Consider the following 70,616-nt stretch of genomic DNA (forward strand, 5'->3'; position numbering starts at 1 on the left):
TACCAGCCGACACCCCATGATGCATTGCACTGCAAAAACAATCCAGAAATAAGTAAAAAATGGCTTAAATTAAGTATATTTAGCCTTAATTTGAGTAGATAAATAAGATGATTTGCCAATGGAATGGGTATTTTTACTCTTAAAATAAGATAGTTAGATAATATTTACTTGAAATAAGAGGATAAAATAGTTTTTTCTTATTTTAAAAGGAAATTGTCTTGTTCCATTGGCAAAGTGTCTTACTTACCTCCTCAAATCAAGGAAAAACACACTTATTTTAAGAAAAAATAACTTATTGAGATTTCTATTTTTTGCAGTGTGCATTGAGTTTATATCATTAGCCTTTAAATGAAACCACTCAGGAGAAAGGCCTGCAAAACATCCTGCAGAACCTGACTTATACATGACATAACAAGCTGAGAGAAACAAGTTCATGAGGTTAAGATGTCACTGGGAACACATTAGACATTATTAGGGCTGTAAGAAGTCTGAGGCCTGGTAAGAAGGAGGGACTCTGCTCTCTTTCCTGTCTCACACGAGGAGGACTGTACAAAATGAATCTTTCTGCTTTGTCATGTGGAGGTTTTGTGAAATGCTGCTGTTTTCAGGTAGCTGAACCCCTTAGACTGAGACTACAGCTGCCTGGGGGGGAAATATGTAGAGCTGCACGTGAACTGGTTGCCCAACATGCCAGAGCTCTATTTCTACCCCACGCACATCTTTTATTTATTCACTTGTGTGCAGAAAAGCAAAGAGCATTCTTAAAACAGAAAACGAGGAAGTATCTGTATATATTTGAGAATTCAGATCAAAAATGAAACTAAAATAATCTGTATATATCTTTTTTTTTTCATCCATTTACAAACATGCTGACTTCCTTTGCTGAGTTTTATGCCGAGTAATAATCTTCTGAGAAGGGAGTAAAATGTATATTTCAGTTAAAGCATGATTAATATGGAAGGAATGAGTTTTTCTTGCTGGGCAGGTTTTTCAGGCCTAGCATGCAGCAGAATGCAGAGCAGAGGCCAGAAATACACCGTCACTGTCAGGAGGAGGGGAAAATATGTGCTCAGATTAACAGGAGAGTCTGGGATAAATGTCTTTTCAGGATATATTTCAGAATAAAATCAGAAACTCAGAGGGGGAAGCAAATCTAAATATAAAATGCAAAGAATGCAGGACTGTGGTGTTAAATGAAAATGTACTGCTGAAGGATTCCTCCTTGGCTTTCATTTCTTATAGATATGATCACTATGCTTGGAGAAGTCATGTTCAGTGACGCCGTGGAGATTTTATGCATACTTTCCTTTTGTCAGCTATAAATGGGATTTTATGCTCATAAAAGGGGAGAATAATGGAGTTCGTCAAACTTATTAGCCAGATCCTATAAGGACAGTTTTAATCTGTTTTGATTGGCATGTAGAGGTTGACATTGCCTCCTAGTGGTGCAGAAACTATCCTGCACTTTTTCTTTTTACATGCGAGTGAGTTACAAAGTGAGTGGATTAAAAAAGAAAACAACAGAAACAAGTAGATATGTTTGCAAGAATTTATTTTTTTTATTTTTTATTTCCTGTAAACCTCACAGAGCGAGGGCGCAGCCAAGGTCAGACCTGGGAGGAAACTGAACAGACTGTGGGCATAGAAAACAAAAAACAAAACAACCTGGGCTTGGATTTACCAATCTGTTGACAGAACTGACCAAACTCTACTTTTCACAACATTTTTTCTCCAATCTGAGAAGTTATAGTTAATATTTCTCCATATACAGTAGGTGGATGAAACCATGAGGCGTTACTTAAGTCGATGGGGGAAACCAAATCATACCCAACAGCTACAACTTTAAAAAAAAAAAGAAAAAAAGAAAAAGGGGTGGTTTCAAATTTTTTTTTATAAATTAAAAACTGAACCGGTGACCAAATCCTCTGCCTGGTTCAGTTTTCCCAGATGTTTTCAGCTGGAAGTTGACAAATATGTGAATAAATTATTTGCAGTACATTCTTCCAAAAGGTAAAGCATTCCAGTTTCTGAAGCCGGATCATTTTGTTTCCTTCTTATTGCTGCTTTGTTGAAAGATTTGGGCTTTAATGAAGCGGAGATGTTCAGCTGCTCTGATTATTTATACATCTGATGATTTTTAAATGTGGTTCATTTAAAGTAAACACCTGTTTTAAAAGGTGTGTCTCAATAGAATTCCTGCCTCCTGACTAACTTTTCCGGCTCGGGAGGAATTTGGCAGGCTAACTGAGGAGGGCGGCGTTTTGTTGTTCCCTCTAGGCACCGGGATCATGCAGATCAACAAGCACTCCTCACAGGTAGGCATGACTAGCAGTCAGTTTCCAAACTGATTAAGATTAGCCATCTTATTTCTTTATGGAAGAAAGTCCCTTTTTTTGAGATGTTGGAGAAATTTAAGTAAGGAGAGAAAAATATCCATCCGCACACAAAGAAAGATTTCTTTTCTCTTACAGAAAAAGCACTTGGATCATGTTTTACATTTGTTGTTTTGTTTTTTTTTTATAAATATGGTGGAACCATATTATTCCAAATAAAAATAATCATAACTAGCTCATAAAGGCCAGGGCATGCATACAGTTTAATCTAATCTGTTTGCAGCATCATCTCAGTGCCGGCTTTTGGGTTAAACGCGAGAAATACATTCCTCCGGTTGTACAAATGTGCCAAAAACACATGGAGATATGAATCAGAGAACAATGGAGTGGAAGAGACTCATCTGCTTCTCCCTGGAGCTGGTAGGAATTCGCAGCAATAGGGGAGCGGCATCCTTGAGATGAAAAATATGCGCCTGAATCTGTGAGGTTTCACCAGACATTGAAATAAAAACCGAGGGTTTTCTAATTTTCCAGGGATGTCAGTTTTTTTTTTTTTTGGTCTTTTGTTTTAACTACAACAAACACAGTCACACATTACAACATCCTTCTGACCTGGCAAAAAGAGAGAGAACAGAAGAAAACCGAGCTCTCAGCTGCGACACGACAGGGCTGGCAGGAGCAGTAGAAGTATAGAGAGAGGAGAGGGAGGGGCTGGAAGAAAAAAATTAAAAATAAAAGAAAACGTTCACTTTTTGAGGGGCTGGTAAACAGAAGCGTTGGGGTCCAGGCCGGAGGGACTGGTGTCCATGAACTTTGAGGAGTAGTGGGGGGTGACGGGGGTCATGCTGCTGGTGTCGGGTGTGTAAGAGATGCTGGGCATGACGGCCATAACTTCTGCTATCTTCTGCTTCAGATCTTTGATCTCTTGGTCCTTCTGAAGGATCTGACCTAAAATTAAGATTTAATTTACACCTTAAATATAAAACAAGAGAATTCATTCGACGATAACGGCTGATTAGCAGATATTTGGCGCACCTTGTGCAATCTCCAGCTGTCTCTTGGCGTCTCCCAGAGCAGAGAAGAGGTCCAGTTTGATCCTGGTCTCTGCGCTCAGGCTGTTTTCCAGGTGCTGAGTCTTATCCTGCATCGCTGACAGCGCTGACATCAGCACCTCTGTGTCTTTTTCATTTTCTTTATATTTATGAAGTTCCTGAAATATAAAACAAGTTAAAAATTTCCCATAGGTACAAAGCAAACCAACAACACGACTCCATGCAGTGAGTTTACCTGAACTTTTATTTCCAGATCTCGTATCTGCTCTTCTTTCAGCTTGATATCCATTGTTAATTTTTTACCCTCTGCTTCTAGCTCAGTGATTCGCCGCCGCAGCGTGTCTGTGCATTCCCCTCTGGAAGATGCAATAAACTTAATTGAATCTTCAGTCATTAATAAGTTGCTGGTAGAAAAAAGGAAACAACGTACCTGGAGGCTGCTGCTAATGCTACTGCTCTGGCCGCTGTGGCCTCCTCTAGTTTCTTTCTCTTCTTTTCTTCTGTGAGCTGCTTCTCAGCAGTCGCTCGGGCCTCTTGTTCTACTTTGAGCCTCTTCTCTAGCTGCCCGACTGTCTGTTTGTCCTTTTGTTTTGCCTGCACAGCATTATGAAGCCTAGGGCATAAAAACATTTAGTAACACATCTGGCAGCTTAAAATTAGAGGTATTGAAACTGGAGATTATCAGTTTAACTTCATGGGTTGTCTCATACAACAGGCAAATATTAAAACAAATCGTCCCCGTTTTATTAGCAATATGTCTAATTCTTTTACGCGTCACCGCCCCAAATGTATTAAGACTTCTTACTTGTTTTGGAGCAGCTCGTTTTCCTGGCGCAGCTGGCCCAGTTCAGTGCGTATGGAGCGCTCAGCGCTGCCCAGTGAACCAATCTGGCTGCGGAGGTCCTGTTCAACCTGCCGGCTGGCCTGCAAGTCCGCCTTCAGCTTTTTAATGTCCTGCTCCAGTCTGTGCCAGGCGAAAGTCAAAACAGACAACACGTTCAGGAAACTTTCTTTTTTTTTTTTTATACGTCTTTTCCTTCAGAACAGATAAAGGAAGCAGGTCATCTAAAAGCACAAAACTCCCATTAAACCTTCAACATAAACCTACAAATCTGTGATTTCTTAAAAACCGTTTGGAGAGTTTACAGTGGACACCAACAGAAATCCTACTTAAACATGGATGACGTTATACACGCACCGCTTTGTTTTAAAAAAATATAAAATATATAACCGTGGATGTCTGTGGGACAGTGATTCGCCTACATGTTATGAATGCTGGCGTACCATAAATGATAAATGATAAACAGTTTAGTTTGTGCCTTCAAGTCGTTGCCCATAGGAAGACGTTACCTGGATATAGCCTAACAGAATATCTTCAGAACGGCTCCAAATGACACAAAACTCATATGGGTGATAAGAACATGATATAATAACGTAAAATCAACGGGCCAATGTAAAAAATACAACAAAAAAAAAGCAAAAAAAAAACAGCATTCCCCTTTAAGTGGGATACACCACGCTTAAAAATGTGCAAAACCCCCGAGGGTCAGAGACTCTCCCACCACAGTCTCCTAAAATCCTTTGGGAAACACTGTTATATATAATATATATAATATATATATATTAGGGATGGGACGATTTATGAAAACCGTCAGAATCGATCGGTTCGACTGGCTCGGTTCGGTTCGCGTGTGTTTTGTTCGGTTCATGCGCTGCTCCTTTTTCTCATAGGCAAAGCGTTTACACTCCAGAGCAGAAGGTGGCAGTGCTGCGACCAAAGCCAGCCGCCAGTAGTAAACAAGAAGAAGAAGAAGTGAAGCAGCTTAGCCGGTGTAGCAGGGAAAAAAAATCAGTTGTTGTGGAGAATTGTGTCGGAATGGCGAGTGGGAAAGAACAGGAGTTGGAAGACGCGCCAGCAGCACTTTATAGGTCTGCTGTATGGGAGCGCTTTGCATTTAGAGTGACCTACGATGACGGCGGAAAGAAAGTTGTGGATAAAAGTGCAACAGTGTGCAAGCATTGTGCAACACGTTTTGTTTATGCTAACAGCAACATGTCATGCTAACCCTGAAATCCCTCATACTCCGTCAGCAACCCCCGCTGCGCTCCAGACCGGCTGTTTTTTGTAATTCAGTAAGTTTCCAGGTTTCTGGTGTGTATATGCAGCATCAGATAATGAACTCAAGCCTACATTACCGTGTTAACATGCTTTTCAATCCTTCCTGCACATTCTGTTCAAACTAAACATTGCTTTAAACTGTTGTTTGCTTAGAAAAATATAAATTGTAATGTTAAAAACAAAACAAAAAACTTCACAGGTTAAAAACTTACACTACTACAACTCACAAATTTAACATGTTTAGCTCTATAACATTGAAATGCACCACTCCAATGTCTAAGAGAAAAACATTTAATGAAAATGTTTATAATGTATGACCACTGTACAGAAGACTGCCATATGATAGAAATATTTACACTGTGCGCATACAATTAATTATTATTTTCCTAATCCCTGACTGATCATTTGTAATCTAGCGTGTATTATAGTATAGATTAAATTCATCATCCAGTTGCTGCTCTGCACGCCATCTAGCGGAAAATCCCACGGCTTTTTCAAATCCCGCGAGAATGTGAACAAAACAACAAAGATGGCGCAGAAATGCTTGTGGGTCGTTTTCAGTGAATGTCGATGATTTTAAAGTAATTTTGAATGATAAAATATTTTTTTGGGAAATTTGTACTCTCCCGACAATAAAAACTACTTGCCCCGGGCTAACGGGCAATGGTTGACATCGAGCCCTGCATACACACACATCAATTTCAAACGGATGGTATCGGCCAATACTGCACAGACAGGTATGGGGTATCAGTATCGGGGCCAAAAAATGGCATTGGCGCAACCCTAATTATTCTAATAATCAATTAATGACGATTAATCCAATGGTTTCAGCTCTAGTTTCTATTACTATTCCCTTAATCACTTCAGCAGTAATGCTTTTCCATATAATCAAACCATTTGGAGACTTTAATCTATATTCAGCCTCTGAGCTCAAATAAAATTCCTCTACAAGTTTGTGTTTAATATTAGAAAGACCGACATCGTCCTCAAACACAGAGTGACCTGCAGAATGATTTGCATGTGCTGGCCTAGAGCTGTACATTGTAATGGATGGATGCGGTTCCTACCTAACGAGCGCCTCTGGCTTCTTCAGCTCGTTGTTCGGGATGCAGTTGTCTGTGGGATCTTTGTGGGAACTGCCTGACGTCCCTTTTCCCACCGTTAACTTGTGCTTCTTCTCGTTCTTCCCCGTTGAGGACGGCTGCGCCGAGGAGAGCACGCTGCCGTTGCTGGCGCTGTGGCCGCAGGGCGAGGAGCTAAGCGTTACGGTGTTGGTGTTAGCATTTTTGTAATTTTTGGAGGAGGAGGAGGAGGATGAAGATGAACAGGAGGAATTGTTGTCCTCTTTAAGCAACAGGTTTTCTGTGCTGCCCAGCTCTGTGGCCAGTCTCTTGTTGTTTATATGTTTTTCCATGTACTCCATCTCCTGGAGCTTAGAGTCCAGCGATGACGGCAGGATGCTGTTTTGTTGCTTTTTACTATCGCCGCCACTTCTTCCGTCTTTCCCTTTTTCTCTATACTCCAGCTCCGGTAAGGGAACAGACGCCTTTTTATTGGCCGGGGCGCCATTCTGCGACACTGGAGGCGTGTCCCCTTCAGATACTCCTTTAGCCGGTGCTGCTGTATGGATTAAGAAAACTGTATTTGACACAATTTCTACAAATACTAATATGACAAGAATGATTTTAAATTTTTTAAACATGCATTTCTCTAATTTCAAGGAAGGTTTTTGTTGCATGTTGAATTTAAAATCATTCATTTCAATTGTCTTTATCCGTTATCTTAACTAAGTGCTGGTTTATATGCAGATTTAAGGTTCATGCATTATTGCATCACTTTATTTGTTTTTTAACAATGTGATGTTCCAGATCAATGAAGCAAAGAGTGATATCAAATATCCTGATTACAAACAAAGTTTACTGGTTAAATCAAAGGGGAGAAATAGCTTTCTCAGCCAAAGTGGCCCTTTGGTTGAGAACCTGATCCCTGGCATTATGTTCCCAGGGAGTTTTGGTTTTCTTTTTCTTAAACCCTTTTTAAGGAATAAGTTTTTTCAAATTTTTTTTTTCACATTAAAGCCTGTTTTAAATCAGCATCAATGTCCTGATGCTTTTCTTTAGAGTTTTCAGACACTTTTGTAACATCAACGCTCTTAAAATCAGCTTCATGTCAGACTCTTACCTTCTTCTGCTTCTCGCTCTTGCCTTTGAAGCATCTGCTGCTCTGGAGGTAGAGCCTGCTGTAGCAGCTGCATATAAAACTCGTTCTCTTTCTGCACTTCTTTCTGCTTCCGCAGACGCATTTTATAGCTAACGTAGCTCTTGAAGCCAAAGCCCAGCGTTACTACGGGATAGCCGATGCTATGGAGAAGAAGACACACAAAAATAGTATTAAATTAAGTCAGAAATACTATAGTTACAATTAGGGCTGCAACTAATGATTATTTTACAAATCGATTAATCTGTCGATTACTGTTTTGATTAATCGATTAATAATCAAATACTTTTTACAAAATTAAACCAGGTGAATCTATTGGAAAAATGTAAATGTCATAATTTTATCTGTAATCATCAGACATGGGCAATGTGGAGTCAACAAGTCATCTCCATGTCATGTATTTAATCTACCCAGCCAATTAACCAGGTGAGTCCAATCTGCACAGGTTAATTCACAGTGAAGATTGGACTCACCTGCTTCAGTGGCTGGGTAGAACAAATACATGACATGGAGATGACTTGTTGACTCCACATTGCCCATGTCTGGTAATCATTGACAAGCATTTGGCCTGCTAGGAATGTTCTGTTGAACAAATGGTTTTACCAGAAAGGGAAAAGTCCTGCTCTATCCAGCTGTGTGTGGTTGCAGCTGACTGATCATCACCCAGGCTCGGAATGGTAATCTGTGACATTTGCCCGGTGGCCCGGTCCTAAATTCAGCATGCGAGGGCCGACCCTCCTTAAATCATATCGGCCCCAACACTTAAGCCCAATTTATGCTTCTGACGCATAGCCTCTGCAACCATCAAATCTGCGCAGACAAAAAGCTGCTGTGATTGGTCCTTGGTATGCCTTTCCGGCTGTCTGTGTGGTCGTCCCTCTCGATTCGGTGCCGGGGCGCGCCATTTAAAAAAAAGAAGAGTAATAACAAGAATGGATAAACATGACGAAAGGTTGATCGAGGAGGTTCGGAAGTACAACCACTTGTACGATGCCTCGAACATGTTTTGGAAAATAAACATCCCGCCGGCGCTGCCAAAGTTCTCGAATAGGCTCCCCCTAGCACTTTGAAGGGGAACTGCTGTGTTTCCCTAGAAATTTCAGACCGACGTTGCAGAAGCATACCAGCAAAAACGGGTTCGCCACCAGGCGCAAGCGACATTTGTTGTGTGCGGTTGCAGAAGTATAATCCTCCCTTTACTCTCCAGCTAGAGCACCTACCTGCGACAGTAAAATAACTGAAGGAACTCAAGAAGTAATACAATGTTAACTACCTGAATGATGCATGCAGTATATATAGGCCTTCCTTGTCATGCACATCCTAGTGACGGTTGGCATATGGTGTCATTTTCTATTTCCTCAAACTGTAAAATCCTCGCAACAAACTAAATTATAATAAAACTAAAATGCTTTCTTTAAACCAAACTTCGATGTTCCTCTTATATGTGGTGAATTTATATTTGAATATTTTGCAAAAATATGTTGCAATGCATGATGGGTTTTGCATCTAAACGCTAATAATTCTAATGTGAAGGAGCAATGCAAACATAATCCATTGCTTGCTAGCAGTGCTGTCCGGGTGTGTTAATCCATGTGGATTAAAATGGAATCTGGAATAAATTGCAACTTACAAAAAAGTTCTGCTATCAAGACAGTGTCAAGGTAGGCCTTTTGGTTTTTTTTATTTTGCCCACCTCGACATGTTGACTTGGGCTCACATGTTTTGCAAAGTAGGTTCGGCTCATTTGCGCTAAAAGGTGGGGTTCAATATACTATGTTGACAGACTTTTTATAGTTATATTCCTCTACAAAAACGGTATACTCAAAACTGTGTGTCCGTGCTCATCATGTTTTGCTTTTTTCTTGATGGAGTGTGAAATATCACTGTAAACGGTATTTCAATGCAAGATGGAGGAGTCGTGTGATGCTTGTAACCAAGAGTGAAGGCTTTGGAAGGCAATCAATTGACTGTGACGGCTAAGTGTCAAGGTGTACAAGGTTAAAGGGGGGCCGGTGTAGATGGAAAAAAATGCCAGGGCCGAAAATCATTCCCAGTCCGAGCCTGTCAACACCTGCAACAAAACTGCACAAGGAACCGTCATGCTTTATCATGTGTGAACCTCTGACCCCTCCTGAAAACTTTTGACTCCTCCTGTTACTCCTTTGAAGTCTGCTAATAAAGGCAGGGGACAGAGAGGTCCCGGCAGAGTTGACCACAGACATGTCTTCTCTCCTATTCTGCAGAAAAGTAACTTGTGTGTTTGTGTTGGACACATTTCTAGGAAAATACGAGGTTATTATTATTTAACCACATCAGAAACTAAACTAAAACTTTCCACTTGAGGTTGCTGGATAGAAGAGATTGACTGGAATGACGAAAACTTTTTTTTAATCTTAAATGCAAAATGTTTATATATTTTTTACAATTCCAATATAATTACTGCTCTAAGTGGGTTGCTCCATCAGCTAAAGTCATGTTTTACAGTCTCTATACTCCAGTTAATGATTGATTATTAAAATAGTAGACGATTATTTCAATAATCGATTAATCCGGTTGTTTCAGCCCTAGCGACAATACCTTAAAGAGGTGTAATAACCCCTTAAACCGTTTCAAATTTTGTGAAATTGCAAACACCCAAGTCAAATGGTTTGAAGTAACATACCAACCATAAGTACTGTGTAATTATGAAATCATCAAGTAGCAACAAGAAGACCAAAGAACACTGAAATTAGGTTCAGGGATAAGAACTTTGGAGGTTTGAAGTTGTTGGGTAAGTGCAAAGAAGGTGTTTATTGTTTCAGGAAGGAGCAAGTCATGGCAGAGCTGCTGGTCACGCTGTTTATAATCTGTCATCGACTGTTTTGTTTGTCGAAAGAGTAAACTATACATTTCTAGTTTTAATTTATAAATGTAAAGTAAAAACTTTAAAGCATTGATTGCGGCTTAAGTCTGAGTTTTCTAACTTGCGATATATATATGGCTCCGGCTGTTATCCACAGCTGTGATGAAACCAGGCACAGATACAACGGAGATCAGATGGTTCAAACAGAGCTTAGTTCTCCTTTCTGCAAACTGACTAAGATTAGACTGATCTCTGTGATGTTATGGGCTGGTTATAGTCCCGCAGCAGTGTGTCGCAGTGAGCTTGTCGCAGGTATGACGCAGATATTTTTGATTTATGCCCAATTTTGAAGCGTGGTCTGCACCAGCTTTGCTTCCCTGTGGTCCTGTCACACCTTGATGATTTAGCCAGCGTATGCCTGATGTATTAAAAATCTGGCAAAAACGGTGGCGTACGTTGAATAAGTTACGGATCAGTTTTGTATAAGCTATGAGCACGACATACTGCAAGTACGTCGAGAAATTTTGAGCATGCTAAAACATTTTTTATATATGCCAGTGTATGCTCAGTGAGCTTGTCGCAGAGAGTTTTGATTTATGCCAAATATTAAAGCGTGTTCTGCGATATGTTATTCCACGCCACAACGAAAGAGGGACATTCACAAACTAGCTGTGGGTCTAGATACGGCCGAGGCGGTGAGGAAGTGATGGCAAGAGGGACATGAGGGCGAAAAAGAGTTGGGATCCAGGTGGAAAAAGGGTCCCAGCGTTCTCGCGCACCTCGCTCTTCTATCTGGTCCATATTCACGAGTCGTTTTTACACAATGGCTGGTAAGGTACCAAACAGGAAATACGCATAGAGTAGAGCGGATGTAGAGTAGAGCCTCTGACCGAGGCCTCCTGTCTGCGGTCACCTACAATTTTGGAGAGGTGCACCGGATTGTCTACGGAAGGGACGGGGCATATCTGTGTTCACTGCGACACACATGCAGAGGACCTGGTTTCTGAGTATAAATCAGCCTTTACTCTGTCTCTGTGTTTTTAATGCAGATACAAAAAGAACTTCAGGATCCAAGGTTTTATGTGAGTCAAAAAAAAGACATCAAATAAAGAATAAACGATAAGCTGTGCTGGAGCTGTGTACACCCATTGCCCTCTTCATCAGGGGTGGGCAATTCCAGTTCCTGAGGGTCGGTATCCTGCAACCTTTAGATGGTTTGGTTCAAAACACCTGAAACAATTAAAGCTACAGTGTGCAACTTTTAGTGACATCTAGCGGTCAGACTGCAGACTGCAGCAACATGAACATCTCCCCCCCACCGCTTCTCCCCCCCAACAGTACGGCGAGCGTTACGGGACAAAATGTCTTCCACGACGTCCGAATCACCTACCTTCTCAAGTGATGAAGTTTGTTTCCATAGATAATTTTACAGATAGTATTTCATTAGTCTGTGAAGGGTATAGATTTCATGTAGACTTAAGATAATAAATATACCCGTTATTTTTTCTACATCGTTGTGACATTTTGGCGATCTCGCAATCGCTAGTTTGTTGGCTCTGCGCTGCCGTAGCGCAAAGATGTCTGCCTCCATGGCTGCGAGACCCGCTCCTATGTAATTATAAATAACAAATTCTAAGGCAATGCAAATATTACGGTTAAGAGGCTGAGCTCGTAGATGATGATAAATAACATAGATATGTATAATATATTACATTTCTGACTGTATATCCCTGTAATTATTACACACTGTAGCTTTAAGTAATTAGATGATTGAGGCCTCTGGAGGAACTGACAACATACCAAGGAGATAACTCAGCCATTTGATTCAGGTGTGTTGGACCAAGGATGGATTTAAAATTGCAGGATATCGGCCCCCAGGAACTGGAATTGCCCACCCCTGCTCTACATGATGCAGGGTGGGCAGAGAGAACTTAATGGGCCAGGCTACTACTCAAACAAAATTAACTCAGTGCATAAAAAATGTTAATGATTTATTAAGCAATTTCTAAATTGGTTCAAAACGTTCACAATGACCTTAAAGTCAATCCACAGTGAGATAAATTACCAATAAATTCACCTGTTTTCCTTTAGAAGAAAATATTCTAACAATAAGCCACATTAAAATGATGCAGTTTTTTAATTAACCAATAAAGAACAAAATCATAGAAGAACAGTAATAAAATTTTATTAGTAACTTAAAAAGGTTTGATAATAAACAGAACTGATGCTCACCAGTGTGCAGCAAAGGGACGACACAGGTCCAAGTGGAAGTTTTTCAGGTCTTTGAATCTGATGGCTGCCTCTATGTACACAAACAGTATCCATAGAGACACAGTGGGGAGACACACACCCCTCTCTGCATCAACAAAACAAAAGTGTCAAAACTTCACTTTAAGCTTTAATTTTTGGGGGTTTAAAACAGTGTGGTCAATTTTAATTTGCTTTTAATGTAATTTCTAATTATATGAAAAGCAGTTATTCTTCAAAAAACATGCTTAAGTTACATTTCAAGTTACGTTTCTTTATTATCAAACTAAATAAATAGATATTCCAAAAGAAAAATAATAAACAATTTTAACAATAAAATAAAATGGTTTTATTTGAAGACCAAGTTGTTAAAGTCGTAGGGAAGCGGCTATTCCAACCGTTGCATTTCTAAATTCTCAAGAGTGGTGCACGACTTTACACTAGTGAATAAAGTGAATGTGATTGGTCGTTTATCAAGGGGGCGGGATTGTTGTGGCGGAAGGTTCGCAAGAATGCTTGGTTGTGGCCGGTTTGTCGAAAGCATTTTGCTAACAAGTTAGCAACTTAGTGCTAGTAGGTTCCCAATGGGAAATTACATTGGGACCAAGTAGCACTAAATTGGTGAAATGACACCGTCAAGGAACGCTATGGACAGAGGAAACATGCAAGAGGAGGAGAGTTTAGTGTCGGAGGTCGTGGATGAGTCTCCTCCATCATGCATGTTTTATTTAGAGGAGGAAAGCGGGGACGAAGATGTTGTGGAAGAGGACGCCAGGGCAGCAGAAGCTTGGTTTGGTGTTGAAGGCTTACAGCCGTACTGTCACAGTCTTGGTTTTGTTATGTTTATTTAGAGTATTCAGTCTTACTTTGCTTCTTGTTTTAATGTCTAATTATTATTTTGTTGTTTTCTTGTTAGTTCCTGTCCTCCAGGTTTTCCATTTTTTGTCCTCTGCTGCCCTCTTGTGTCCTCTATCCCTAGCTCTGTTCTCTGCTCTGTCCTCCCTTGCTGTTTTCTCTGTGCTGCTAGCACCTGTTGCCAATTTCCTCGTCAGCTCTCTCCTCGTCTCTGTCCCCTTTAAAAACCCTCCCTCTTCAGTTCTTGTTTGCTGGATCCTCGTCTAACATCTCATCAAACCTCTGGTCAGTTCTCTGTCGTCCTTCCTTGTCTCTTCCTGGTTCTTAGTTTTGTTTTTTTCCTGATGTCTCCTAGATTCTGGTTCTGAAGATATTTTTGTCGGATTTTTTGACTCCTGTCTTGTAAGATATTTTTATTGGATTTTTTGACTCCTGTCTTGTGAGATATTTTGTTGGATTTTTGACTCCTGCCTCAGAGCCTGATTACCTCCTGCCTCAGAACCTGAAAACCCATTAAAACACATAAATTCATCCCAACCAACTCTTCTCTGCGTTTGGGTCCTCTACCAACACCACCAAATCGTGACAGAAGGATCCAGCCAACAGCATGGACCCAGCAGAGCCAAATAAAATAAGAGATTTTCTTTCTCTGCTCATCTCTTCATTCGACAGCCTACCTCTGATCAGCCCACCTTGGAAGCGGGTGAGTGCAGCAAGGCAGGTAAAGGAGAGACTGGAAAAATTCCCTGACTTCCATGACTTTTTTCTCCAAACTGGTTACATTGCTGTAGCTGAGTGGAATATACAGGACGCTTTTGCTCAGCTACACAATAAACCTTCACCACCCAAACCACCACTCCGAGACATAACTCAGCTTCCACCAACCTCCGAATCCGAGCCTCCATCTGCTGCAGCTGCTGGTTCGCCTCTGCCTTCTGCCTCTTCCAGGCGTAGGAACCGCCGCCGGGGCAAGAAGGCCTTTCCATCTCCAGTGGGTCAGCCTGACCCCTCCACTCTCTCTGTTGTTCAGCCAGCAGCAGGTCTCAGTCCTCTTGCTCACCAGGTCAGTCAATTCCATCCCAGTAAGCACCTGTTAGATCAGCAGATTGTTCCCTCGGTCAGAAAACTCAAACTCACGCCACTTATCAAAACCCCTGCAGCTAGAGCTCTCTGTCAGTCAGATCCCAGATCAGAACCAGATTCTTTTCCTGTTTCTCTAGCCTCTGAGTCTGCCAGCGTTCCGTTTTCTCCAGCTCACGTTAGCCATCCAGTTTCCCTAGCTTCAGGACCCGGAAGTGATCCGTTTCCGTTAGCCTCAGAACCAGTTAGCTTACCAGTTCCTTTAGCTTTAGAGTCCGTCAGTCACCCTGTTTCTCCAGTTTCTGTTAACACTTCTTTTCCTTTAGTTCCAGAGCCCGGTAGCGTTTCTGTTCCACTAGCTTCAGAACCCGCCATCATTCACGCATCTCCAGTTTTTCAGCCCATTACATTCCACAATCATTAGCGTCAGAACCCGGAAGTAATTCTGTATCTCCAGTTAGCGTTGCTGCTTCTCTAGCCATAAAACCCCAGACAGTCAGAGCTCCCCACATTCAGGAGTCTGATCTCTGGAATTTCTATTATGGGGATAGAGATGTTCTTTTCCCGTTTATGCCACCTCGTATCTCTCCTCCCCAGCCAGAATCGGTCAGTAAACCAGTTAGCTTAGCGTCCGAACCCGTTAGCAGACCTGTTAGCCTTGAGTCAGAACCAGTTAGTGAACCTGCAAACCTAGCTTCTGATCACTTTAGTACATCTTTCCCCTTAGTTTTAGAGCCAGTTACCTCGCCTGATTTTCTAGCCTCAGAACCAGTTCACATACCAACCAGTTTAGTGTATGAATCCATTTCCAAACCAGTTAGCGTAAAACCAGAACCCATTAGCCCAGTTTCTAAGACCCCCCGATGTAAGAGACGGCGTCGCCATGAGCCTGCTCTGTGCCGTCCAGAGACCCCTGAGCCTGCTCTGTGCCGTCCAGAGACCCCTGAGCCTGCTCTGTGCCGTCCAGAGACCCCTGAGCCTGCTCTGCATACTTTTCGAAAGGCTTCTGAGATCGGGGTTAGTGAAGATACACCTCAGCGGGTGCCCCAAACTGCCAAGACCCCTCTGCGGGAACTTCAAGCCACCTCAGAGACTGAACCTGTGCTACCATGGGCAGTTTCCTCCATGCTGGGTGTGGAGCCACAGTCGGTGGTCTCCTCCGTTCCTGATGTGGAGCCACAGTCGGTGGTCTCCTCCGTTCCTGATGTGGAGCCGCAGTCGGTGGTCTCCTCCGTTCCTGATGTGGAGCCGCAGTCGGTGGTCTCCTCCGTTCCTGATGTGGAGCCGCAGTCGGTGGTCTCCTCCGTTCCTGATGTGGAGCCGCAGTCGGTGGTCTCCTCCGTTCCTGAGGTGGAACCGCAATCGGCGGGCTCCCCTGTTCCTGAGGTGGAGCCGCAGTCGGCGGGCTCCCCTGCTCCTGACCCGGGGCCGCAGTCGGCGGGCTCCCCTGCTCCTGACCCGGGGCCGCAGTCGGCGGGCTCCCCTGCTCCTGACCCGGGGCCGCAGTCGGCGGGCTCCCCTGCTCCTGACCCGGGGCCGCAGTCGGCGGGCTCCCCTGCTCCTGACCCGGGGCCGCAGTCGGCGGGCTCCCCTGCTCCTGACCCGGGGCCGCAAACGGCGGGCTCCCCTGCTCCTGTCCAGGGGCCGCAATCGGCGGGCCCCTCTGTTCCTGAGCCGCAGTCGGCGGCCACCTCAGAGGCTGTTCCTGAGCCGCAGTCGGCGGCCACCTCAGAGGCTGTTCCTGAGCCGCAGTCGGCGGCCACCTCAGAGGCTGTTCCTGAGCCGCAGTCGGCGGTCACCTCAGAGGCTGTTCCTGAGCCACAGTTGGCGGCCACCTCTGAGCCTGTTCCTGAGCCGCAGCTGACGGCCTCCTCGGACCCTGTTCCAGAGCCGCGGTCCGCGGTCCCCTCAGAGACTGTTGCTGAGCTGTTGAAACGGAGACGTCGTCCTCCTCCGAGGTTCCTGCTGCAACGGAGACGTCGTCCTCCTCCGAGGTTCCTGCTGCAACGGAGACGTCGTCCTCCTCCGAGGTTCCTGCTGCAACGGAGACGTCGTCCTCCTCCGAGGTTCCTGCTGCAACGGAGACGTCGTCCTCCAATGGTCCCCCTTCGTTGCCTGACCAACGGCCGGCCACCTGAACGTCTGCCGTGCCTCCGGCCCCGTGGCCGGCCCCCAGAGCGCCTGCCACGCCTCCGGCCCCGCGGCCGGCCTCCAGAGACTCTTCCTCGCCTCCGGCCCCGCGGCCGGCCTCCAGAGACTCTTCCTCGCCTCCGGCCCCGCGGCCGGCCTCCAGAGACTCTTCCTCGCCTCCGGCCCCGCGGCCGGCCTCCAGAGACTCTTCCTCGCCTCCGGCCCCGCGGCCGGCCTCCAGAGACTCTTCCTCGCCTCCGGCCCCGCGGCCGGCCTCCAGAGACTCTTCCTCGCCTCCGGCCCCGCGGCCGGCCTCCAGAGACTCTTCCTTGCCTCCGGCCCCGCGGCCGGCCTCCAGAGACTCTTCCTCGCCTCCGGCCCCGCGGCCGGCCTCCAGAGACTCTTCTCCGTCTGCCTCCAGAGACTTTTTGTTGCCCTCGCCCACCCTGGGTGGGTTGATTTTTGGACTCTGTTTTGTTTTCGTGCCCTCCTTCCTGGTTCCCCCTCCGCCCACCCTGGGTGGGTTGTTTTTGTTTCTGGACATTTTAGGGCGTCTGGGATCCGCCCTTAAGTGGGGGGTACTGTCACAGTCTTGGTTTTGTTATGTTTATTTAGAGTATTCAGTCATACTTTGCTTCTTGTTTTAATGTCTAATTATTATTTTGTTGTTTTCTTGTTAGTTCCTGTCCTCCAGGTTTTCCATTTGTTGTCCTCTGCTGCCCTCTTGTGTCCTCTATCCCTAGCTCTGTTCTCTGCTCTGTCCTCCCTTGCTGTTTTCTCTGTGCTGCTAGCACCTGTTGCCAATTTCCTCGTCAGCTCTCTCCTCGTCTCTGTCCCCTTTAAAAACCCTCCCTCTTCAGTTCTTGTTTGCTGGATCCTCGTCTAACATCTCATCAAACCTCTGGTCAGTTCTCTGTCGTCCTTCCTTGTCTCTTCCTGGTTCTTAGTTTTGGTTTTTTCCTGATGTCTCCTAGATTCTGGTTCTGAAGATATTTTTGTCGGATTTTTTGACTCCTGTCTTGTAAGATATTTTTGTTGGATTTTTTGACTCCTGTCTTGTGAGATATTTTGTTGGATTTTTGACTCCTGCCTCAGAGCCTGATTACCTCCTGCCTCAGAACCTGAAAACCCATTAAAACACATAAATTCATCCCAACCAACTCTTCTCTGCGTTTGGGTCCTCTACCAACACCACCAAATCGTGACACGTACATGTTTGAGCCCTTGCCTCGCGACGCTGCCAGTTCTGTTAGCTCAACGCCTGCCGAAGACACAGACGTCCATCCCTGTGAACACTGGGACGGAACTCAATGTTCAAGTAGATGATTCTTATTTCTTATTTCAGCTGGTGCGTATATTGGCTGCGAAATATGAATCAAGATGCTATGACCGAAAAAATTTGATTGACAGATGACCGATTGATATATGATTGGAAATTAGGTGTACAAGTTGACATAAAACGATCTGGCCTGCATAAGATGACGAAAAAAAATACACAGATTTTAAGACAGGACTTTTTTTAAATAAAAATTTTCTACATTTTGGGACAACATCGTCTGAAAAAGAGTACATTTATATACATGTTTAAGTCAGAATGATTTGACATTTAAATAGGATTTCCCTACAACTTTAAATACAATCTGACATGCTTCACATCTAAAAACTTTTCCTTCTCTGTAATTCAGGGCTAGACTTGATCTTTCCATGTCCATGCTATAACCAGCAGGGATGTAGTCTGCCCTGATGTAGACTCAACCCATTGTTTCCTGGCAGCACTGCACTGTCAACATTCAGCACCAAGCTGTGGGGTGCAATAAGATATTTATACTCCTATGACATGCTGCGAGTCTGAATGTTGCTGGTGAGTTTGGAAAGCAACTGGGAACCACTCCCCCCCCTTTGCTACCAGCAGGCTCTTGGATTACAATCCGACACCTGGCCTCTGGTCAGGCAACCGCTATTAAATCAGTCTGACAGGTCATCAGCTCATGTACGTCAAACATGCAAAAGTTTGGGAAATAAATCTCATGTTTACAAGCGAGGAAACAAAGAAATAAGCACTTGTTTCACACAATCCCGATGCATTCCTTTTGGAAAATATTCAGGAATTTCAGGTGAAACAAGACGAACATGTGAGCTGCTAATAAATACATTAAATAAAAGATAAAATTAGATACATAAGTTCATTGTCAAAAGATCTGATTAATACTATAAACCTGTCAGGAAACAAAAACAGGCATCATAACCTATTTTTTTTGCAATTAATTAGAAAATCTAAAGAGAATCAAACATGGGGAACTTACCGGTGTGCCAAACATACTGCACCCACACATAGGTACTGGCAGCAAAGAACAGCCATTGGACCGGGATGAAGAGGAGGCAAATGATGTCGGAGGTAAACGCCACGCAAACAAAGAATACTGAAAACGCCTGTAACAGAAAGCAGAGGGGACACTAAGACTCCCAGTACAAAATGACATATATAGATCCACCATACTCTCTTAATAGTTATCATAATTAAAAATCTAATTTTAAGAAAGTATTAAGGAGAACAATTGTTTGTGAAACACAACAAAGTCTTAGACAAACTTTGTCATTTTGTACACAGGGTGCATACAAGACGAAACTTCATTCAGTACAGCTTCAAGACCTTTCCATGATTCTTAAAGTGCAGCACTGATAAAATGTAAACATGGTGTTCAAATGTAAACATAAGACTGAGATATGATTTACAGTTTTTTCAACATTCAGCGCTTTTTTCCCCCATTTTATTCGACATTCAGCTGCAGATAAAGACCACAGGAAGCTGGTAGAGATTTAGCTTTGATTTAGAATATCTAAAAAACAAAAGGAATGCCAGTAAAACTCATGTGAAAATATTACCTTCTGGTTCTCTGTCATCTCATGGAGAAACATAACAAACACCGACACAAAATATTCAAACAAGAACAGGCTGAGTCTTTTATGAGTATGAAATGAAAAACAGAGCTTTGTTAAATTAACTTCAGCTTCTTTTATATATATATATATATATATATATATATATATATACATATATATATATTAGGGATGGAATGGTTCGGTTCGACTATCTCGGTTCGGTTCGCGTGTGTTTCGTTCGGTTCATGCGTGGCTCCTTTTTATCACAGGCAACGCGTGTACACTCCAGAGCAGAAGGTGGCGGTACTGCGACCAAAGCCAACCACCAGTAGTAAACAAGAAGAAGAAGAATCAAAGCAGCTTAGCCGGGTGTAGCAGAAAAAAAATCAGTTGTTATGGAGAATGGCGAGTGGGAAAGAACAGGAGTTGGAAGACGCGCCAGCAGCACTTTATAGGTCTGCTGTATGGGACCACTTTGCATTTAGAGTGACCTACGATGACGGCGGAAAGAAAGTTGTGGATAAATGTGCAACAGTGTGCAAGCATTGTGCACCACGTGTTGTTTATGCTAACAGCAACATGAACAACATGTCAGCTTAGGGTTTTTCCTAACAATCAACATATACCGAACCGAACCGAAAACCGTGACCACGAAACCGTGAACCGAACCGTGGATTTTGTGAACCGTTCCACCCCTAATATATCTATTAGTCGTGGAAACCTGATCAGAGCTAAATATTTTCATCATTAAGGAAAATACTGGTATAAGACGGGGATGCACAAATAAAATCCATGTTTTTATTGTATATTATTTTATATACACAGCGAGTAAATTATGAGAAATATGGATTAAAATGTTAGCTCGTTAGCAAGCTTGACTTTTTTTGGAGTAAATAAAAACTAAAATCTATTCTTAGTAACCTTTGAAGCCATGCCACTATTTCAAGTTATTCGATGATAACTTTCATATTTACCGGTTGGTAAGTGACACGCTAAAGATAAAACATTTATCAAACTAAATATATTCAGATTAGCCTAAAAATCACCAGAGAAGAGAAAGTTTTAACTTGGAAAGACCAGAAAAACACTGGACTTGATGAAGAGTAGGGATTAGGGCTGGGCCAGTATTTGCATTTGCAATATAATCGCAATTTAACAAAACACTATCTTCAGATCGCAGAGGAAACCAATTATAATCACACTATATTTAACAAGTGTAAGACACTGCAGTTCACGCTCGGCGGTAAAACACATGAAATGTCTTTGTCGCCACAATGAAAGGTAGTTTTGCAGCTAGCATGCAGCTCCGTGCACACAAGTAGAAGCCCTTTTAGACACAAAGATGACAGTAAAGTCCTACAACAAATGACTCTGGATAAGAAGGATTTCAAAAACTGAAAGGCGGTGGTGAAAAAAAAAAAAAACCTGGCAAGTTTGGGTTTAGGGTAAAGGAAATCCAAAATAAAACCGCAAATGCAATTCTGTTAAAAATAATGGCAATTTAGATTTTTGGCAAAATCGTTCAGCCCTAGTTGGGATAACTCTAAAATAAGTCTTGATTCAGCCAAGGTGGTTTCTTCAAATAAAAATGTAAACCTGCACAATAAATTCTGACTAAGTCTGCATGACTGGACTGCATTAGTTATTCATGTATAAAATCTAACAGATCTGATTAATAAACACATAAATATAAATCCTTGACAAAACATTTTTTTCTCTAAGACAGGATCTGTTGTGAGTTTTTGTTTTATACAGAAATTGAGTTGAAAACAAACTAAAGAATTGCTGGTGAGAAGTTAGAGGGCATATTGTGTTAGCTTTGCATGTTGGCAAAAAAAAGGTAACAATAAGCTTTTCAAAATAATATCAGTTACTTCGGGTAATCTACAGAAATGAGGAAATAATTGTGATAAGGTCAGAAATACTTTTATTACACAGTGAAGTTAAAACACTTCCTGATTTTATGCTCGTTTCCATTCTATTGTAAAAATGAAAGCTGTTTTTTAAATGTTCAATTCAACAGTCACATCACATCTAACAGCTCAGATAAAAATCATATTGCAAGAAATGTTGGGTTCCTTCTGCTTTAGCAATAGATAAGGCTGGTAGATTTGGGTAAATATATATATCTATTTGTTTTTTTCCTACCAAATAGGATTAATCTTTTTCCTCCCTTAAGATTCATAACAGCAAATGAGAAACTTTACTTTCAAAAACTGGCTTTTATTTCAATTGGCCCCTCTAAGAAGTGACCTTAATTTAGAGAACTAAATTCGAACTGTGAAACATGCATCTAAAGCATGTCTGTTTCACAACAATAATATAACACACTAAATGTTTGCAAGTGGTAGGGCCGTGCATTGAGATAGTTCTTAGTTATGAACGCACATCTGAGAGCTAAATGTAAACAACTGATGTCATCCATGGAAAAAAAAAATCCAGATATTTCAAAAAACAGGAAACTCTATTAATCCCCCAGCTCTAGCAATGTAGTAAAAGGATTTACATGGTGTTGGATCATTAGTCCTTTTTTTCCACTTCTTATCTTTATTCATGACATTTCGAAATTGCTTCACAACTGAGAATGAAAATAACGTTTCAGTTAAAACGAAGCTATTCTCTTCAGGTTAAAATCTGGATTTGTTTGCTCCATGATGTTTCATAACAGCTATGTGTCACTAACCACACGCTAAGGTGACGGTGCAAACCCTCATTCAAAGTATGCTGAAAGGAAAGGTGGTTGGGTTCTTGCAATGGTAATACAAACTAATACAGAGGTCTATCACTTCATGCTTAAAAAGAATTAGTTTTATTGGTCTAGATAGAAGGAAGGAACTTCTTAATGGCATGTTTTGCAACATTCTTCTTTCGATTTTAAATCTGATGTACATATCTGTGTCTTAGTTGTCAGAGGGAGGAATAAACGGTTTCTGAAAGCCTTCTGTAGCTTATGATTTGTGTTGGTGTATAAAGTTTGTATAGAGGCTCTTCAATTAGTTGGTATAGTCCACATCTACTCACCAGTCCCTGGTATCGGAAGGAGTCGTACACACTCCGCATGAAGAGCCAGAAGGGCCAGAGGTACTCAAACCTGAACTCAAGCACAAAGTCTGCCAGCAGCACCAGAGCCCACACAACCAGGAACTTCAGGTACAGGAAGGTACTGGAATAAGAAATGAAAAATATAGTTTTTAATCACACGTTCTTATAAAGCGCTGATCAAAAATAACTTTCCAACGTATTCTTCATAAAATAGGTGCTCCCGTCAGCTGCAACTCCTCCGCTGTTTGCATGCCAGTTGTTATATTGGAGAGGAGGCTACAGTTCCTGTCATTCTTCCTGAAACAGCCTTTTTTTATTGTATGTTTAATTTGGGAACAGGGAATGATAATGTCTAAGTCAACATATCTAGTATGTTCTTTACTACACATTTGTTCCCATTCCTGTTAACAGGATTTATACAGGAATGAGTAACTTTAATTTAATGCTCTTAGAAATAATTTTAATGCTATCCTCAAGTACCCATGACTCTCATATAAACACGGCAAAATCCTTCGTCACCTTTACCATCGACACCTTCCTCGTTTTCCAGCCACTTTTGTTGAAATTAGCATTTTCAAATTCTTTTTTTTTTTTTCTCCGCCTCGAGCTTCTTTTCCAATAATTGTTTTTATATATTTTTTTTTTAAATAGAGCATTTTAAATGCCACAATAATCACATTTAATTTTAATGCCAATTCAGGCCTTAATTAAAAAATTTATAATTTAATGAGTTTTAATGATTTTTAATGAGCCGTGGAAACCCTGTGTTAAAGGAATAGTACGCCCAAAACATGATTAGCCTTCATTTTCTACTCACCCCCATGCTGAACAACACTCTGGAGTACTTTTTTGATATCTCAAATGCATCTGGAGATCTGGGAGGCTTCTTGCTGTCTGCTGACATTCAAATAATGGAGGTCTATGGTGACCGAGACAGAAAGGTCCATAAAAGTCCACAAAAAACGTGTCAATATTCCTCCATACTGCTCGTCCAATGTATTCCAAATGTCCTGAGTGGGTAGCATCCAGAATTTACTCGAAACGAAGTCATTTAGAATGTTTTTAGAGCGTAAACAGTAGTGTATAGGATTTCCTGAAAGCGCGCACATGCACGTTCACGACGCTACGGAAGCCGGCAGACCAAACCAGCGCATTCAGCTCAGCAAAGAACTCATGCTCTTCCTCAACACTGAAGTCCTCAGACATTTTTCTTTCGTTGTTTCTTTCTTTGCACAGGTAAACAGCACATTTCTTCTTCTACGCTTGCATTATTGGCAGAGCAGACGCTGAATGCGCACTTTCATCTGGTTTGGTCTGCCGGCTTCCGTAGCGTCATGAATGCGCATGTGCGCGCTTGCAGGAAATCCTATACACTACTGTTTATGCTCTAAAAACATTCTAAATGACTTCGTTTCGAGTAAATTCTGGATGCTACCTACTCAGGACACTTGGAATACATTGGACGAGCAGTATGGAGGGATATTGACACGTTTTTTGTGGACTTTTATGGACCTTTCTGTCTCGGGCGCCATAGACCTCCATTATTTGAATGTCAGAAGACAGCAAGAAGTCTCCCAGATCTCCAGATGCATTTGAGATATCAAAAAAGTACTCCAGAGTGTTGTTCAGCATGGGGGTGAGTAGAAAATGAAGGCTAATCATGTTTTGGGTGTACTATTCCTTTAAGGACAGAACCGGGACCTACAGCTGAAATTTGATTCACCTAAAGACTGAAGGATTGTTTCCAAATAAGAATTTAGGTGCAAGAGAAAATCAACTTATTTGATATGTGAGCACTTTTAAAATGTTAAGCTAAATATCTTAAAAAATTGGTAAATAATTGATTTATCTTCGCTGAAAATTAATCAAGTTATGATAATAAATATGTTTTTAATATCTTGCCACACAGGAAAAAAAAATGTAACTTTCACCTGAATAAAGAGTCTATTTCAAGTTAATCAGAGTTTTTGTTGCACTTTAGCTTAAAAAATACACTATGTACTCATCTGCAGGTAACTTATGATCAACATACATGATCCAAGAATTATTGCTCTTCCAATACGGTAGTTACCTTATTTTCTATCCCACATACATGACTTTAAATGCTGTCGTCATGACACACCTATTTAAATCAGGTATTAGGCATAATATTGTTGCAAGCATGAGTTAAAGCCCATTGGCAGTGAATTCAAGTGATGCACTTAGTCCAAGCTAAACATTAAATTATGTATAATATAAAGATATACTAATAAAGCGATTAAGCACTAGGCTGGGATGTTTTTACGGTCATATTCAAAGGGATGTTCGTTTTGGTTGATTTTATGTTTTAGTTCTTTTATCTTCTATATTTTTTTATTCATTTTAAAATGTTTTTATCAACCGTAGTGGATTTTATGGTGTTTGCATTGCAGCTTTCATGCACTTTGGTCCTATTGGTTTATTAAAGTGCCATATAAATAAAGTCAGATTGAATCCAGAAGTGAGAGGGGGATTTTACTTAATGCTGTGATTATTCTCACTTTTGTTTTAGTTTAAAAGGAGATATACAGTTGGATTACGACTGAAATGTGAGCTGGTAATTTGGACGGCAGCAAAATAATTTTTAATCTGCCCAATATCTTCAGACCTCAATGTTTAACCCTTTATAGGGTAAGTTACCATTTTTGTTCACTTGCCCTTAGAAATTGAGTCTCCCATCCCACAGTGAGGTCTAGAAGCACAAGATCTATACCCAGCCATTCAGCTAAGACACTGCTACGTGGCTGTACATCTTATTTTGGCATTTAAACAATTAGATGAGCCCTTGAATGAAATATTAGCTACTGTCAATTAAGTTTGGATAAAAAAGTTAACAAGAAAAAAAAGGTAAAATCCTGATTGAAAAAGATTGAAAAAGTAAAGTTAAAAAGTTAATAAGCCTAGTTAACCCTTTCTATGGCACCCAGTGAAATACTTTGAAAATCAAAATCCCTATTACCTTTGTAACATTAAAGAAACATGGATATTTTGATGGCAAAAATTTATATCAATGTAATAACAAGAAATGGCAACTTGCCCGAATATATTAAGAAAAATAAAAGTTCTTCAATTAGAAATTCATGAAAAACACTCTTAGAGCACCAGAAACATTATTATTATTATTATTTTTTTTGGTCCAACATAACCTTAGAGGCATTAATGCTGATACTGGTACTTACATGTTTGAATTAATAAACCTAACTATAATTGTTTACTGGGCTTATTAACTTTTTAACTTTTCAATTAGCTTTTAACTTTTTTTTCCCAACTCATTTTACAGTATGTAATATGTCATTCAAGGTCTCATCTAATTGGTCAAATGCCAAAATAAGATGTGCAGCCATGTAGCAGGATCTTTGCTGAATGGATGGATATAGATCTTGTGCTTCTAGATCTCACTAAATGAGGGGGGGGGGTTTCATTCTTGTAAGGGAAATAAAGGGTTAACAAATATATTTAGGTTTATAAACTACTAAATGTAAGTAACAGTATCAGTATTAATGTCTCTAAGGTTATGTTTGACCAAAAAAAAAAAAGTTTCTTTCACTCTCAGAGCGTTTTTCAGGAATTTCTTATAGAAGCACTTTAGTTATTTTTCTTAATATATTTGGGCAAGTTTCTTGTTATTACATTGACGTTCACTTCTGCCATCAAAATATCCATATTTTTTTAATGTTACAAAGGAAATAAGGTCTTGCCCTGGACTGCAATAACACTATTGGCCTATAAAGGGTAAACTAGTGGCTGATTGACTGATTGACTGGGCTATAAATAAAGGAAGCCACCCTGTCAGTTTCAGTTTAGCTCAATAGATGAACATAAACCTCCAGTGAAGCTGCCTTACAGAGGAGGCTACCTTTGACGGGAGCTTTCTGGGATTTAAACTGATATTCTGAGCTGTTGGGTTAGTAAACTGTGTATCGCTGCTCCAAAATAAACCCAATGACATAGCTCAGAGCAGGCTGTAATGGGGCCTAGCAGCTTAGTTAGCTCAACAGCTAATGGTACCTGCAGCCAAATATCTACAACTAGCTTGTATAACAACACCTCCCGCTGAGGCGGCTCACTCTACGCGGTCCAAACTTGGTCAGAGCCGTGGTGTTTAGGTTGTTCCGTGGAAGTTACCTGCCGTATATCCCCTCGGTGATTCGGTTCCGTTTTAAGGGCCGTCTTAGTTTGCTGCAGTCCGCATTGCGCCGCTTCATCCTCCTCCCCTTAGCTTCGGCCTTCGAGTAACAGCTATAATCTTATCCAGTTTTCTTGCGTATAATGACAATGATAATAAATAAAATAAGCGTGGTGTGTGTGTTGCTGTTGTTATTATTATACCCCCCCCCCCTGCTGAACAGAAAGAAATAAATAAAGGACTCAGTTCAGGATCCTCCTCTTTTTCTGTTAGCGCACGCTCAATAAGCACAAACCGCGCTTGGTTGTATGTACGTGACGTTGACGGACAGACGGGACAGCCAATTAGCTTTTCTGTTTTCTTTGACTGAGCGGTTCACTGACCAATCAGATTTCACCAAAGGAGCTCGCTCTCTTCTGTCACAGACAACGAAGGAACTGCGTTTGGAGCGTCTCACCAACCAGCCAATCATATCTCTTGTGAACAAATCCACGAAAGCTGATCAACCAATCAAAACTGAAAGGGGCGGTATATTTCCAGAAGGCTTTTTGGTTTTATTATGAGGAAGAATGTGCTGCCAGTGGTGCAAAATGTTCTTTTTGTCACTTACAAAAACAGCCATTCCACCAATTGAGGCTATTTACATCAGGGGCCGCTGTGAATGGACAGGCAGGGCCAAAGGCGCTGAATATATGCTTTGTTTAAGATAGCATGTGAGAAAAAAGATAAGAAATGAGAAAATGTTAATATGTAAAGTTGGTATATATAGTAGATTTTTTTTAAATAGCCAATAAAATGTATCTAAAACAGAAAACAATAATAATCATCATGTCTTTATTGAATCATTTGAAGAGATGTATGCAAATCAACATTATTTTGGTTTACATTTTTGGTCATAATACATAAACATAACCTTTTTTTTAAATTATTATTTGATTATACATGGAAGAGTTGGATTCTTTTATTATCACTTTTTAAAATATACAGACATGTGTTCCTGTCCATCAGCTGATAAAGAGCTGAGTGGGTTGCGCCCAGTTTCAAACCGTCTTGGCAAACATCTATGTGTCAAAAGCAGAAAAAACACTGACCAAATGGCTCCTAAATACGCTCCAAGCCTTCGCTCCCGCTTGGCTCCTATACTTCTTATTCTGCAAACTGGATTCTTTATCATAGCTGCACTTTGCTTTGAGTACAAACAGTTCATCAGACTTGACAGGGAGGCCTTCATCGACTTTTACCCAGGTAAGGTTTAACATTTATTGCAAGCAACATGATATTCAGTTTTGCCATAACAGTGATTAAAAACTGTTAATTATTTTGATATGCGTCAATTATCAATTATTTACAATTTATTAACAGGTCATGCTGATATACTGCTGTTAATTATAGTGGATTCACTGGACTTTATTTGTGACTGAGGGCTTCTGCTGTTTTTTTTTTCAGAGTTCCAGGATGTGAATGTGATGCTGATTCTTGGTTTTGGCTTCCTGTTTACCTTCCCAGTGCGGTATGGCTTCAGTGGCTATGGGTTCAACCTCCTTGTTGCCGTCATTGCCACCCAGTGGGCACTCATACTGAATGGCATTAATTCCTGGTATAACACCAAAATCAGAATTGATTTAAAAAGGTACAGTTATCAAAACAATCAAATGCACTTGTGCACGTGAAAGAACAGTAAAAGTGTTGATTTATTACAGTTATTTGCCTCAAGAATAGAGAAAAAATACTACTGATTCATTTCAAAAGCTTTTTTTCCTGTTCATTTTGAGGATCAGAGCTTACAGCACATAAAAACCCTCAAAGTTTATTTCTTAGAAAATTGAAATATTATTATAATATATATTAATACACAGAAAAGTCGAGAGGAAAAATCTATTATCTATTTTCTGAAAAAGAAATAAAAATATCCAGGAGATTAATTACATATTTTGCAGTATATCAAAAGAAATAAACTGAAAAAAACTTTTTAATGATGTTCTAATTTCCAAACATGCATGTATAGTAAGAATTGCATTCTAAATTTTTTTTTTTGGCAAATATTTTTTCATACAGCATTATAAATGCAGAGTTGTGTGCCATGTCTGCTCTCATATCAATTGGAGCTGTATTGGGGAAGACAAACCAAGTCCAGCTCATCCTGATTGCTCTGTTGGAAGTGACTGGATTTATCTTAAACCAATGGCTCCTCCTTACGCTCCTGAAAGTAAGACTTGTCCAAGCATTTTCAGTTTTAGTCAATGCAAAGCTTCAAAATAATGCCCCAAAAGTCAAATTTTCACTGCAGCTCCACAAAGTAGTAATAATAAAGTGGTTATTTATTGTGTCTAGGTCCGGCCCCTGAACAGCATCATGTTGCTTTTTGTGTTTGGTTCCCTCTTTGGGCTCATGCTGACATGGATCCTGCACAGAAAAACCCAGGAGAAAAGATTTGAGAAGGAGAAATTTGACAACAAGTCTGGGTTGTTCTCAATGCTGGGTAAGAGACTACATTTTTTGATGTCATGTTAAGCTGTGCTGAACTTAGACATGGGCTGTTTTGAGGTATTTGAAGTATGACAACCTTGAGTAAAAAATAGTTTCACACAATCAACTCAAACATGATAAAAACCCAAATATAGAAAACAATTAAATTGAATTTTATAGAATTTTACAATTTTACTACAAAATAGTTTCATATACTTATGATTATTAACAGAAAGTTATAATAGTTGAATCCAAAGAAGTGTTCATGTCTATTGGTATCCATAGATAGTCATTGAATTTAACCCTTTATAGGGCACTCAGTGAAATACTTATAAAATCCAAATTTCAACCCAATAGTGTTATTGGAATCCAGAACAAGACCTTATTTATATAGTTTGGTGGCAAAAATTCATGTCAATGTAATAACAAGAAACGCCAACTTGCCCGAATATATTAAGAAAAATAACAAATGTGCTTCTATATACTTCGGGTAGGCTTATTACATTTTTTACTTTTCAATTAATTTACTTTTTTTTCCAAAATTAATTTATAGTAGGCAATATATCATTCAATTCCTCATCTAACTGGTCAAATGCCAAAATAAGGGGGGGGCGGGGGGACTCCATTTGTAAGGGATCAAAAATGCTAACTTGCCGTTTAAAGGTTTAACTTCACACCCAGCTTCATCATGCTCTCTAAAGAGAACCCCTGTGCCTTTCTAGGCACTCTGTTTCTCTGGATGTTTTGGCCCAGTTTTAATTCCATCCTGGTGGATGAAAACCATAAACTGCGAGCTGTGTGCAACACCTACCTGGCCTTGGCTGTCAGTGCTGTGACAGCAGCTGCTCTGGCTGTGCTCTCCAGTCCCAGAGGAAAACTCAACCCGGTATGATCTGACCCTCTGCGTGTTTTCTATTATTTTACAGCTTTATGTATAGTTTCAGGATTCAGGTCCTGTTTATTCATAGACCCAGGCTCGGACTGGTAATCTGGGCCGGTCCTAATTTCAGCGTGTGAGGGCCGGCCCTCCTTAAATCATACCAGCCCCCAACACTTACTCTTTGGCCAAAGCACCTACCTGTGATAGTAAATAACTCAAGAAGTTCAAGAAGTAATCCAACGTTAACTGCCTAAATGATGCATGCAGTATATATAGCCCTTCCTTGTCATGTACATCCTTGTGACGGTTGGGATATGGTGTCATTTTCTATTTCTTCAATTTGTAAAATCCTTGCAACAAACTAAATTGTAATAAAAAACTAAAATGCTTTCTTTAAATCAAACTGCGATGTTCCTCTTGCATTTGGCAAATTTATGTCAGAATATATTTGCAAAAATATATTGCGTTGCATGATGGGATTTTGCATCTAAAGGCTAACATTTCCCGTTGTCACTACCCGATCCGTCCCCGAAGCACGATACATTCTGCGCATGCGCAAAAATGATAAAATAAATTATGTAATTATGGTAATAAAACTGCTTATTTCTATCCTTAACTCACTAAAGAATTCAAGTACACATCTGTAAAAAAAAATGTTTTATGACTTTTGCGAGACAATGTTTATGCTTTTTACATTTTCTTCATTAAACTGCTTCTCTGACGTGATCATCAGATGTGTTCAGAACAGACCAGCAAAATATGATTAAACTATGTTTATCTGCATTTTAGTTGTTTCTTTCTTTAGATGACACACTATATAGTATAAGGTTAAAAAGAAACGAAAACATAAAACTCAAAAAGATTAGATTTATGTTTAAATCCAAAGCCGAAAAAGTAAGCCCCCGGAAGTAGCGTAGGATCTCATTTTCCGGTGCAGATCGGGAAGAGACGAGAGATAAAACAGAAAAGATTTTAAGGCATCTTTTTTGTCAGGGAATACATTTTTATCCTTTAACACATTATATTTTAGTATGTTTACTATTTTTGGGGAGGGAACATGTCATTTAGGTATTTTTAACAAAATAAAATCAAGGACGACCCGCATGTATATCAGGATGCGCAAATGAGCTGATGGCGCATGCGCAGAACGGATCGTGCTTCTGGGACGGATCGGTATAGCGACACCCGTCTTAAGTGTATTGTTGCCAGGTTGGTATGTTTCCCAATCTGGCAGTTTAGGATGGCCATCTATAAGTAAAAAAAATTTTCTTTAGATTTATGGCCCAAGAGATCAATAGACTTTGGTTCAAATTGATTTCGTATATCCAGGCGGCTTACAATCTTTTTTGGGCTGGAAAACGTGAGTCAGTGACGGCGCTGTATGTGTAAGTGGGTGTCTGGCTGGCTTTGTGAAAGTGTTACGCAGCAGCAGTCACTGTCATGTCCGTGTTAATAACCAAAGGCAGTAAAACTGCATTATAGAAGTCTTGTTAATGGTTGGGGGTCTATAAGCGGGCCGATGTAGATGGAAAAATGCCAGAGGTGAGAATCATTCCCAGTCCGAGCCTCCATAGACTTTAGGGAGAACTGAAATGTCAGCAATCATTTCTCATAATTTTCCATCCCCAGATCCAAATGCAGTCAAGTATTCTTTCTGGTGGTGTTACTGTGAGTGTTTCCATGTCGGTAGTTGAACATCCGTGGGAAGCCATGGCACTCGGATTCACTGCTGCTGTGATATCAGCTGTAGGGTTCAGATATCTGAAGGTCTTTATCTACTAAATCACATTAACTCAATGCTTTCCTAAAATCTACACTTTAAACCTTGAGTCAATTCTGATTTCAGAGCCTAATGCTGATTGCTTATGAGTGCCATGACACCTGTGCTGTCCTGAGCACCTATGGACTCCCTGGTCTGTTGGGGTGGCTCGTACAGCTTATCCTGCAGATAAAGAACTCTGATGATCACACGGTGTAAGAATGCAGCCAAATTGTGAAATGCTTTATAAGAATAAGGTGCAGAGCCATAAAATAATGGTTTTGTTTTGCTTTAGGGTGCTCCGTTTCGTTGTGTTTCACATGTGCGCCCTCTTTATCACCATCTCTGTAAGCTTGTTGACGGGAATCCTAACAGGTATGTTTGTTCTTAAATATCTAAGTGTGTATTTTGGGTTGATTTTGATTATATGATTTACAGCAAATAAACAGACAAGATTTTTGCAAGTTTTTGCATTTCTTAGCAGCGTAACCTGGTGGTTAAAAAAATAAGAAACCCAAGTCTCCATCTTGTCTGTCATCCATTGTCTATGGAGTTAAGCTCAGGTTCTGCATGATAAATCCCTGTTATACCAGATTCATTAAACTGGTATGTTTAGTGATGTTGGCAGGTATAAAAAAAATCCAGCTGGAAAATGATAGAATTTCTCTAAAGTTTATCAGCAGAGGAGATGGATGCTTTTAACCCACCGGGGGAATGGCTCTCCTGACTCTTCATTTGAAAGAAAAAGAACACTAGACCAGCACCAATATATTTCCCTCTAGCTTTGATTTTGTCCTGGGATTTTGATTTCTCAGTAATTCAATTCAGTTTATTTAAATAGCACCAATTCACAACACGTCATCTCAAGGCACTTTACAATTCACCAGGTCATCCAGTCAAATTCATTCAAAGTTTTCTATCTAAGGAACCCAAGTTGATTGCATCGACTCATTGACTCAAAGGCGATCCTCACACTAAGCATGCTTGTAGTGACAGTGGAGAGGAAAAACTCCCTTTTAACAGGAAGAAACCTCCAGGAGAACCAGGCTCAGTGTAAGCGGCCATCTGCTGAGGCCGACTTGGGTTCAAGGTGACATAAGCAGAGATGCAAAAGGCAACTGCAAAAGGCGGCCACATCCAGGAAACACAGCCAGGCAGACGAGCTCTGAGCCAGCTCCCATGTCAGAGGATGAGGAGAGCACATCCAGCCAGTCACAGTCAGAGAAACAGGACTACACTGGAAACACAGGCTGATCTCCAACATCTATGAACAAAGGTGTTGATGGTCGCAGCAGTAATACATTTCTGAAATTGGTCCTGGTTGACTTAAAAGAAGTAATGTAATAGCTTAAAGCTAGGCTTACACTGTGTGATATTTTTGCCTTTTTCAGGACGATCTATTAGTCGTGCAAGAATTTTTCATTCAGGCCCACTATCAGTCTGGTCGGTCGTTGTGTAGTGCACAGGGGTTAACGAGGGGCGATCAGCATCTTACGACCACCTCCTGATAGGAATCGTAAGGTGAGGAGGAAATAAAACATGTTCGAAGTTCAATCGGCCGTCGTGGGCAAATCGCTCATTGGGCGTGCAGAAACGAGGATTCTTCTTCTTCTCTCTAGTGAGCTTCATATTCCTCTTCTACTTGTTTGGCCTCCAGATTGACGAGTCCGAGTAGCGCCATTTTACTGTGGAGCTGAGTCCGACAGGGTTTTTAGATGTACGGTGTGAGCAGGTAGATCACATCAGAGCGCCGGGTTGCACAGACTAAGAACATACATCACGAGCTGTGAACTTTTAAACCCTGCGGTTTCGTCGTACAGTGTGAGCTGTAGCTGAACGCAACAAGTGAAAAAATCGTACAGTGTACGCCCGGCTTAAGCCCAGATTATAAATATACTGATGTTGCCGCTCCAGGAGTACAGACTCCAACCAGAGCCCAAGACTAGAGACTCCAAAAAACCCTCATAATCTTTTAAAGCCGGGCATACACTGTATGATATTTACAACCGTTGCATGCAGTTACAGCTCATACTGTACGAATAAACAACAAGGTTTAAAAGTTCACAGCTCACAATGTATGTTCTCGCACTGTGCGAACCGATAGTCTGATGGGATCTACCTGCTCACACTCTACATCTAAAAACATATCGGACTCTGCAGTGAGATGGAGCTACTCGGACTCGTCAATCTGGAAGTCGAACGAGTAGAAGAGGAATATGAAGCTCACTAGAGGGAAATGTGCTGCCTTGGCAATCTGTGCAATTTTGTGCTGAAAGCCCTAAAAAGAAAAGGCGACTACGTATTTGGACAAAGACATGGCTGAGCAAACGTGGCTACTATGGTCTGTCAATTTTACAGAAATAACGCCATTTCACTCGCAGCCCCACAATGCTTCTGTGTTTTCGTCTGAGACAAAGAAGAAGAATCCTTGTTTGCTCACTGAGTGATTTGCCCTCGACGGCCGACTGAATTTCTAACATGTTTAAATTTTTTTCCTGACCTCAAGATTCCCGATTGTTTAGAAACGCCGGTTTGAGGCTTCCTTTCTGTGAACAGCGGCAATGACTGTCAGCCTCGGTGTCTTTCACAAAATATTTCTGTTTAAGAAGATCTGTTGATTTTAAGAGATACCAAATTCTTGCTTTTTATCATCCCTAAGCTTTAGCCAGTCGTCTTCAGGAAAACAACAATTGTTTTAACAATAGTTTGAATTGATGTAAATCTGTTATTTAGACTTAAAAATTTAGATAAAATGCATGTACGCTATGATAAATGTACTTAAAGCAAAGATTTGGGTATTTTAAAGATGCCATTGACCAATATTCATTCTCTTTTCAAGCATTTCTTCTGAAGTGGAAATTTTGGAGAACACCACAAAACAACAAATGCTTTGATGATCAGGCTTTCTGGGAGGTATCATCTAATACGTCTAAGCCAAAAAAAAAGTAACAAAAAAAATGTCAACGTCTTCGTTAGTATTAATATTTTTTGAATATTTTGTGTTTTTGCAGTTTCCAAACCTTGTGGTACGAAAGTAAGAAGACGAAGAGACAAGTCGATCAGATCTGATCCTGAAAGTACATCCATCTTTGCAACCCAATAAAACTTTATAATGTTGTTTTTTTTAAATTTCTGTAAAAATAAGATGTTTTTGTGTTAAAGAAATAAAAATAAAGGCTGAATGATAAGGAGATAACAATCCAACTCATTTATTATGCAGCTTGTTAAATGATGTAAAGAAACAGACACAATGTGAAGAGAACGAAACTGCTTTACTGTTATAACCCTATTATAACTTTTTACTTATGTCTGACCTGCAATGTGAAATAAGCTAATTTAGTATTTAATTCAACTTAGTCAAGAGCAGATGAACTGTTAAAGCTGGAGAAAAATAAATCCAAAAAACACAAAAGTTTAGATTCAATAAATAAATAAAATATCTCTCTATATAATTCCACTATAATGTTTTCAAAATGTCAAGGATGTTTTATAAAGAAGTGAGTCGTTCCAAGGAGATGTTGCAGCAAAGCTCCTCTATTTAGATTTGGGTCTAAACACAACATAAAAACCACAATAAGAACATTGATACAATCCGGCTGCAAAAACCTGAAAGTGTTTAAACTTTACAGACGTCTGCAGAGATTTGTATTCAATTAAATTACCTAAAATACAGTAAAAACATAGATATTACATTCTAATTTAAAAAGATAAAAAGGTTAATATTGAAATTCATTTGAGTTAAATATTGTTGTCTCATATAATTTAGAAGTGGAGAGTTTAACCGTAGTTAGAAGGACATGGATCAGTCGTTCACTACCAGAGATCTTCTGTGCACCCAGATTCGAAGACCAAACCTCTGAATTAGAAAAGATAAAAAGTTTCAAGTTTCTTTTTGCTAAATTAATACATTTTGTGGGAAAAATGGCAACACCAGGATATACAGATGGCTTTTCTGCAAAAAAACACAATAATAGCAAGATGATCTGCTGCATTAGAGTGCTTATACTTTGTTAATTTTTCTGAGACCTGAACTGCCTAATGAACGCTACATTGCAATAGGGATAAATGGCACTTATGAGGCACAACCACTGATCTCTATTTATTCACTGGATTCCTGATTGCCCGAAAAAAGTAAAGCCACCATCCGGCATGCTGGTACCCCCCGACTCCCACCGAGACACGAAGAAAAAATGACAACTTGTGTAGCATTTGGCTGCAAAAACAAGAAGTTTAACGGCTGTGTGTATCGTTTAAATCGGTCAAATCTTTCAGTTGCTTCATTTTTTATCAATATATGCATACATATATGTGTGTAAGATGTAATTACCATAGCAATGTAATAAATACATGTGTATTACTTGCACATCTGTATCATTATACTCCATTAACACATTCGTTTTGTTGTGAGTGATTTGTATAATATGTTATATTACATGATATATAGACTTCATTGACTTCATAATGACTATGCAATTGGAATGTGCCTATTTTTTTTTATTATAAGTTAAAGTAATCTACTGATGCTATGAAACAGCAAGTGTGTGACAAAGTGATGAATTTATCTTTATTTTAAAAATCTTTAAGTCCCCCTGAAAATGAGAACATCATTGTTGTTTGATGCTGTAGTGCACATATTGTTTACATTGCGACTGGTCTAACTAGGGAGTACCAATATGGCGGCCGGTGGCTTCACTTCAACCCCATATAACCAATGGGAAATCAGCAATCCAGTGAATAAATAGTGATCAGTGGGCACTACCAAGAGAATCCGCATGGAGGCAATGATGATGCTGAAATCCAGCATGAAGCCAATAAAGAGCCAAACTCCAGCGCCTGCAGAGAGAGATAAGGAAGGGCGGGTTACTGTGTGTAACACAGCACAGCACTTTATCTTTGATCTTTAACAGTGAAGCTTAGGCACAGAAAGGGGATTGGCTTAGAAATACTGATTGTTAATCAGAACTAATCTTTTTTTTCATGAGTGGAGCAATTCTAAAACAATCAAATGAAATCAACATATAAATACATTCACCGTAAACAGACATTCAACCAGATATTTAAACAGATGGTCCTCAGCAAACACAGGGAAGACTTAAGAAGTAGTATTGTAGCAACAACTGGGAAAGTCTTTTGGAGTTAATATTTTGCTTAAAGTTTATGTCCCCTCACATTTGCACTAAAGCTGGGTGACAAGAAGACCATGAAATACATCTGAACTGCAGGGAAAATAAAAGAACAGGAAGCTTTTTTGAGAATCCATCTAAATACATACATAACTGTCTGTCCATCCATCGCGGGAGCTGTCTCCCCTCACTTAGAGAATTAGAAACTGCATTTAATCTAAACAAGCTGAGCAGGAAAATGTAGAGTTCAAACAATAAAGTAACTGTCTGGTAGATGTGCTGCATTCACTTGCCTTAGGTTTAGAAAATGGAATTAAGGTGTCAAGAGTTACCAACCCAATAAAGTTACAACCATTGCTGCAGTTTGCATTAAACAAGGGTTGCATATTCAACAATTGGCTCCTAAGGAGAAAGACTGCAAGATGAAGCTACCACTCATCCATGACAACGGGGGGCTAGAAGTACCTGATAATTCAACAATTATGACAATATAATTGCTGTGACAGATCACTTTCTTTCTGGAGAAGCATTTAAAAAAATTAACTTACATAAGAACTGCTTCTGTGGCTGTGACTTCACAGTTTATTTGAAACTGTCCCTCATGAGGATATTTCATAGCAGCGTCGATGGTGATTCACAATACTGAGCGAAAACTACAAAAACAACATGCTTGATGATAATAACTCTAAAAGAGACTCTTTATGAAAAGAGGCTAAAACGAGGAATTAATAAATCTTCCTCCACGTTATCAATTTACACTTAAATTGGTTTTTATTCCATTAAAACTACACACAGAAATATTTCAACAAACTTTGACGATTTATATAGATTTATTACGTATCAAATTCCCATTTACTTTTACTATTTTTTAAACACATAGCTTTTAAATAACCCTTACATTACCTATATTCATTTAAAGCTTATTTATTTCAAATAATCAATCAATAATAATTGAATAATCATCAGGTTTAGTATCAATTAAACATATGTACCTAAAAACAATGCTAATGAGTATATTTATTTCAAATACATAAAGTTTATTGTTTTGAATTGCATGAAAGTAATATAATGTGTTTATGGTTCACCCATTCTACTATTGGATCAGGTCGGTATCAGCCAATAAGCTCCGCCTAGGTATTGCTATTGGATCGGAAAAACTGGATCGCTGCATCTCTACTACTAACAGTGGGTTTTAAAAAGAAAAAAATAATATTTTCAGAGGATAACCTATCAGTTTTTTTGTTATTGTTTGCATTTTTAATGAAAACATTCAAAAATGCTGCAGAAGCACAGTGCTGCAGTTTGTTCATTATGTTACCTTCAGGTGTCATACGGAAAGTTAGACTTTTCTAAAAGTAAAGACGTTCAATTGTACAGTAGGAGTGTTTTGTTTGTTTCTTTTGCAACTTTTCTAACTCTGTTTAATCCAACTTTTCCAGAATGTTTAAGTTTCACATACAAAAGATGAAATGAACAAACAAATTTTACATAAAGATTGGTTTTCACTTTCAAAATGTTTCATGTATGCAAACAATGTAAAAAAAAAAGAGTAAAAGAAACTGGAAATGAAACTGAGAGGCTATTTAACTTATAGGTGTGAAATTCAATATAATCCAATTGTGCAAATAGATAATTGCGTTTGCACCTGTGTGTTCTCATAGAGCAGTGGTTTTCAACAGGGGGTCTGCGACCCCTAGGGGGTCCATGGAGGTAATCATATATAAAATTGTAGATTATATATACAAATATATATAATTAATTATATATACCATATACATAATTAGGGGGTCCCTGCTCTATCTTGCCATCAGTTTGGGGGTCCTTAGCCTCTTCTTTCAACCTTTGCCAACGAACAAACTCCTTTCCAAGGTCGACTCGTTTTTCCTTGCATACGATCCCTTACACGTTTTCTCCTTTTTGCCTCAGAAGGTTTAAACTTTTTCCTTTCCTCAGCCATGACCAGTAGTCGACAGGTGGAAAAACAGTAGAGCAAAAGCCTTAGCCCCATGACTATATCAGAGCCTGTGGCCATAAAGCGATACATTCTTCTAGGTCACATGACGTGGCCACCGACATCCCCCAACTTAACTTACATAGTCTATATTTCAAGAGGGGAGCCCAGCCCTAGCATTAATAGTGACAATCACTGTATATTGGCCTGAGTGATCATTAAAATAACTCATATCTGTCAACTCTTTAGGTCACAAAGTTCATTTAATCTAAGGCACCTACAACCCCCCCCCCAAAAACGTTGTTTTGTAACATTACTGTATTAACATTCACTTACTTTATTAACTAAGTTAGAGGTCATTACTTTAGTAAGTAAAATGGAAAAGTATAAAAACATAAGGAGCTTTGTCCCCTTTAGAACAGAGGCTTAAATAGGTTCATCTAAAGTTAGTTAATATTTACCGCAATTTAAACCTGCCATGTAAAAGAACATTAGAAAATGTGAATAATGAAGCAGATCAGAAAAGTTTTTATTCTCTATGATTGTAATTTTATTAATTAAATGGTACATCAATTGAAATACAATGATTTTACTGAAAAACAATGACAAAAGAAAAAAATTATTTTCATGTTTTAATATTAGCACTCGAGGCAACAGAACATATACTGGTTAAAAATTGTGCTATGCCCTCACTAATGGATTTTCAGGGAAATCATGTGGAAGTCACATGGAGCCTCCTACCCTCCACTGCTTGGCCCATTCATCACATCAGTACTCTGAAAAAATTCACTTCTATCATCATCATCTTCATCATCATCATCATCTATTTCTTTGACAAAATTTGGTTACATTTAAAAAAAAATAAAAACACATATGAACTGTGATTTCTAAATAGTGGTCTACAAAAAATATAGAAAGTAGTTGTTAAGTACAGAGACTTTATTTTTCAAGCACATCAAAAAATTGATTCGTGCCAGCAATTAGCTCATCTTCAACTAAATGGGCAAACACCGGAAAAAAATAAAGCCTCTTAGAAAAGTCCAAGCAGTTGCAAAGCAATAGATATAGACAGAAGAATGACCCCAAAGTATCCAATGTAGCCGTAGGCACCGTTCATCCTCTTGGCTGGATCTGGGAATAAAGAAAAACAAAACAAAAACATGTCAGAGCAACAATAGACGCTAAAAATTACGGCTGAGTATTAGGGCTAGGCTAGAGATATTTTTTTTCTTCTGTTTTGAGAATAAAGTCGTAAAATTACAAGAATAAAGTCGTAAAATTACGAGAATAAAGTCGCAACATTACGAGAATAAAGTCGTAATAAAGTCGTAACATTACGAGTATAAATCCGTAAAATCACAGAAAATAAAGTTGTAACATTACGAGAACAAAGCTGTAAAATTACGAGAATAAAGGCGTAACATTACGAGAACAAAGTCATAAAATTACGAGAATGAAGTCGTAACATTGCGAGAACAAAGTCGTAACATTACGAGAACAAAGTCGTAACACTAGGAGAATGAATTCATTAAATTTTTAAAATAAAGCTGTAAAATTAAGAGAATAAAGGCGTAACATTACGAGAATAAAGGCGTAACATTACAAGAATAAAGTCGCAAAATTTCGAGAATAAAGTCGTAAAATTTCGAGAATAAACTTGTAACATTACGAGAATAAAGTCGTAAAGTTACGAGAATACAGTCCTAATATTATGAGAAAAAAGTCACAACGACAATAGTCATAAAATAACGAGAATAAAGTCGTAATATTAAGAGAATAAAGTCTAAAAATTACGAGAAATAAGTTGTATTTTATGACAACTCCTTAAAGAAGCACTTTCTTTCCTAAACTGAGGAATGTTGAGCATCATGTGAAGTTATACTTTGGCTCTGGTTTGACAAATAAGGAAGTCTTTTAGTGAACCAGCATCAAATTGGGCAGTAGGTCAAAGTGGATTGAAATTGCCATTTGGTGAAGCTGGTTGGAGCTTGAAGCGTTCTTTCTGAAAAGGGTTGCAGTATCATGACTTCATTCTTGTAATATGACTTTACGACTTTTTTCTCGTAATAGAAGAGCAAAAATATCTAGTCTGGCCCTAATACTCTGTCGTAGAAAATACCCGCTGTGGGATCACAAATCTTTAATGCTCAGCCTGATTCCTTCCATAAATAACCTTTTCCCTAGAAGTTATCTCAAGTAAATAATTAAACAAAACTAGGTGAGGAGCAAAAAAAAAAAAAAAAAAAAAAAAATCAGTGGCCGAACTTTCACCTTGGTGCAGAGATATCATTTAGATTTCCCCTTACAAATAGATAATTATTATTATTATTACGGGTCTTACCTCCTGTGTAGTAGCCCCAGGCATAAGAAAACCTGCTGGTCACCCAAATGGCCCCCAGCACAGATGCAGACAGCTGGTAATAGGAAACAGCAGAGTGAAATATGCAAAGTCACAGTGACTATCTATTTTCTGCATCTGAAAAGATTTATATCAAATGTCGCAGGATCTTTGCAGGAAAATAATAAAAGATAAATACCGGATAAACAAGGGCAGCTATTGTTTGGAAAACGAGCCACTGGGGGTACACCTCCAATGTGTTCTGGTGGGCCCTCTGGATGCAGTTGAACACATTCTCCTTGTCGCTGTACATTGTGGGATACTGCCAAAGAAATATTAAATTACATTAAAATGCATTCAGACAAACTTCTCAGCGCCTGATGAAGTGATTATGAGCATTTTTAATTAGTAAAATCTCTCAATTGATGTACCTTTACGTTGTATTTCTTCCTCGCAGAGCCAACCTTAACAGCCAAATAACCGAGCATAATCCAGCTGTACAGGTAGGTTAATATTACATATCCAAAAGCTGAGGGCAGCACAGTGAGGACGTCCATCTTGGAGCAGTTTGTGACCTGATTGAAAGTTTCAGGCTGGCGGAATACGTTGGAAGGGCTGCAAAGTGGACGTTTTTATAAAGTCAGTGGAGTCAGGAAGCTGCAAAGTAAACATAGATCTATAGGTGCAGAAGCTGCCTTGGGTCGTTACGCGGTGGTTCCGCCATCTTTTGAGTGGCAATTGCTTCTTAGCAACTATTTCCCCACATGCTATATAAAAGTTGATATTACGTGTGACAGTATAAATCTACGGAAAAGGATTAGGGACACGAAAAAAAAAAGTTGACTGATTTTTAAATTTGATCCCAGTTTAATATGGGAAAAATTCAGAATTCTGAATTTAATCTCAGAATTATTATATTTAATAATTCCAGCCAATTCAGTTTAATTATATAGAGTCAATTCCCCTGTACTTTACAATTCAACCAGATCATACAATCAAATTTATTCAATTGTTATCACAATTGCTATATTCTGATACACATGGATGGTGTGCCGGTGCTGTATTTGAAGAGGAAACAAAAACAGATTACAGTAGTGGACATAGCTGTCAACGAAGCCAAAGGGAAAATATACTTAATTAAAACATCAACTCAAAAAATTTAAATGATTAAACAATCATTCTATGTCACATTTTAAATCTAAGACAAAAGCAAACAAAAAAACGTAAAAAAGAGGAAAAACTAAAATAGTTTATCTGTCATATGAAAAAAAAATATTAAAAGGGGGGCATGACAACTAATTTTTTTCTCTCTGAATTTAATTATTGCTAAAATTACATTGATCTTCACTTTTAAAAATATCATGATTTTGTATAAATATCTGTATTTGAACACCAATATAAACCTAACATAAAGATATATATAAATTCCTCTAGTGTTTTGAGGGCGGAAATGTCACAATCAGTAACACGTCTTGTTAATTTTTTCCATATATTCCAGATACATGTCCCTACATGAAAAACACAGCACAGACCTTATAGTTGTAAAGTTTACCTAATCACTAGAAACTGTTTCATAGGGTTTTTCAGTTTTAAAAAAAAATGCCTCCTACAAAATGGCGACAGTTTTGGCGTAAATCTGAAAACATTGCTGCGGCGTCTATTATTTTAAATCTATGTGTAGTCAACATGAGCAGTTATATAAAATGTCGCGAGATCCCTTGCAACGTCTGCAACAAGGGAGGGGAGCATGGACATAATGGGCGAAAGGACAACGAGATCTTTTATATTTTCTCCAATTAAAAATATAAATATCACACATATAAGTATAGGAATAACCTAACAGTGTTGTCATAAAAATCCATTATCTCTATACATAAAAAAGGCGATCGATAAAACTGAAATTCACACGAGATAATTTTATTATATATTTATTTTATTTGATTGTGCATATATAAATAGAAACTCCATTTGGTATCTTTTTCTTGAAGGTTTACAAAATGCAGAAATGCAAATTGAAGAACCACATAGAAATAGACAGGGCTTTCTGTACTGTTTAGATCTGTAATTTTCAGATGAAGAATAAAACCCTTAATCATTTTATTTTTTTTGTCACAAGACAGATGCGAGACGAGATGCATTAAAGATGTTTTTTTTTTTTATATATATATAAATCTTTCCTTAAAACGGATTATAGCAAAACCACTAACAGACTAGTAATGCATCATTTGTATTACTGTATATTGTATACGCTGGGTTATTTCAGTATTTCCTGTTATTAAATTGTAGCTACAACACCACTTTTAATGTTATTTCTTTATTTCATCAAAAATGATTTTTGCTCTTGTAGCTTATAAAAAAAACAACCTGCTCGACTATTTTTCAGATGGGCTGCTGGAACTGATTCAAAATTTTTGGACGGATCAGACGCTGAACTTTTTTTGTTATTTCACCGTAGCCTAATGGTGTTTTATGGACACGTGTCGCCCAAATTTGTTTTTATCATACTATTATGATATACATTGTTCAACACGAAGCTGTTATACATCTAGAAAATCACTTAAGTTGAACTGAAAAGACTCTTACGGATGAACCGGTTGGAAAAATCGAATCGCTTGAATACGCTCACGAATGGAAAATTCCAGAACCCTGGTATAGCTGCTGTCTGCTGCAGTTTCTCCATCATTCCAGTGACGACGGTCGGAGGCTCAACATCGAGAAAGAAGTGTTGCGCTTGTTTTCGAAATATTTGGTCTTAATCCAATATTTCATAGATATTTCGCTTTTGAAAGTACATTGTTGCTTCGTTTAAACACTTTTTGAGGTGCTTTTCTTCGTAGCTGGCATTTTTGTCGACGATTTGATAAAGAGATTTCGTAGCTAACGTAAACTGGTAAGACTACATCGACTATCCTAACCTAACATTTTTTTACGCTTTATTATTTGTAAATGAACCATATTTAAACGCACTTGATTGTTGTTTAATTTGAACGTATATCTAGCCTGAAAGTAACCAAATGTGACTTTAAACGACTTCCTCAAGCTATTAAGTCGATCTGCTAGCTTGCTATGCTAACTTCTGGAAATTTCCATGGTTCTAGTTAGGCCACTGCAGTTACGCAACGCCATTTCTATCGCTAGGGTGCAGCATTGAGTAACGTTTACGTAACTCTTTCAGTCATTTCAGTTAAGAAGGCATCTTATGTTTTTAGTTGGGAGTTAAACACTTAAAATATATCTTTTTTTCTTCCTTTTTGCAGCCTTTGGCAGAATCTCAGAACGATGGCTACACAGGTTAACTCTCACTCGGATATGGCTCAGGCTCGCCAGAGCGATGGCCTCAATGTGATCTTCGACCAGAAAAGCCCCGGATCATCTCGCTCCCGATCCCGCTCTGTCAGCAGCTCCGCCAGCAGCCGATCCACTGGTTCTGGCTACAGGGCGCGCAAAGGTCGCCGGGGTGATTACAGGTCATCATCCTCATCCTCCTCATCTTCTTCCAGGAGCAGGTCATCTTCTCGCTCCAGGTCGCGTTCCAGATCCCGCTCCCACCCTCGTTGCCACCGCCACTCCTCCCGGTGCCGGTGTGATGACCACCGCAGTTATGGCGGCGACCGATACCGCCGTTCCCCACCCAGGCGCTACAGGGCGCGCTCCCGATCCTACAGTCGATCCCCAGCCCGCCGCTATAGAGGACGCTCCCGCTCCTACAGCCGATCCCCTCCACGCCGCTACAGGGCGCACTCTCGCTCCTACACACGGTCCCCCTCAGCAGACAGATATTACCGCTATCGGCGGAGGTCCAGGTCCGGCTCCTGGTCACCGGCCCGCTGGAGCAGATACAGGAGGCCCGTGAGTCAGCTGAGATGCAGGTTTTCTCGTTCCCCTTCCAGGCCCTACAGGGGGCGCTCACGATCCAGGTCATCAGGACGCTCTGTCAGTCTAAGCGTGCATGGTGAGTAAAGCTGTTTTTATTAATTAAAAATGTGATGGGAGAAAACAGGGATTGGTTAATCAAATCGTTTTCTTTTTCCAGACAAAAGGGAACTCCTTGAAGTTGCCAAGGCCAATGCAATGAGGATGCTGGGAGTGGAGAAGCTGGACCTTCCTGAAAGTGTGAAGCCCATCCTGTCAGAGCAGCCAGAGGCCAGACGTCACTCACCGGAGCCACTCACCAGGGTGAGGCAAGGGCCCCAAAAGACTGAGGTGGAGGTGAGTGGTCTGCAAAAGTAAAGAGCTTTAAAAGGAAACGTCTCTCCAGGCTTTGTATGGTTGGGAAAGCAGTTTCCTTTCCATTACGGTACGGTACTATTGGCCTGGAAAATGTTTTATTAAGGTAACAGATTTGTTCTTAAAAGAACATTCAGTTCTTTAAATTTGCTGCTGGTCAGTTTATATTGAAGCTGACTCCTTACCTGCTCTTGATCTACTTTTTTTTTTGTAACATTTCCTTGTAAATCTTCTGACCCATGAGGGAACACACATGCTCTCTGTATTTATTCCTGTCTTCATAGATTACATGACAGTGGTCTCCTTCACTCATCGGCACCTGGGATAAAAAGGCTGTCATGTGACTTGGGTGACGACCATATTTGTTTGCGTTGACATGTTATCTGACTTGGATGTTTTAATGCTTACTTACTACATGGAATAAGAAAATATAAATCCATATTTGTCAGAGAAATCCGTTATTGTAGTTAGGTGTTAGTTCTGTGCCATTACAATGTATTTATGCTTTCAGATGAAATGGGTTATTATTATAGCAGAATCTTCCACTCGCTGAAGGAGAACAGACATGTGTCAAGAGAACTTCTCTGCATATCCTAAAGATAAGTTGGTACACAAGATGTGTGCTGAGGGGCTGGGGGAACCTGCGTCTTCATCATTGATCCATCAGTCTTCCAGTTAAAACTAATTAGTAAATGTTTATAACAGCTTCAATGTTTATCCTTCAGATGTTTTTTTTTTAGTAATGAAAGGGCTGCATGAAAGCTGCAGTTTTGAAAGTGCCATATGTATAAATTAGTGATATCCTATCCGCCTTAGACCCGAGTCCATTGACTGTAGGTTGAACTGCGATTTGTTGCTCATGATTAACTTTTCATTTTTTTCTCTGCTTGAATTAGGACGAGGCAGAGCCTGGTGTGTCCAGCCCGAGGATCGAACGGAAAATTGCTTTCAGTGTTAATGTAAGTAGGTGATTGAAAGATGTACACTTGACAGCCTAATGCCATCAAAACCGATTTTTGACGTGAGCCTTGTTCTCTTTACAGAATTCTGTGGCCAAACCAACCGTGGTGGCTCCGCCTCCTGCAAAGGTAACGCCCAGGGTCGACAGCGTTGAAAGTCGGAAGCCCTATGGCCACTGGATTCCCATCAGTTCAGGACAAAGATCCAGTCCAAGCAAACATGTTTAATAAGCCATGTGTACGGCAGAGTACATGGACACTGAATAATGTACATAGTTTGTAAATGTAATTTCGTGGTCATTTTCTTTCAGATGTTTAAAGATATAAATGGGAAGCGGTGAAGAATTCATTCAGGTGGGATTATTCCTTTTCATCTGTGTATTGTTTAAACATTCAATAAAGAACTGAATAAGAGTCCTGTCTTTTTGTTTATAATTGACAAAACAGTTTCTGAAGAAATCCTGAAGGCCCTAATAAATGCAGAATATGGTTGAAACTTCTAATAAGCAGGCTGATTAAATACTATTACAGTTCCTGCACCAACCACATGGTGTCACTGTTTAGAATTAGCTGCAGAGCTGTTAAGGTCAGTTGACATAATTAGTTTGAAAACATTAAATACAATCTGGTTCCTACTGGAAATGACAAATTATACCAAGTTATATTTTAGCTAAAGCTCCCCTAAAGGGGATAAAAACTTTAGTGTTTGGGTTTTGTGGCTGCTTGTCAACAAGGTCGGTATGACACAGGGTTTAAACAGTAATGAGTAATTAAATGCTATTAAAAATTTTAATGCCTTCAAGTGTCCATGACTCAAACACAGCTAAATAAAACTTATTTAGAGACTTAATGATTGTTAATGACCTGCAGAAACCCTGTGACAGAATCCTGGCATTAAGATGCTACTAAATCATTTCTGAAACTAAGTCAAAAGGATAATCCATCAATAATGTCTTAACTTGCACCCTGGGATTTCACATTTCATGTCTGCCCTAACTCAAGTTAGGACTGGAGTTACACAAGTCTTCAATTAAATTTAGGGTGGTACTTAGGATTTTATTCAGTCAGAGCAAATATGAAGTCCTTTCTTGAAATAACAGCATCAGTCAGTCCTATAGAGGGTGCAATGCCACAACATTTGAACTGAAGCCTCCAGTCACAAGGCTTTCCTGGTTGAGTCAGCCCTGGGCGAATTAAAACTGAGATAAAGGTGATGCTTATTACCTCTTTACAAATCCAGTATAACATCTTTGTTTCCTCATGCTACACTGAAAACACCCAGAGGTTTGATGGCAGTTGATATCCTTAAGCTCAAAATACTTCCATCATAAGACCACACACAGTAAGAGCTCACAGAAACAAGATTACTGGATTTATTAAGAAAAGGGGGAGGGGGGTAATAGCAAGCTCTAATACTGTACAAGAAACATCAGATCTAACCCAACAGAACACGATACATTACTTAAAATCCAAAGTTCAATGAAAAGAAGAAAAAAGCATCTAGAAAGATTTCTGAGCCGATGGGACGGACTAGACGGCCGTTCCTCTCTCCAGGTTCTGTTTGATCTCTGCTGTGTATTTGCCGTAGAAGCGCTCGGCCTTCTTGTTGAACTTGGCGTTCCTTTCGTTGATGTAGTCGATGTCTGCATCGTCGTTGTAAGCCCTGCGCCGGCTGTACTTGGCACGCTTCTCGATCCTGACAATCACAAAAAAAAAAGGAAAAACATGAAGCAGCATGGCCCATATCCATGGCATGTCCAAGAGTTGTCTGCAAGCAATATTTTCAGGGCATGTGTTTAAATTTGGCAGGGCGAGTGGCAATGGAAAACTTAACCTAACACAGGCACGTATGTACATGCTTGGGGCAAAATACTGTCAATATGTGAGCTCCTGGTTCGCCATGTCTTCAAAGAATGACTGTGTCAGACCCTGGCAGCTTAGTCCTTGTCTAATGTTCCACAGTTGCATCTCAAACACAAACCTGAGACTTTCTGACGCAGAGCAACACATTGAAACACTGGGGATTATTAGACCAAATGTTTGAATGAAGACAAATGCCAACATCATATATATATCTACCCATCTATCTAGATATACAGGTGCTGGTCATAAAATTAGAATATCATGAAAAAGTAGATTGATTTCAGTAATTCCATTTAAAAAGTGAAACTTGTATATTATATTCATACATTACATACAAACTCATATATTTCAGATGTTTATTTTGTTTAATTTTGATGATTACAAATGACAACAAATGAAAATCTCAAATTCATCATATCAGAAAATTAGAATATTGTGAAAAGGTTCAAAATTGATGGCCCCTGGTGCCACACTCTAATCAGCTAATTAACTCAAACCACCTGCAAAAGCCTTTAAATGGTCTTTCAGTCTAGTTCTATAGGCTACACAATCATGGGAAGACTGCTGACTTGACAGTTGTCCAAAAGACGACCATCGACACCTTGCACAAGGAGGGCAAGACACAAAAGGTCATCGCTAAAGAGGCTGGCTGTTCACAGAGCTCAGTGTCCAAGCACATTAATAGAGAGGCAAAGGGAAGGAAAAGATGTGGTCGAAAAAAGTGTACAAGCAAGAGAGATAACCGCACCCTGGAGAGGATTGTGAAACAAAACCCATTCAAAAATGTGGGGGAGATTCACAAAGAGTGGACTGCAGCTGGAGTGAGTGCTTCAAGAACCACCACACACAGACGTATGAAAGACATGGGTTTCTGCTGTCGCATTCCTTGTGTCAAGCCACTCTTGAACCACAGACAGCGTCAGAAGCGTCTTGCCTCGGCTAAAGAGAAACAGGACTGGACTGCTGGTGAGTGGTCCAAAGTCATGTTCTCTGATGAAAGTAAATTTTGCATTTCCTTTGGAAATCAAGGTCCCAGAGTCTGGAGGAAAAGAAGAGAGGCACTTCATCCACGTTGCTTGAAGTCCAGTGTAAAGTTTCCACAGTCAGTGATGGTTTGGGGTGCCATGTCATCTGCTGGTGTTGGTCCATTGTGTTTTCTGAGGTCCAGGGTCAACGCAGCCACATACCAGGAAGTTTTAGAGCACTTCATGCTTCCTGCAGCTGACCAACTTTTTGGAGATGCAGATTTCATTTTCCAACAGGACTTGGCACCTGCACACAGTGCCAAAGCTACCAGTACCTGGTTGAAGGACCATGGTATCCCTGTTCTTAATTGGCCAGCAAACTCTCCTGACCTTAACCCCATAGAAAATCTATGGGGTATTGTGAAGAAGAAGATGCAATACACCAGACCCAACAATTCAGAAGAGCTAAAAGCCACTATTAGAGCAACCTGGGCTATCATAACACCTGAGCAGTGCCACAGACTGATCGACTCCATGCCACGCCGCATTGCTGCAGTAATACAGGCCAAAGGAGGCCCAACTAAATACTGAGTGCTGTACATGCTCATACTTTTCATGTTCATACTTTTCAGTTGGCCAACATTTCTATAAATCCTTTGTTTTTATTGGTCTTCAGTAATATTCTAATTTTCTGATATGATGAATTTGAGATTTTCATTTGTTGTCATTTGTAATCATCAAAATTAAACAAAATAAACATCTGAAATATATGAGTTTGTATGTAATGTATGAATATAATATACAAGTTTCACTTTTTAAATGGAATTACTGAAATCAATCTACTTTTTCATGATATTCTAATTTTATGACCAGCACCTGTACATACATCTATAGATCTATATAGAAAATAAGCATAGTGTAGAGCAGATGTAGATTTGACCAATCAGAGGCCTCCTTCCTGCTGTCAGCTACAATTTTGGTGAGGTGCAGCATAGTGTCTCTGGGAGGGGCGGGGCATATCTGCGTGAACTGCAACAAACACGCAGACGGCCTGGTTTCTGAGTAAAAACCAGCCTTTACTCTGTCCTTCACTGCTTCCCTTTATGAATTTTTAGACCAACTGTCAGCTTGGATCAGGATTTATACCCTGGAGTTGATTTCTTTTCTAATTAGACAGGCTCTGGTCTATCACAGAGACACACTTACATTGCTGACACTTACTGTATCGCCACACTATATTTGTGGTGTGCCAGTGTAGGAAAAACATCTGACTCAACTTTCTCCCATCAGTGATAAATGAAAAGGGGCGTTGCTCATATTAGCCAAAGCGAGCCAGCATTGAGGCTATTCCAAACCTTTGCTTTTTAAAGGGGTTTTGAATAAAAGGATAATAAGGATTTAGTGTTTCTTCCTACGCTTTGGCTTCCTGTCTCAGTCCTTTGCTCTTTTTTATACAGAAAGCTGCCCTTTCAGGCTGTTAATGAATTAGCAGCTCACATTATCTCAAAGGTTAAGAAGCAGAATAGAGAACCGCTTTTAAGATTTACAACTGTTACTTACTGTTTCTCGACATCCTCCACCATGCGGTCAATGCCCTCCTTTGTGGGAACATGGGTGCCGTAGCTCAGGCTATTGGACGTGGGGTAGAAGTCCTCACCGCTGTGGAGCAGCACCGGCAAAAGAATTAGAAATACTTAACCTCAGATAAGCACCATTTTAACATACTTAAACAGACTTTTCTATTCCACCATTGTGATGTTGAGCATCCCTATGATGCTCCCTCAGGGAAAACCATGACAGCCGATCCTTTGCAACGCCTGCATGTGGTAGCAGCTAAAGATTAAAAACCCTTTAGGCACTAAAATCTTTTTGACCTTAGCATGCATGTTCTGTGCATCTACATTTAAAAATCTTTAAATTATTTCTGGATGGTGCGTCTGGGTCAAGCAAATCCCAGGGCAAATCGGGGACTACGTGGCTGAGCAGATACTAATGGCTTTATTAAACACATGATGGGTGACTTCTAGGTTGGTCAAACCAGGCCTACGGCTCCAATTCATCCCTTTCTTTAGGAAATTATACAGTTATGGTCTTAATTCAGACAATTTCTAAATGGATCAACTTTTTTCATACTTTTAGTATGATTCAAATAAAGTGCAAAGCAAAGATTTAGCCCCAAACTTTCATAACTTGTTTTATTCACACAGATTAATGTTAGACAAAGATGAAATCTGTGGTAAATTCTCAGAAGATATAATCAACCTGGCTTCCTGTGAAAAACTGGTTACTACGGAAGAGAGTAGGTCCATTGGAAAAATAATTTTTATTTCAGTTTAAAATGGGGGAAAAAAAGTCAGAATGCTGACTTTAATCTCAGAATGCTGAGTTTAATTTGAGAATTCTGACTTTAATCTGAGAATTCTGACATTTTTTTCTCAAAAGTCTGACTTTAATCTGAGAATTCTGACTTTAATCTCAGAATGCTGACTTTAATCTCAGAATTCTGACTTTAATCTGAGAATTCTGACATTTTTTCTTAGAAGTCTGACTTTAATCTCAGAATTCTGACTTTAATCTGAGAATTCAAAAAAAAATTTCTCAGAAGTCTGACTTTAATCTGAGAATTCTGACTTTAATCTCAGAATGCTGACTTTAATCTCAGAATGCTGACTGTAATCTGAGAATTCTAAAATGTTTTCTCAGAAGTCTGAATTTAATCTGAGAATTCTGACTTTAATCTCAGAATGCTGACTTTAATCTCAGAATTCTGACTTTAATCTGAGAATTCTGCCATTTTTTTCTTAGAAGTCTGACTTTAATCTCAGAATTCTAACATTTTTTCTCAGAAGTCTGACTTTAATCTCTGAATTTTGGATCTTAATGTAGATCGGCAGAGATGTGGGAGCACTCAGCTTCACATGCAAAGATGTGAGCTGTTTGGGACGGCCAGTAACATATTGGTGGAAAATGATGAAATTAGGTGACTTTTTAGGTTCCTGATGGGTCCCCAGTGATGCTATTTCATTAATAGAAGAGCAGAAGGTGATTAAAAACAAGATAGCTAGTTTAGTCTCTAAAACAGACATGGCTACAGGTTGATGATAACATGTTTGTTAGCTGACATAATTCAGTCAGAATTCTTAGATTAAAGTCATAATCAGAATGAAATAATATTTAAAAATCGGTTAACTTTCTTTTTTTCCAGTGGCCCCAATCCTCTTCCATAGGGTACCTATTAAACATAACTAAATGTGTCTCCCTTGACAACAATAACAGCCAACAAGGGTTTACATCTCGCTGAATGGTGAGCGCTGATCTTAACGGAAGCAGGCGAGGCAGTTCTTTATCCAATCAAGAATCTTGTGTCCTCCTGGAAGGCCATCCTTTCCCAGATTCACCACCGTCCCGTGTTTTATCTACTGCTGGGTAGTGGCTCACATGATGCTTTGCTGAACTTTAAAACCTTAAAAAAACTGCTTTACCAACAGACAGATGTGTATCGCTTTAATTTTTTTAAGCTTAGAGAAGGATGTGCTGCATTTTAAGATCTTCTATCCCGTAATGTTGGACCACACGCTTTATTAAACATCACATCTGGTAAAATAAATAATTACAAAATCCCATTTAACTCACCTTTCCTCCCTTTGCTTCTCATAGCTCTGCAGGTCTGGTCTGATTTGCTTGGTGAGTCTCTGGTACTGACGGAATTGAGCCTCTGCATAACCTGCAGTCCGTTAAAACAAAAAAATTAAATATTATTAGTGGAACAAATACCAAGCAGATGCAAGGCACAAGCTGTAGATGATTAGAGAAGGATAAGAGAAGAAACTTTCCTCCTCCTATCCTCTCTGGGAGTCCCTCCTGTGAACAGCACCAATGTCCTTACATTTCAAGCTCGCTTTATGAAAATTTGCCAATCCAAATAAGTTAAAAAACAATCCACTGGACCTTGTTTCCAAGTTTGAAGACGTTTCTCTTCCCATCCAGGAAGCTTTTTCCAAATCAAATGATAGAAATAGCGTTGATTTCCAGGTTTTATACAGTAGCCCAACAAAACCCTGTTTTTGTTTAGAAAACATGCAAACTGAAAAGGTCAAACGGGTCCAGCCCTGTGGAATGGGGGTCGTTTGGCTTCTTTTTTTAGCCTGCAATACCCCATACCTGTCTATTGCTGTTTCTCATCTCACAAGAACGCGAGCACAGACTCGTGTCCTCCCCAAGTATGTTCTTAAGAACACAGGAAGGTCTGGACTTGGAGAGAACAGGATCACATGCATAAATATGGCTCATTTGGACCAGAAGCGTACTCGTGACGTCAGCACATGCTCGGCTAGTCACCTCCTGTTATTAATAGTCTCTAGATAATAATAAATTCTGCCTTTTTTCATTTAGTGGGGGAATGATAATTAACACAGCCAGATAAACACAAATCAAATGAACATTTTGCCAAAAAAAAAAAAAAAATCGCCATCAGCCGAGAGAGGGCTGGCTGCCGTTAGCCTCAGAGCTCCACGGGTTGCCACGGTCCACTCAACTTGATGCTTAAAAGAATAATGTTCTCAGCTCAAATGATCTTAAAACTTACTTTTATGGAACAGCAGCTGCACTAAAGCATGCTGGGTAAATAGGGAGGGGTGAGAACAACATCCAGGGACTTTGTTCGTTCTTGTTCTGCTGTTCTTGTGAACTGGAACAGCACTAGGGCTGGTCACGTTTCACGAGCACATGAGAACGCACAACTTATTGAGAAACGGCCTATGTCTCTAAGAGGGGGAGCACTTAAAGGGAATTGTTGGACTGGCTGAATAAGCGGCTTTTCTGATCCTCTGTAAAGGGTTTGGGACGATAGCGGGAAGGGATTAACTCAATTGCTGCATTGTAGATTTTTGAGACAACAGAACAGAAGGCCCCGCCTATTCAGCCAGGCCAACAATTCCCTTTCACAACCCCCTTTTAGAGACTTACCCTGAAATCCCATACGCTCAACCACTGCTCCACCCCGCTGCGCAAAGCCTACAGCCTGTTTCTCCCGTCTTGCTCCGCTCCGACTTCCTCGTGGTTCGAGGAATATTATTAAATTCATAGCTGCAAAACTTGCGTAAATGAATGCTTAATTTAATATGACATATTAAAAAAAAAACCCATCAGCATCCAGCATATGTGCGGTTTCTACCCAAATATTTTCTTTTTGTTGTGGATTTTTGTAACAGGGATAACTAAGATCATACAAAATAGCTTTTTTATGAACCATGTTTGTTCTTTCCTTCCAAACTCAGCATCTCTTCATCCATTCCTGCAATAAAAAGTTTCTTTTGACTGGATTTGATTCAACTTTTAAGCCCCTCGGTATAAAATAAATATTGTGATGGAGATGAGAAATCTGCTTCCTCGTATGTCGAGAAACCAATAGTTTGCATCCAATCATTTAAATAAATGGTGTTAGTTTTCTGTAATATATAAGAATTATGAACCTGTTCGTCCGTTTCACTTTGCATATTTTCTAAACAAAAACAAGGCTTTGATGGGCTACTGTATAAAGCTTCAAACTCAAATCTATTTCTGACATTTGATTTGGAAAAGCTTCCTGATAGGAAGAGAAACATCTTCCAACTTGGAAACAAAATCCAGTGGTTTGTTTTTTAACTTGTAATGACTAAGAACTGGATGACTGAGAATCTTCACCAGTAAAATTTGACAATGATAATGGGATTGCTTTTTGGAACAATCCCACAATGCACCACAGCGAATAAAGTTGTGCTACAGATGATCTTCTGTTCTCTCTGGAACACTGCATTACATTACTAATGGTTCAATGACGGGGTTAAATAGTGTCAGAAAAGAGTTACCCATGCCCAAAATAAACCTGTCAGATCTAAAGCTTGTTCCTTTGAAGATGACCTCCGGCTAAAAAACTCCCAGAAGGATTCCAGGAGAAAGATAATCTGGAACTTACAGAGATTTCAGTGTGTGAAACAATGTTCAGTGATTACATTAGCTGTGAAACATCTTACAGATCAGATTAGATCTATATCAGCAGAAGATAGATGAGACTGCTGCCGTCTTTAGTCTAAACTTCAAAATGAAGAGAAACACAGTAAACTGATCATTAAATTGAATATGTGGGTGGTAAGCTGCCAAATTAAAAGATGGGATCCCTGTGGTTCTTCTAAGCTTTGGGATTCAACCTCATTAAAACAGGATGGAACACGTCTGTAAACACTCCACCCACTGAAAACAAAAAAAAAGCCATCAGTCAGTGTAAAAACTGACAAACCCCTCAGGCGATAGCAGGATCCATTTTTAAACACTATGTTTCCAGAAGCCTCTGTTAGCCAGCGCCACTTTGCTCCTGGATCTTTAAAGTCAAGTTGTTGTTTTTTAAAAAGAGAAAAACAATATGTTGTTCTATATCCTCAAAAACTAATTTCCACTTGGATGGACTGTTGCACTCTCCTCAATAAAAAATGGCAGGATTTGTGTCCTACTTATCCTAAAAAAAAACCCCATAATTTTTGCTATTTTTAGCATCAAAGTCCCCCGCTTCCTCACCGCCTCGGCCGTATCTAGACCCACAGCTAGTTCATGATCCTCCCTTTTGCGTTTTGTCGTGGAATATCATAGCACAAACCATGCCTCAATATTGAGCATTAATCAAAAATATCTGCGACAAGCTCACTGCGACACACTGCTGCGGCAGGATAACCAGGCTGTGAGGTCTTGTTAGGTGAGGAAAGCACAAACCCTTATTTTTAACTCGTATACAGAGTCAGTTATTGAGGCTGGTAAATCAGCTGTTGCCATAGCTCCCGGCAAACGTGTAGTGTGCACGGTCGCACTAACAACACTGGCCATCTTTTTCTTCTGTTTATCTAACACTGTTAGCTTAAGAGCGCTCCTTTGCTACCATTGGCTGACAAACGAGAACAAGAGGGATTTCGATTGTTTTTTTAAATTTATTTACCATCAATTTATTTTTGAGTGACTTTTTTTACCCATGGGCAATCGCTACGAATACTTTAATCCCTCTATATAAGACAATTTGAAAAAACAAACAGTATTGAATATTTTCAACTAGCATCAGCGATGAATTGTTTTTTTTTAAAGAGTAGTTGCTTTAAAATTATTTTCAAAACAACAGAATTTGCATTGTCACTATATTTTACAAGTAATATTAGAATAGGGCACTATTTTGCATTACTCACAGCAGTCTGCTGTTGTCAGTGCAATGTGGCCAAATGACCAGAAATTACATTTTAGTTGTTTCTGGTCATCTTGCCACCACTCTAGCCATTCATGTCGACTTCCTAAAATCGTAATCAGTTCAAAGCAACGGTGTTAGGTTTATCATTTATGCATCATGTGCATTGTTATTTTGTTAGCCAGATTAGACAGAGTAGAAGGCCTTCCTTCACATTGTGGATTGTGATTTTTGAGACCACAGCTGTGCAAGCTCTAAGTATTTTTCTCTGTCCTGTAACGACCTGATCTGGAATAAACTCTGTTATTTTTTACTCCTGTTTTATAGTCTTTTTTATATGGTTTTACCCAGTTTGAGTTAAGAGTAGTAAATAACTTGCTCCCAGGAAAAGAACCGGTGAGGAGGCCCCCGGGGCGCTACAGCCTTTTTATCCAAGGGGACAAATCCTCCTAATTTTAACAACGGTATCTTTGATAAAGGCTGTCCCATTTGACTGACGAGTCATGTGACACTAAACGGGGCTGCATTAGTTCTCTTACTACGAAGTCACAAACCTGCAAATCCGGTGTCTGGATTTTTCTTCTTTTTCTTCCTCTCCCATTTCTCTGCTTCATCAGCGGTTACTTCCAGTAGCTTCACTCTGTTATAGTCCTCACCACGAGCAGCACATTCCTTAAAGGTAAACATTTAATCAGAGCTGTGCAATATCATTCATCTAAATCATCTATTCAGTATTAAAGTATGTGATAGGTAAACCCATGAAACACAGCATGGATAAAGCACTTGTGATATTTCAGGTAATATGAAAAAATAAAATAAATAAACCACCCAATAATACACCGAAAGACTTTCAGCATCCATCTGACACTTGGTAGGGATTGGAGGGATTTTAAAGATCTGGGTGTATGGTGTTGACTTTGTAATGAGAGAAGTCGTCACAATGCTAATCAACTGCAAATGATTTAGCACCAAAATACTGACAACCAATACTGCTAACTTTATAAGGAAAACCAAAAAAATCCATGCAAGGTACTAGGTGTGCAAAATATTAAAAATTTGTGATGAAACCAAGGATGTTAGTTAAGAATCGATTCATGTTAACAGTGTATGTTACATATAGTACAGTCTGAGTGAAAGAGCTGAGTGCAGACGTTAAATCACTGATCACGGTGCCAGCTTTTCACAATTTTATGCAATGTGTGAATCGATTCTTTTGTTTTTAACCAGCTGATTCTTGCTGTAATATAATATGGTTCATGCTAGGAAACATCTCTGGGGATATCAACGTTCGCTGATAAAGTAAAAGGGAAAAAAACAAACAGACTTTTGGGATCCGTTTTGTTATAGGCTCAGACTGTTAATCTGTGATAGCGGCCATTTTCCCGGTGGGCCGGTCCCAATTTCAGCATGCTAGGGCCGGCCCTCCTTAAATCATACCGGCCCCAACTCTCCAGCCGAAGCACCTACCTGTGACAGTAAATAACTGAAGAAGCTCAAGAAATAATACAATATTAACTAACTAAATGATGCACACAGTATATATCGCCCTTCCTTGTCATGCACATCCTAGTGACGTTTGGCATATGGTGTAATTTTCTATTTCTTCAAACTGTAAAATCCTTGCAACAAACTAAATTATAATAAAACTAAAATGCTTTCTTTAAACCAAACTACAATGTTCTTCTTATATTTGGCAAATTTATGTTTGAATATTTTGCAAAAATATGTTGCGGTGCAGGATGGGGTTTTGCATCTAAAGGTTAACATTTCCCATCTTACGTGCATTGTTGCTAGGTTGGGATGTTTCCCAATCTGGCAGTTTAGGATGGCCATCTATGGGTAAAAAAAAATTGTCTTTAGATTTATGGCCTAAGAGATCAATTGACTTTGGTTGAGATTGGGTGAGATTTCATACATCCAGGCGGTATATGAACATTTTTTGGGCTGAAAAATGTGAGTCAGTGACATCCTGCAACCCTGCTGATGTTGTTAGTGTGGATGTTGCGCAGCAGCAATCAATGTCATGTTAATAACCAAAGCCAGTACAACCGCATTATGGCGCTATATAAATAAACTGAGATGAATTAATGAGAATGAACTTTATTGAATTTAGCAAATGGCTGCAATGAAACAAAGAGTGAAAAGAGGTCTGAATACTTTCCATACCCAGCGTAATACAGTAGCTTAGCTCAAGGCCATTAAACCAAAAGCATTTTATTCCAGCAAGCATTTCATGATAGAGTAAAAAAGATTTCCGGAGCATGTAGATGATGATATGATCTAAAAAAGGGTACAAAATGTTGTATTTTTATGTGTGGCAAGGTTACGGTGATGCTCCAAGTGAAAAACATTATGTCTTCTAGCATTTAATAAATAAACATCTTCATAAATTAGAGTTGAGGTGATTAGATAAGTTATGATAAAACAAACAAACAAAAAAAATTTAACACCTCTTACTCTGAAAGCCTTTGCAAACTAACTATAGAAATTAGAAATGGATGAAGGCTTTCCCACAGGACTGCATTAGATACCTTTTTCTTTTCGTCTTCGGCCAGCTCCCACTCCAGTCTGGATTTCTTAGCTTCCCAGTTGGAGGGAAGTTTCAGTCGTTTGTCCTCCTCCACTACCTCCTGATGATTCAGTTTACGTGCTTCATTCTGCAAGGAGAAAAAAAAAGAAGGTTTACAGAAAGCAATGTTCGCATTTCATGTATATATGAAGTCTTTCTTAAAGCCACTAACCGAGAATGAATGATAAATATTGGATTTTTGCGACGTCATTAATGCTTTTTGGCAAAGTTACCCAACTCACCCGTTTGAAATGCAACTCTCTGAATTTACGGAGTCTTTCCTCTCTCTTTTGGGAAGCCAACGATTCCGTCTGTTCTTCCTCAGCAGCAGCAGCAGCTTTATCCTTTAGCGGAGATCAGAAATCCACAGTTAAACCACAGCCTACAGAAGTCAATGTGTTTTAGCGATCCATGCTTAAACTACAGTCTAAATAGCCCAATGTATCTGACAGGTTTAACGTTGGTTAGCATATCGGCTAACGATGAATAGCTTAGCAAACCAACTAGACATTTAAAACAATTCAACTGAGTCATATCAACTCCAAACAACATAATTATACATTATCAACAAATAATACTTGTTATTTATAGCTTTGCTACTTGTTAGGTAAATAATTTGTTAAAAAAAGACCATCTACCTCACTACAGGACGCCATTGTTGTTTTTCCCCTAGAAGATCAAATCGGAAACGCGGAAGCGGATATTACGTAACTATAAACCTAAACTAAATCTTCTTCTTATGAGATTTTATGGCGGTTGGCAGACTTGTGAATTGTGCATTACCGCCACCAACTGATATGGAGTAAAGCAAGAAAACAGGAAACGATTCACCCCCCCCCCCCCCCAAAAAAAAAAAAAAAAAAAAAAAAAAAAAAACCTGTGTAACTTAAACCAACATAATACTAAATCACATTTGCCCATATAATTTTAATTTACTCTAGGTCATCGTAATTCTGCCAGTTTCTGATGGTCCCATCGGTCCTCCCATCATGCTTCCAACCATCTCCCAGTTCAAATCTTTAATGTCCAGATATTTTTCTGCAGCCTTCACTATTATTTTGATTTTTTCAGTTTTTTTTTTGTTGTCTGTGCAGTACAATTAATCACTTCTACCATGAAAAGAACAAAATTTGTCTTTTTAACAATTAGTGAGTCTTCATCAATTTTTGGAGATTTCTCTAGAGGTTTGGAATTTGCTGTGTGTTGAACTGTAGGTTTGGGTTTTTCTGACTGAGATGGGATCCTTTTTGCAGCTTCAGCGTAGGTTATTCCGAGCTCAAATTTCATTTTTTTAATTTCCTCAGACCTTTTGCTTGCTTCACAGCCGCGATAAGCAGCAGTATGTTCTCCACCACAATTACAGCATTTTATTTTAGCTTCTTTTCCACATTTTCCGTACTCATGTTCTCCTGCACACCTTCCACACCTCTGTTTCCCTTTACAAACTGCTGCAATGTGACCGAATTTTTGGCATTTGAAACATCTCAATGGTGGAGGATTGTAGATTTTGACATTATAGCTTATGTAACCGATGAATACTTTGCTTGGTAATTGCTCTTCTTCGAATTTAATTAACACCGATAAACTGTCAGATCTTTCTCCGTTTCTTGTTGTTTTTAACCGTTTTACTTCTTTTACTTTTGCACCGCTTATGTTTTCCAGAATCTCTTTTTCAGAAATTTTTAGAGGAACTCCTCCAATGACTCCCCTGCTGATCTATTTGTTCTCCATTAGGCTGCACTGAACTCTTATCCCGTCAATTTTGTTGATCCGTATTGCTTTGCCTTGCTGGGCGCTGTCTCTGCAGTTAATTAGCAGGTCTCCACTGTACAGAATTCTGGCACCTCTGACTTCTCCGACAAGTTTATTGATGGTTTTTGTTAAGTGAACCGGATTCCAATTTGTAAAAGAGTCTGCCTGATTAACGACTTTGAATATGACTTTGAATTCATTTTGTTGTGCTGTGGAATGTATGGATTGATCATCACTGGATTGTTCTGAACTAGATTCCCCTTTAACTGATCTCTGTTTTTTCCGCTTTTTCTCATTTTTTGATGTTGCTATCTTCCAACCTTCATTGTCACTATTTCCTTCTTCCATCCCACAAGAATCGCTTCCTGTTTCCTCACTACTCACGGCCCAGGACATCTCTCCACAAGCAGCTTCAAAACACGCGCCATGCACCACCGGCCTTCTTCTTCTTCTTCTATTGAGTTTTCTGGCAGTTTGCATCCTGTGTGCATTACCGCCATCAACTGGACGGAGATGTAATTCAGAAATATAATGTCTGTATATCTTTATATCTTCATGAAACTAAATTCTATCTATACTTACACACACGCACATACACACACTAAATTCTCCCAGCTAATTCTGTATCTTTTAAATATTTAATAAGTGCTTTAATTATCTTATCTGATTGATGCTTCCCTAATAAATCTGCCATCTTTACTGAACTCCCCATTACCCTTTCCAGTTCTTTCCTCTCTTTTGTATATTTGCTACAATAGATCAACACATGTTCTACTCCTTCGATTTCTCCGCAATAACAACAATTACCCGTTGGCTGTTTCCCTATTATTTTTAGACCTGCATTTAAACTAGTATGCCCAATCCTTAACCTGTTTATCCATATTTCCTCTCTTCTACTCATTATACTGTTATATCCTATGCTAATATCTTTATGTATTTTATATAAATGTCTTCCTTTTTTTTCTAAATTCCATCTCTTCTGCCATACCTTATTTATTTTATCTTTAATAATTACTTTTATTTCTGTTCTACTTAGCGGGACATCATATTCAATTTCTCCTACTTTAACTGCTTCTTTAGCTAACTTATCTACTTTTTCATTACCTAAGATTCCTTTGTGTGCTGGAACCCATGTGAATTGAATACTTATATTTTGTTGCCTTATACCATACATTAAATAACTGACTTCATCTAAAAGATCTTGACGGCTTTCAGATTTTCCACTTTTAAAACTAGTCAGGCAAGACATTGAATCTGAACAGATAACTACATTTCTAGGCTTCACCTCCAGCACCCATTGCAATGCTAAAATAATTGCCAACATCTCTGCTGAAAAAATTGATAAATTATCTGTTGTTCTTCTCTTGATAGAAATATTTTCTTTTGGAATATATACTGCTACTCCTGTTTTACCATTTTCCTCTTTTGATGCATCTGTATATATTTGTGTCATATTTTCATACCTTACTTCTAAATGCTGCTGAATAATTTGATACAAACCTCCACAAGACTCTTCTATTTTTTTAGTTTCTAAATTTACTATTGGCATTTCGAAAAACCATGGAGCAATTTTAGATGTACTTACAGTTTTACAGTATGTTATATTACTTATCCCAGAATACTCTGCATAAATATTTCCTTCCCATCCAAAACTCCTTATATTATGGCCATATTCCCAACATTCTCTGAATATCTGTTTAGTAGGGTGATTTTCCTCATGCCCTTGTAAATTTAACCAGTAATTTATTGACAGTTTCATCCTCCTTAAGTCCAGTGGCATTTCTCCAGTAATCACTTGAAGAGCAGGAACTGGAGATGTTCGAAAAGCACCACTACATATCCTAAGCGCTTTGGCTTGGATTCTATCTAAATCTAACAACAAAGAATTTGCAGCTGATTTATAAACAATACATCCATAGTCCAACACAGATCGAATTAAAACATCATATATTCTTTTCCACCACCGGCCTGGTTCCGTGGTTGTCTCAAAACTAAATCTTCTTCTTATGGGATTTTATGGCGGTTGGCAGACTTGTGAATTGTGCATTACCGCCACCAACTGATATGGAGTAAAGCAAGAAAACAGAAAACGATTCACCCCCCCCCCCCCCCCCCCCCAAAAAAAAAAAAAACAAACCTGTGTAACTTAAACCAACATAATACTAAATCACATTTGCCCATATAATTTTTAATTTACTCTAGGTCATCTTAACTCTGCCAGTTTCTGATGGTCCCATCGGTCCTCCCATCATACTTCCAACCATCTCCCAGTTCAAATCTTTAATGTCCAGATATTTTTCTGCAGCCTTCACTATTATTTTGATTTTTTCCGTTTTTTTTGTTGTCTGTGCAGTACAATTAATTACTTCTACCATGAAAAGAACAAAATTTGTCTTTTTAACAATAAGTGAATCTTCATCAATTTTTAGAGATTTCTCTAGAGGTTTGGAATTTGCTGTGTGTTGAACTGTAGGTTTGGGTTTTTCTGACTGAGATGGGATCCTTTTTGCAGCTTCAGCGTAGGTTATTCCGAGCTCAAATTTCATTTTTTTAATTTCCTCAGACCTTTTGCTTGCTTCACAGCCGCGATAGGCAGCAGTATGTTCTCCACCACAATTACAGCATTTTATTTTAGCTTCTTTTCCACATTTTCCGTACTCATGTTCTCCTGCACACCTTCCACACCTCTGTTTCCCTTTACAAACTGCTGCAATGTGACCGAATTTTTGGCATTTGAAACATCTCAATGGTGGAGGATTGTAGATTTTGACATTATAGCTTATGTAACCGATGAATACTTTGCTTGGTAATTGCTCTTCCTCAAATTTAATTAGCACAGATAAACTGTCAGATCTTTCTCCGTTTCTTGTTGTTTTTAACCGTTTTACTTCTTTTACTTTTGCACCGCTTATGTTTTCCAGAATCTCTTTTTCAGAAATTTTTAGAGGAACTCCTCCAATGACTCCCCTGCTGATCTTTTTGTTCTCCATTAGGCTGCACTGAACTCTTATCCCGTCAATTTTGTTGATCCGTATTGCTTTGCCTTGCTGGGCGCTGTCTCTGCAGTTAATTAGCAGGTCTCCACTGTACAGAATTCTGGCACCTCTGACTTCTCCGACAAGTTTATTGATGGTTTTTGTTAAGTGAACCGGATTCCAATTTGTAAAAGAGTCTGCCTGATTAACGACTTTGAATATGACTTTGAATTCATTTTGTTGTGCTGTGGAATGTATGGAATGATCATCACTGGATTGTTCTGAACTAGATTCCCCTTGAACTGATCTCTGTTTTTTCCGCTTTTTCTCATTTTTTGATGTTGCTATCTTCCAACCTTCATTGTCACTATTTCCCTCTTCCATCCCACAAGAATCGCTTCCTGTTTCCTCACTACTCACGGCCCAAGACATTTCTCCATAAGCAGCTTCAAAACACGCGCCATGCACCAAACGACCATCCACCGACCGACCGGAGTGGCTCTAATGTTCAGTTTCGGAAAATAAAGCTGAACAAAAGCTTTACTGTTTGGGTTCACCACCAAAACTAAATCTTCTTCTTCTTCTTATGGGATTTTATGGCGGTTGGCAGACTTGTGAATTGTGCATTACCGCCACCAACTGATATGGAGTAAAGCAAGATAACAGGAAACGATTCACCCCCCCCCCCCCCCAAAAAAAAAAAAAAAAAAAAAAAAAAAAAAAAAAAAAAAAAAAAAAAAAAAAACCTGTGTAACTTAAACCAACATAATACTAAATCACATTTGCCCATATAATTTTAATTTACTCTAGGTCATCTTAACTCTGCCAGTTTCTGATGGTCCCATCGGTCCTCCCATCATACTTCCAACCATCTCCCAGTTCAAATCTTTAATGTCCAGATATTTTTCTGCAGCCTTCACTATTATTTTGATTTTTTCCGTTTTTTTTGTTGTCTGTGCAGTACAATTAATTACTTCTACCATGAAAAGAACAAAATTTGTCTTTTTAACAATAAGTGAGTCTTCATTAATTTTTGGAGATTTCTCTAGAGGTTTGGAATTTGCTGTGTGTTGAACTGTAGGTTTGGGTTTTTCTGACTGAGATGGGATCCTTTTTGCAGCTTCAGCGTAGGTTATTCCGAGCTCAAATTTCATTTTTTTAATTTCCTCAGACCTTTTGCTTGCTTCACAGCCGCGATAGGCAGCAGTATGTTCTCCACCACAATTACAGCATTTTATTTTAGCTTCTTTTCCACATTTTCCGTACTCATGTTCTCCTGCACACCTTCCACACCTCTGTTTCCCTTTACAAACTGCTGCAATGTGACCGAATTTTTGGCATTTGAAACATCTCAATGGTGGAGGATTGTAGATTTTGACATTATAGCTTATGTAACCGATGAATACTTTGCTTGGTAATTGCTCTTCCTCAAATTTAATTAGCACAGATAAACTGTCAGATCTTTCTCCGTTTCTTGTTGTTTTTAACCGTTTTACTTCTTTTACTTTTGCACCGCTTATGTTTTCCAGAATCTCTTTTTCAGAAATTTTTAGAGGAACTCCTCCAATGACTCCCCTGCTGATCTTTTTGTTCTCCATTAGGCTGCACTGAACTCTTATCCCGTCAATTTTGTTGATCCGTATTGCTTTGCCTTGCTGGGCGCTGTCTCTGCAGTTAATTAGCAGGTCTCCACTGTACAGAATTCTGGCACCTCTGACTTCTCCGACAAGTTTATTGATGGTTTTTGTTAAGTGAACCGGATTCCAATTTGTAAAAGAGTCTGCCTGATTAACGACTTTGAATATGACTTTGAATTCATTTTGTTGTGCTGTGGAATGTATGGAATGATCATCACTGGATTGTTCTGAACTAGATTCCCCTTGAACTGATCTCTGTTTTTTCCGCTTTTTCTCATTTTTTGATGTTGCTATCTTCCAACCTTCATTGTCACTATTTCCCTCTTCCATCCCACAAGAATCGCTTCCTGTTTCCTCACTACTCACGGCCCAAGACATTTCTCCATAAGCAGCTTCAAAACACGCGCCATGCACCAAACGACCATCCACCGACCGACCGGAGTGGCTCTAATGTTCAGTTTCGGAAAATAAAGCTGAACAAAAGCTTTACTGTTTGGGTTCACCACCAAAACTAAATCTTCTTCTTCTTCTCTTCTATTATGGCGGATCACAAGCAACTTTAAGGTACATACCGCCACCTACTGTACATGAGTGTGTAGCAGCGTTACTTGACATCTATTAGATTCTATTTTTTTAATTTTGAATTCTTAAGATACATAAACAATGCTTTCCTTAGTTTATGAATATCTGTTATGTTTCCTTCATTTCCTAATATTCCTTTAAGATTCCATTCATGCCCCATACTTCTAACTATTCTCTTTAATTTTTCCCTTTCGTGTTTATATAACTTACAGTTCATCAGTATGTGTTCTACATTTTCTTTTTCACCACATTTCTCACATTTATCACTATTTTTCCTCCCTATTAAATAAAGCATGTCATTTAAGTAGGTATGACCTATTCTTAATCTACTAACTATTATTTCTTCTCTTCTGTTTCTTTCATTAATGTTTCGAATTCGAACTGACTTTTGCACTTCATATAATCTTCTTCCTTTCTTATCTTCGTTCCATATTTTTTGCCATTCCTCCATTTCTTTACTTTTAATAAGTGATCTCCCTTCCCCTTTTCCAAAAGGAATTGAAATCGTTATTTCCCCCTCTAAAGCCCTTTTAGCTAATTTATCTGCCTTTTCATTGCCTTTTACTCCTTCATGTGCTGGCACCCAACAAAACCAAACATCAATGCCACCCCTATATAATCTAAATAAAATATGATGAATTTCTAATACCAAATCTTTTCTATTATTTCCTTCTCCCTTAATACTTTCCACTACTGCTTTAGAATCTGTGCACACCACAGGTCGAATCTCGAATCTCCTCCACCCATTGCAAGCCTAATATAACTGCCACCATTTCTGCTGTAAAAACCGACAATTGATCTGATATTCTTTTATGAATACATTTTTTAAACTCTGGGATATATATTCCTAAACCCACATAACCTTTTAGATTCTTAGAACCATCTGTATAAATTTTAAGGTAATTATTATATGTAGTTCTTAAATAAATATCAGTTTTTATCCCTATTTCATTTATATTCCAATCATTTTTCATTGTATTGATTTGCAAATCTACATTAACCTCAGGTATTAGCCATGGAGGAATAACGCTAATTGGGTTAAATTGAGCTATTTCCTTGTCTTCTAATCTATACTTTTTAATCCATTTCCTAACCATCCATCCAAATCCATTACTTTGGAACTTCACATATTCCCAACAATTTTGCAGAATAGTTGAATTCACATGATCATCTATATTACTTTTAATTTTCATCCAGTATGCTAAAGCTAATTTAATTCTCCTCATTTCAAGTGGAGTTTCCCCACTTTCAATTAATAGAGCATTAATAGGTGTTGTTTTTATTGCTCCTGTACATATTCGTAAAGCCCTACACTGTAATCTTTCTATTTTTTGTAATGATGTTTTAGCTGCTGCACCATATATAATGCTGCCATAATCTATTATTGCTCTCATTAGAGCCCTGAATATGCTTAATAATGACTGTCTATCTGCCCCCCAATTGTTTCCAGCCACAGCCTTTAATATATTAATAACTTTTTTACATTTGGTTTCTAAGTTATCTATATGTGTTTTCCATGAGTAAGAACTGTCCAACCATAAACCTAGATATTTATATTCTGTTACTCTTTCTAAAGTCTGTCCATATAATGTTATTGTTTCTATATTAATATTTCTCTTCTTTGTGACAACCATATAGCAAGACTTGGTTGCTGATAATTTGAAACCCCATTCATAAGACCATTTTTCAACTTTATTTTTAATTTTTAAGTGCTTTTTTTAATATTTTCTACAACATGTTTAATATTTTTCCCTTTCATCCATATGGCCCCATCATCTGCATATAGTGCAGATTTTATACATTTATCAGTTTCATAGAATATATCATTGATCATAATATTAAATAAAATTGGACTAATTACACTACCTTGTGGTATTCCATTTTCAACATTATATTCATTTGAATAGTCATTCCCAATTTTTACTCTTATTTTTCTATTTAGTAGAAAATTTGCTATCCAATTATACATTCTCCCACCTATTCCCATCTGTTTCATTTTTATAAGTAATCCTTCTTTCCACAATGAGTCATATGCTTTTTCTATGTCAAAAAATACTATAATCATTATTTCCTTCATTTTTAAAGCTTTCTCTATGTCATTACTGACTCTAGTTAGAGCATCTATTGTTGATCTTCCAGTTCTAAATCCACATTGATATCCATTAATTAGATTATTCTTCTCAAGATAGTATCCTAATCTATTAACCATTATTTTCTCCATCCATTTACTTAAATGGGAAGTAAGAGCAATTGGTCTGTAATTATTTGGATAGGAAGGATCTTTCTAAACTAAATCAGTTGCAAAATTAATTTTAAACACATACTTCAGATCAATTATTTAAAAACTATATAGCACTTTTAATCGATATGGCAAATCAATATAAAAGAAAAAGAAAGCAGAGACATTTTAGATCCAAATACATAATTTGTAAAAAATAAAAACTAAAATAAAAATAAATTTAAATATATATAATATTTATGCATCGAAAAATACAGTTGATCATGATTTAGCGATCATAATTTCTGTTTGGGGTTCAAATATGGGAGAGAATAAGTGATGAAATATCAGTATACATAGAAGTAGTGGCAATATTACTAGCTCTTCAATCGATTGAACAGAATCAGATATCAAGATCCACCCTATACTGAGGTCATCATTAGTTAGCATCAAAAACAAATGTCCAGGAAGCATACAAAAATCATATTACAATAAGGTTGAATGAAAAATTAGAAAAGGTTTCTTTATTGGGAAGAAAATTATAAAAATACTGTATATATATGAGATTTTATATAGCTTAACTGGAGAAAAGAAAAGTGCTGAAATGAACAGAAAGGAAGAAAAAGTTACACCATGTTTCAATCAGTCTTAGCTGATTAACACATGAGAATAGGATTTCTTTAAATTAATAAAGAGAAGTTCGATTTCTAATAGCTTTTAAGCCTTACTAAATTACCTTAAAATTATGCATGTATTTTAAAGAACAAAAACATGTTTCACATTTTTCAAGTCCTTACTCCATACCAGTCGGTGGTACATGCCAATTACCTGCAGTGGGCCTAATGTTTTTGATGTTTTAGAAACACCATGGTCCATGTAGCATTGTTCTACAACATTCAAAAGTAATCTTAATCCAGTTTATAATTCCTTTTGCATGACAGAAAATAATAGGTTTTTCACAGAGCAATTTCACATTTTTCTTTGTTTTGTTGTTCTCTCTCTCTCATATATATTTATAATATATTTATTATTTTTTCATGCCATTGCCTACATTTTAAATGGATGTCTGCCAATAGGACTAGATCTCCGTTGTGTTCATTTTCAATCATCTCGTTGTCCATACTACTATGCTAACGCCACCGCCACCAAGCTGCAATGATTTGCCGCGAATGAATACCGCCAAATCTGTCGATTCATCTTGTAGTGGTGCGTCAAATGCAACGTAGATTCCCATCCAATTAGATTGAATTTGGTATTGATGACGTGAAAAATAATAACGGTAACTCCATTGAAATTATTCAAAACTAAAGTAACGAGCCAATTTTTAAAAATGTAAGGAGTAGAAAGTACAGATATTTGTGTAAAAATGTAAGGTGTAGAAGTAAAAAGTCGCCATAAAAATAAGTAGTAAAGTAAAGTAAAAATATCAGAAAAATAAACTTGAGTACAGTAACGAAGTATTTGTACTTTGTTACTTCCCATCTCTGCTAAAAAGTACAAAGCTTAGAATATTGGTTTTAAACTGAAAACTGCTTTCAACTTTCCCAGCACTCTTTCACTGACCTTTCTTATAGGTTATTCGGTCTTTATGAGGCTATTTGTTAACTATTGTTCTAACTAAGCCCTGAAGTCTTCAGAAACCCCCACATGTACACTGAGATAACATCACAGGCATATTGACTTGATCATACTAAGTACAGTAGTAGCCATTCAAAATTTCCCACCTTCCTTGAAGGGCCCTTGGCTGGTCCTTGGCTGGACCCCTACAATTCCCTTTTAAACATCAATAATTCTACTAAACTATTCTTTCTGTCTTGGTTTGTGGACATTAAGATATAAAGAGAAACATCATCTCCTGGTCAGACCCTGTAATTCAGTGAAAGGGTGGGGTCAGAGTAAAAAAAAAATGCAAAAGGGGGTCACTACAGTGGCTGGAAGTCGGAGGAGATTTTGCTGGGAGTTGGACGGAAGTGGGCTCCCATTCGGCTGGCGTTTGCCTGGGAAGGGCCATTTTGAATGGCTGCTACTGTATGTGACTTCTAAAGACAATCTATTGCACTTAATTCTATTTAGGGGTATCAAAGTACAGTTTTACAAATATATATGCATTTCCTTTTGTCTTACTTCAACATAAAAGTGAACATTGAAGTGTATAATTAAGTACATTGAAGTGTAGGACTAATGTAACATATGGGTTTTATATAACAAGAACC

General features: G+C 38.9%; 5 protein-coding genes across 10 annotated transcripts; 2 read left to right on the forward strand and 3 right to left on the reverse strand.

Moving 5' to 3' along the window:
* Positions 1–1,535: 1,535 nt before the first annotated feature.
* Positions 1,536–27,223, reverse strand: maco1b (macoilin 1b). Of its 2 annotated transcripts, none has more exons than XM_038292738.1 (11): positions 26,941–27,020; positions 22,777–22,918; positions 19,179–19,305; positions 12,796–12,919; positions 7,686–7,864; positions 6,572–7,124; positions 4,191–4,349; positions 3,816–3,998; positions 3,621–3,741; positions 3,369–3,543; positions 1,536–3,281 (listed from the first exon to the last, which is right to left on the reverse strand). In XM_038292738.1, the coding sequence occupies exons 1-11, from the start codon at positions 27,018–27,020 to the stop codon at positions 3,079–3,081; spliced, it is 2,046 nt and encodes a 681-aa protein (XP_038148666.1). In that variant the 3' UTR covers positions 1,536–3,078. The 2 variants fall into 2 exon arrangements, with proteins under 2 accessions (XP_038148666.1, XP_038148667.1); XM_038292739.1 differs by having other exon boundaries at positions 3,079–3,281; positions 6,572–7,121; positions 26,941–27,223.
* Positions 27,224–27,975: 752 nt separating this feature from the next.
* On the forward strand, positions 27,976–35,259 carry rhd (Rh blood group, D antigen). Of its 2 annotated transcripts, XM_038292721.1 has the most exons (10): positions 27,977–28,186; positions 28,388–28,571; positions 28,997–29,147; positions 29,273–29,420; positions 30,130–30,293; positions 31,917–32,054; positions 32,134–32,261; positions 32,342–32,421; positions 34,886–34,959; positions 35,058–35,259. In XM_038292721.1, exons 1-10 carry the CDS (start codon positions 28,036–28,038, stop codon positions 35,082–35,084), a joined length of 1,245 nt encoding a protein of 414 aa, XP_038148649.1. In that variant the 5' UTR covers positions 27,977–28,035; the 3' UTR covers positions 35,085–35,259. The 2 variants fall into 2 exon arrangements, with proteins under 2 accessions (XP_038148648.1, XP_038148649.1); XM_038292720.1 differs by lacking the exon at positions 35,058–35,259 and having other exon boundaries at positions 27,976–28,186; positions 34,886–34,995.
* A 4,387-nt stretch (positions 35,260–39,646) lies between these two features.
* On the reverse strand, positions 39,647–42,117 carry mgst3b (microsomal glutathione S-transferase 3b). Its single transcript, XM_038292710.1, has 4 exons — positions 41,890–42,117; positions 41,658–41,780; positions 41,462–41,534; positions 39,647–40,251 (listed from the first exon to the last, which is right to left on the reverse strand). The coding sequence occupies exons 1-4, from the start codon at positions 42,013–42,015 to the stop codon at positions 40,151–40,153; spliced, it is 423 nt and encodes a 140-aa protein (XP_038148638.1). The 5' UTR covers positions 42,016–42,117; the 3' UTR covers positions 39,647–40,150.
* Positions 42,118–44,118: 2,001 nt separating this feature from the next.
* On the forward strand, positions 44,119–47,056 carry rsrp1 (arginine/serine-rich protein 1). Of its 4 annotated transcripts, none has more exons than XR_005281463.1 (5): positions 44,119–44,348; positions 44,716–45,410; positions 45,492–45,667; positions 45,970–46,034; positions 46,197–46,370. XR_005281463.1 is itself a non-coding variant. In XM_038292723.1 (5 exons), the coding sequence occupies exons 2-5, from the start codon at positions 44,738–44,740 to the stop codon at positions 46,870–46,872; spliced, it is 1,056 nt and encodes a 351-aa protein (XP_038148651.1). In that variant the 5' UTR covers positions 44,121–44,348; positions 44,716–44,737; the 3' UTR covers positions 46,873–47,056. The 4 variants fall into 4 exon arrangements, 2 of the variants coding, with proteins under 2 accessions (XP_038148652.1, XP_038148651.1); XM_038292723.1 differs by lacking the exons at positions 45,970–46,034; positions 46,197–46,370 and adding exons at positions 46,582–46,644; positions 46,729–47,056 and having other exon boundaries at positions 44,121–44,348; XR_005281462.1 differs by having other exon boundaries at positions 45,492–46,034.
* Positions 47,057–47,994: 938 nt separating this feature from the next.
* syf2 (SYF2 pre-mRNA-splicing factor) lies at positions 47,995–59,595 on the reverse strand (the record flags this gene model as incomplete). Its single annotated transcript, XM_038292756.1, has 6 exons — positions 47,995–48,340; positions 51,033–51,131; positions 53,106–53,196; positions 57,225–57,342; positions 59,202–59,327; positions 59,482–59,595. Coding segments are annotated over 6 exons (714 nt in total), but the record flags the coding sequence as incomplete, so codon positions are not given.
* Positions 59,596–70,616: the final 11,021 nt, after the last annotated feature.

The sequence above is a fragment of the Cyprinodon tularosa genome, unplaced genomic scaffold (assembly GCF_016077235.1).
Source record: "Cyprinodon tularosa strain WSP-4 unplaced genomic scaffold, ASM1607723v1 ctg316, whole genome shotgun sequence".
Taxonomy (NCBI): Eukaryota; Metazoa; Chordata; class Actinopteri; order Cyprinodontiformes; family Cyprinodontidae; genus Cyprinodon; species Cyprinodon tularosa.

Bases quoted from the DNA above. Each gene is read 5' to 3' on its own strand.
- maco1b (XM_038292738.1), bottom strand. From the start codon at position 27,020: ATGAAGCGGCGCAATGCGGACTGCAGCAAACTAAGACGGCCCTTAAAA. The intron at 22,919-26,940 runs GTAACTTCCACG...TTCTTATTCCAG, and splicing joins ACCGAGGGGATATACGGCAG to TACCTTCCTGTACCTGAAGT. The intron at 7,865-12,795 runs GTGAGCATCAGT...TCTTCTCCATAG, and splicing joins CGTCCCTTTGCTGCACACTG to CATCGGCTATCCCGTAGTAA.
- rhd (XM_038292720.1), top strand. From the start codon at position 28,036: ATGGCTCCTAAATACGCTCCAAGCCTTCGCTCCCGCTTGGCTCCTATA. The intron at 29,148-29,272 runs GTAAGACTTGTC...TATTGTGTCTAG, and splicing joins TCCTCCTTACGCTCCTGAAA to GTCCGGCCCCTGAACAGCAT. The intron at 32,262-32,341 runs GTAAGAATGCAG...GTTTTGCTTTAG, and splicing joins AACTCTGATGATCACACGGT to GGTGCTCCGTTTCGTTGTGT.
- mgst3b (XM_038292710.1), bottom strand. From the start codon at position 42,015: ATGGACGTCCTCACTGTGCTGCCCTCAGCTTTTGGATATGTAATATTA. The intron at 41,781-41,889 runs GTACATCAATTG...TTTCTTTGGCAG, and splicing joins GGAAGAAATACAACGTAAAG to TATCCCACAATGTACAGCGA. The intron at 41,535-41,657 runs GTATTTATCTTT...TCCTATTACCAG, and splicing joins TAGCTGCCCTTGTTTATCCG to CTGTCTGCATCTGTGCTGGG.
- rsrp1 (XM_038292723.1), top strand. From the start codon at position 44,738: ATGGCTACACAGGTTAACTCTCACTCGGATATGGCTCAGGCTCGCCAG. The intron at 45,668-46,581 runs GTGAGTGGTCTG...TGCTTGAATTAG, and splicing joins CCCAAAAGACTGAGGTGGAG to GACGAGGCAGAGCCTGGTGT. The intron at 46,645-46,728 runs GTAAGTAGGTGA...TTCTCTTTACAG, and splicing joins AAATTGCTTTCAGTGTTAAT to AATTCTGTGGCCAAACCAAC.